We start from the raw sequence: 72,089 nt of genomic DNA on the forward strand, positions 1-72,089 counted from the left end.
TATTGAAGGCCTCTGACATCTATTAATTGATTGACACTATCATATATTGTTTTTCCTTTTCCATCTACTACATCTTTGAGCTTCATAAACTGCGAGATAGGTGGCCCGAGACCCTTTGAGTCTAAATATGTTGCATAAATAACAAGGTGTTGCTCTAAGGTTCGATCAGTGCTTTCATCAACCATCAATGAGAAGAAAGGACTTTCCAACATATTTTTTATCTGAATTTGTTCAAGATGTTTTGATATGCAATATATAAAATCATTTGCAGACTTACGATTAGTGTATGAAGAGTACTCTTGAGACTTTGGCATATTTGGAGTTTTTGCATCCATTAGAAATTTGCAAAGCTTCTCATACTTTGATAGAGATAAATCTTCTTGACAAGTGAAATATGATATTTTCATTGTAGAAATCACTCTTTCTTTATTGGCATCTCTCATCTGTGTAATATGATCTGGAATTGGTTTCATCTTTCCCTCTAATGCATTAATCCATCTTTCCTTAGCATCTTTATGCGCCCGTGATTTTTCATGAGTAACAAGAGCATCATGTTGTAATGTGGTGCAACCATTCCCTAAACCCCATGGTCCATTCATCCTATACTTCTCACAATAGTTACACTTCATAGTTATTTTATCATCAAACCTCACATAATTCAACCAAACAAACTTATATAACCATTCCATGCGAAATTGTCTTTTTGTTTGCACTTTCATTTCTGAATTATCACCAACCTCTTCTTCAAATTCATTTGTTTCTTCATCTACATCATGTTCAGAAGAACTTCCAAAAATTTCATGTAATTGTTGTTCCACCTGAGCATTATGGGTTTCTTCAAGTGTATTTGAATTCTGTTGAGTCTCAGAAGTTTTCGCTTTTGTCCATCCATACATTTCCCCAATTGTAACTTGTACCTTTCTCTTTTGAGACATTAGTAGGTTTGTGACCACCTGTATAATATATATATATATAAAAACTAAAATTCATTAAATAAAAAATGAATATAACAATGGACAACATTGTAGAATAAATACGCAGAACATAAATATATCTGAAAATGAACTTCAGCCTGCTACAATTTGCATCCCAAACATGTAACAAACCAAACAGAGACTCCAGCACTATCAATTTAATGTGAAAGTAAATAGCTGCAATTTAATGTGAAAGTAAATAGCCGAACCGGAATAGTTAACCGGAAATTATAGAGCAAACAGGTTGAGTGCAGCAGCCCAGAAATAGAGAAAATTACCAGAGTATTCGGTGTAGACAGATCATACTTGTTAAATACTATACACCATCACAACAGCAAAGGAAAAAATAACCATTGCAACTTTGCAAGTCCACCAAAAGACCCCCGACTAAATCTAAACTATGAGCACTCTTGTGTGATATAGAAAAGATTAATTAATTATGAATAGTGCAAATTCCCTCCAGACACCAGACCATAACAACTTTCAAATGAGGAAAAAAAACAATGACATAGAAATTACTCAATATCCGGATGCATGTGAGCGGTGTAACACAGTCAACCTATTTTTTACTATCTTCAACCTACACGGGCAAAACAGCCCAAAAACCTCAAAAAGATTCAAAAAGGGGAAAAATATATGAATATAAACCACGTTGCAAATTCTCAAAATATATATATATATTGGTTGAAAAGATTTGAGGTCTTTATGCCTGCATGATGGAACACATAATTTCATTGAAGAAGCTGTATATTGCAGGGTGTCCCAAATTAAAGTGGGTTAATGGAGTGTTGGAGCAGTTGCAGCTACGACTCAAGCAAGGATTTAATGTTGAAAACAAAGATGGCAAAGATAACTAATTTAACAATGATTTATTGGTAGGGGATTTCCCTGAAACATTTTTACATGGAATCCATTTGAAAGAAGCAACTTTTAATTGCCAAGTCCAATACTGATTATATTTCATGCAGATTGTTATGGATTGTATTGTAATATTATTTTTATATAATTTGTTATAATTTATCAAATATCTTTATTAATTATATTTATAAATATAATTAATTGTATTGAAAGATATTTTTACTTATGGAGTCTGGGAAATGTTGTTATGATATGTAATTATTACAGAAAGGTAGTTTCACTTTGGACAATCTCTTTGCTTATAAAAAACAGTATATAATATCATTAAAATCTTGAAAACAGATTGTAAGTAAGTTGAGTATAACATTCTATAATCATTTGATATTTCTGCAGACCTCTGTCAGTATGAATTGACCCGATTATTTCTTTATTTGCAGGACAGTGCATTAAGAAAGGACCGCTAGACTCTTAAGAGATGAGGAACTACTGAAGAGTAAACCGGCCAGTTTATATGAACAGTAATAATTAATTTATTCCTTTAAATAATTCGATTCATCTGTATATGAGTGTTCAATTTTGTACAAAAGAAGAGATTGTTGGCCTTTGTATTATCACTCAAATCTTATTTGAATGTGTAAAAAGGAACCAAAACATAAAATAGTTAGAAACACTTATTTCTGAATGTGAAATAGTATTTGGATGGTTTATATTTTCCTTAATATCAATACAATCTGAACATTATATTTTAATCCTTTTAAGAAGCAGGTTGAATTTATAGTCAAAATGGCCAATGGCAGAGATGGAAGGTTACACTCTGATTCCATATTCAATGCACTGCAAAAATGGTTGGGCAATTTCAAAACAGACAAAAAGTATACTCTGGGCCGCACTGCAAAAAGGGTAAATCTTACTAAAGACCATTCTATTGATTTTGGGTTCTAATAAAGTTAGAATTTCAAAACAGACTCATTAGTCTATTGACTAATTTAATAGTTTTCGCAATTTAAATCTTTACACTTTGGAAAAAAAATTTCTGTGGGCTGTCGTACCTCTTCAGGTATTCAGAAAACAAAAAACGAAATTAACATTATCACTAAAATGGAGCACTAGAAGACGCCGACGAAAATTTCCCCGGCCAGGGGACCAATAGTGGTATTCAACAACATCTGATGGTCAGGGAACTCTGTGGGTCCGGCCGCGAAATAATTATAAGGCCTGCTTGATAACATCTCCTCAGCTCTCGGGTTATTTGCTACAGGGTAACCGGGACTGTTATTCCGGTGGGGTTTCTTCCTTCCCTGCTACGGGACTGTTATTCCGGTGGGGTTTCTACCTTCCCTGCTACGGAAATACTAACCCGTCTTCCTTACCCAGAACTTCTGAAACAAAAACCTTTACGCTCTTACCAATTTTTAAGTCATATTCAACCCATCTTTCGGTTTACAGTTCTTGCAATAATATTTGGGGTTTCCGCTACTGAATCAGTTTTCATCTCGCCCTCTTTACAGTTGTTGCAATAATATTTGGGGTTTTCATCTCGCCCTGTTTACAGTTGTTGCAATAATATTTGGGGTTTTGGCTACTGAATATGTTTTCATCTCGCCCTCCCCTCTAAATTCACGGTTACTTGTATGAGGCTCTATATTTAGTGCGTAAACCCCAAGGTTCTGCATATCTATACATATCTGGTTTCTTGTAAGACTATAATCACATCATTTGACCAGGATAATGATACTAATTTTACATTTCTTTATAGACAGTAATTTCCAATAATGGTTCCAGATTGTGAAAATAAATGAACTACACATTCAGAAATTCCAGTTTAATTCTTTGTACAGAAAACTTAACCATTCTTCCACAACAATCATTGTTGTATAAATCACAATTTTTCCTCACAAGAACTACTTTTACAATATAGTGGTTTTCCAAGTTGCAAGGCCATGATAGTGGTTTTGTATTTGAATTCTTTGCAAGGCAAAGCAAAGCTATTGATATGCACCAAATCAGACAAAGGCAGCATGATTTCATGCATGCACAGGAATAGCTAAGCGTCGCCCAGAAAATAATTCAAATACATAACCATTATCATAGTGATGGGGACCAGCGCTCTGTTGTGGGACTTCGCAGCTCAACCATGACTTGTTCTAACTGGTTCCAAGTTGCAAGGCCATGATAGTGGTTTTGTATTTGAATTCTTTGCCAGGCAAAGCAAAGCTATTGATATGCACCAAATCAGACAAAGGTAGCATGATTTCATGCATGCACAGGAATAGCTAAGCGTCGCCTAGAAAATAATTCAAATACATAACCATTATCATAGTAATGGGGAGTCTGGCATACCGGATTTAATGGTTTTCCCTTACATAATATTAATGTGCAGGGTTTTGCGGCTTGGCCAGGCTGCCCTGCCTCTTGAAAGTTGAGGGCATAGACAACATCCATGACATTCGAACATACCACTTGGCACTACTAATAAAAAAAGCCAGTGAGTAATTGACATACCTGCAAATAGTGACCGGTAGCAGATTCTGGGTTGCGTCCAAACAACAACTATATCGAAACAGCGCATCTAAAATAGTAACTCAGGAACTCAGGAGCATCGACAACCAATATAGTGTAGTGTGGGCAACTGGGCAAGTTCAAAAACAAACATACAAGTACCATCTGCGGGAAGAGATATACATAATACTGGTATCATGTATGGCCGCGGCCCGCAGGTTGCAACCCAAACGCAAATCTTTAACCAAGCTATGAAATTAATGACAATTCATAGCTTTTTCGAATTTCAAAACACTCCACAATCCCGATAAGATTCACTCGTACGCTTGACTTGACAAAAACTGCAGAATTTTACGGTAATGAAACCTAAAGCAATTAATTTCAGTAAACGTGGCCGAATGGAGGATAAAACCTGAAAGGCGGAAAGGAAAAACAATTAATTTGGAGAACACATGGTATACTCCAGGCTGGTAATGAAACCTAAAGCAATTAATTTCAGTAAACGTGGCCGAATGGAGGATAAAAGCTGAACGGCGGAAAGGAAAAACAATTAATTTGGAGAACGCATGGTATACTCCAGCCTGGTATGCACACAAGGATTAATTAAGCCATAGCCGGTATGACAACCTAGTACAATAGTCACAGACTTCAAGAGATAGGTATTACAGGTATTATAGATTTTTACGTTTTTTAAATGAAATTAAACGTCAAAACGACGGGTTGGGAAAGTATACCACGCGTCTAACGTGACGTGGAAAATTTTCTCCGTGCCGTCAAATACGTTCTAAAATCAAAAATACGTCCTGTGGGACGTCAAATTCCAGGCCTGCTGGGTAGTATGCCTGTCGCTGGCGCCTTTAGAACCACCCTGCGCTCCATTTTCTGCGGGGGCAAGCGAGACTTTGCTATGTACTTTACCATACATTAATAATTGAATATGCCATTTGTCCCCGCAAGGTTTCCTAGCAATTGTGAATCCCACACCAGGTGCATTACCATACATTAATAATTGAATATGCCATTTGTCCCCGCAGGGCTTCCTACCAATTGTGAATCCCATTTCCACGAGGGTTTGGTAGATAAGAAGCAATGGGAATAACGGATGGAATTTCATTAAGTTTGATTGTTTTAAAATTTAGGTCAATTATTTTTACATATTTAAAAAAGCTAGTGTACAGTGTTTATAGCCTTAAAAGAATTTTCAGTATATCTAATCGCCCTATGTAACGATTATGCTTTTTTTGTCGGCGAAGATAGGGAAATACCAATTATATTTTGAAAAAATCGAGTAGGGAGTTTTGTAAATTCTTATTAGAATTTATAATTTTAGGTGGAGGTTTTTGATGGTGCTTAATTCATTTCCGCCATGACAAGATTCAAACATTACATGTACAAGATTTATTGAAAAAAATTTCCCCGAATTCCGGCCACTTTTGGTTGTCCGGCCAATTCCTTCCCTTTAGTAGACGACTCTCTAATAAGTAAATTATTCTTCAAATTTTATATTTTAAATTTTTTATTATTTTTAACAAAGAAAAAATAATTCATGAAGTCTCATTTTAATTTTATTGTTTCAAACAAAGAATGTAATTTTTTGTTATTTAAAATATATTTTTGAATGCATAAATGGCTTTAGCACCTTGAAAAACCCTTGGGGCGCTCGAATGAATAATTATACAGATTAAACAATTTAAATTCAAGTTTTTAAACATTTTGTGAGAGTTTGATTACTATGTGAAAATTGTCATATCGTTTATAAATTAGACTACCTCAAAACAAATAATTCATAAAGTTTAATGTTTACTAGGAATAATCATGACCATGATTGATCATACTTGAACTTTGAAATTAAATTAAATTAAATTAAATATTCGTTGAATTAATTTAGACATATAAGTTAAACCGTTGGTAAATGTTGATTGATATTAATGAATAATAAACATCATAATCAATGATAAACATCAAAATACTTATTTCATAAAATTAACTAAATTATAACTTTATTTTAAATTATTCTTATTATTAATTATAAAAAAAATAATATGTAATTTCAATGTTACCATGAAAATCCTTAGCATATAAAGAGACCTTGTTATAATACCATGGACCAATATCATGACTTATCAATACCACATGTCTATAAAACCATAATTATTAGATGAGATTTCAGCGTAAAAGTGCCCATGGAATTTTCATGTAATTTCCATGTCATAATATATAAATCAACTAAAATATTTTAAATTTAACATGAGGTACACGTAAATATTTTGGAGGGAAAAGAATAACAACTAATTTTTTTATTATATTTTTGACTTATCTCTTTATAAGTTTGCTCAAATTGCAAGTGTAGACACTCGTTAAATGCGAAGTAAATTCCACATCCAACAACTACCCATTATACATTAAATTCCACATCCAACAACTACCCATTATACATACTTCTGAGAAGACTCGCATTGATAAAATTGGAGATACATTAAAAAACATGTCCGACACGCTTTTTAATGTATTTTCAAATTTATCAATGTGGGTCTTCTCAAAAGCATGTATAATGAGTACTCTTGGATGCGTAATTTTATTATGCATCAACGAGTGTCTACACTTAAAATTTGAATAAACATATAAGGAGATACCAAAAGTACAACTAAAGAAATTAGTTTTCTTTTTTCCCTCCAAAATTCAACTTTTATATTATTAGTTTAACTATCATTTTTTTTTTTTTTAACATGCCACTTTTAGGCTGAAATTTCCACTTGTTGACATTATTTTTTAAAATTAATTAATTTAACTAAAAGGATAAAAAGGACATCACTACTTTTGAGATAAATCTCAAACTTTGATCTATGAATACTATTACGAATATGTGAAAATATTTTGGGGAGGTTAAATATTTAACATACACATAATGATTGTTGATAATTAAGTTAAAATTCTGGAAGCCCTAATCCAAAATAGACATGCATATATTCATAACTAGCAACTTGATATCCCTCGGATGCAGGTGTATAGCCAGGATGTAAATGCAATGGGACAGGGGTGGGGCGAGGTGGATTGACACCTGCCTACCCAGTACCGCACAGATAAACACCTACTGAATGAAGAACCTTGGCATTTGAGGAACGCAGAGTTCATTTGCTTCACCTCAAGCGGCTCTGATCCTCCTAGTCTGTCTTCCGATATGTTTATCGCCTCCGCATGCTCTGGATAGCCCTGGACCTAGGCTCTCTTCAATGCCATAGTTATGGCAGGTGCTTCTCGAGGCATGACTGAGGACGATAAATTAAAGCTCAACCATGGGATTGTTGTGGTGCCTTTGTTGATTCACGCGCACTATTACCCAGCCTCTGATCTCTGTTCTGGTTATGGTCTATATGGTGCTGGCTCTCGCAGCTTGAAAAGGGCGAATAAGCTGGAGCTATGTTCTGGTCTTCCTGAGGAGCATCTTCCGCCGTTTCTCTAGTTTCTCTCTTGGGTCTCTGGCCCTCGATTTGACGTCGATCTAATTCGCCCGTGCTCAGCCATTGTTGTTTCTCAGCCTTGTTTTCATCTCGCTGCTGTTGTTCCTCCTATGCCCTGTCTGCGACATAGAATGCGGTGCCTCTGGGGCACTCCTCGGCGTGTGCCCTCCAGCCCATCCTCCTATTCTCCCCCCCTCTCCAGTGAATTCATAGCCGGCCATTACCCTCGTACTCATAGTGGGAGAGGGCGTCTTCATTTTCCCAGCCATTACCCTGAGCCCTGTCCTCCAGACTCCATGTCTTCTCCCTCGTTCGGCTTTGCGATTTTCACCTTCAATTGCTCTCTGAACCGCCTAAGGATTACAGCTCACATTTCGGTGGTCTTTGTTATGCTCTTAACCTGCAAAATGATACCCAAATACAGAATATGCGAAGAAAAGATACCAGAACACAAAACAACAATGATTTTATTATTCAGAGAGTAATGTTCACTTGCCTCTTCGAGGGGGCAACCTCCAATAGAGCAGAGCTCGCTTACAAAATAAGACACGACGCTCCTTGCAGGGAGTCTCTATCCTTTATATATGACTCATACATGAAATACCACGGATCAATACCATGGGTTTTATTAATACCATCTATCTAATACTATGGCCCATTTGCAACTAACTGTGGTCCCGTCATTAATTGCGGGTTAACCACTTACAAATATTAATATGGGCTTTATTGACTCTTGACTATGACGTGATCCCATTACATAAATAAGGGGGTTAGGGTGGGACCCTAACATGCCCTCCCCCTTAAGACTAGCCTTGTCCTCAAGGCTGAAGCTGCGGAAACTGCTGAAGAATAGTGGCTGGTTCCCAAGTTGCATCTTCCGGAGAGGTGTCTTTCCATTTGATGAGGACTTCCTTAATCATGCAGCCGCGCAGGTGCTTGTCTCGTGTGTCTAGGACCTGTTCGGGTTGAAGCCATATTGACCGTTCTTTGTCCAATTCAGGTAGACTGGTCTGAATTCTGCAGTTGTTCCCAATCACTTTCTTGAGGCATGAGACATGGAAAACTGGATGGATTTTTGCAGTAGGAAGCAAGGCCAACTTGTAAGCCACTTCTCCAATGCGCTGAAGTACTTGATATGGTCCGTAGAATTTGGGAGATAGTTTCTGACAACCCTTGTCTTTGAGTGATGTTTGCTTATATGGTTGTGGGGGATAGGATATGTATTATCTGCGAGAACAAAGTTCAGAGGTTTGTAATTGATTATAAGCCTTGGGATGCCTCTAAGCTGTTCTGATCTTTTATTTACATAGAATCCGTAACAGTTCCAAGGACTGTCAGATTCCCTAATGAGTCTTCTGTTCAGGAGTTGCTTTATCTCTTTTTCACACAACTCCCTGTACTCTTTGTTCATTGGGAATGCTCTGCTTTTGCATGGCTTCCCAGCATACTCTGTTTTGTATGGTAATTCAACTGTGTGCTGTTTCCAATGCCAAAAGGCATTTGGTTCTTCTGAACAGCATTAATACTCTATTGTCTTTTTGAGCTCAGCAATTTTCTTAGTCATCTCCACCATCAATATTTTTTTTTTCGAACAATTCTATTGACAATCTATCGAAATGTTGGTGCCTAGAGAATTTCCTTCACCACATATCCATTCTTCTAGCTTCTAATAGCTCTGTCATCCTCCTTCATGTTTTTCGCTCTAATAATAAATCTGTTGAGAATTTAGCCAACTTAGCATGCTCACAAAATAACCTTCATCTTTCTAGACCCAAGTCAACCATCTCCTCCTCCCCCTTAGTCTCCCTCTGCAACTCCATGGTTCTTTCAAACCTCTTCACCTAGGCTCCTCCAGACACTTCTGACCCCCCAATCGGTGTGCCCCTTCCAAAGACCTTGCAACACCGTTTGGTGTGTCTACTACATTATGATTAACATTGGTTTCTTTGTGTCTTACAACACTCTCATCATTTTCTAATGAAGTCTCTTTCAACACTTATATACTTTCTGCAAGCTTACCACAACCTAGTTACTCAAATGTTTTTGTTATACTTTATATTCTAATGATTTTAGTCATACTCTTATCTATTACAATATGTATGTAATTTTTTGGATTTATAGTATACATTTCAGCCATTGGTTTGGTTTCCCTATGTTTTATGGGATTAAGAATAGAATCTACTTGATTTTAAAAGAAAAGAAAAGAATAAATTAATGAGTTTGTTTAAATTCATTTTATTTAAAAATATATACTTGGATTTCGTTAATATTGCATAATTATAAAAGAATTGAAAAGATAAGTAATATTGCATAATTATAAAAAAATTGAAAGGATAATCGGACTTGTACGTTAATGTTACATAATTATAAACCAAATTAAAATATGTACTTGGATTTCCTCAATATTGCATAATGGAAAAGGAAATGAAAAAGTAGGTATACATAAAGTTAATGTTGCATTATAAACAAAATTAAAACGTGGATAGAGTTGTAGTTGATGACAACTTTACCTTGTTAAAGAAATCACCACATCAATCTATATTAAGTAACAAATTTCGTTGGATTCCCATGGAATTTATAATTTATAAGAGTAAGGTACGTGAAATCTATTTCTATGCTTAACAATGTTATTATGTTGCAACTTATAATATGGAATTTGATATTTATTTTATTGATATATGAAGCTCATAAACATAGCATTGGGCTTTGCCTACGATAACTCTATTTTATTGAAAAATAAGTACTTGGATTTCCTTAATAGTGCATAATTATAAACGAATTGAAAAAGTAGGTGGACTTATATGTTAATAAAGTATAATTATAGACCAAATAAAAATGTGGGTGCAGTTGTAGTTGATGACAACTTTACATTATTAAAAATCACCAAATCAATCTATTTTACCTAATAAATTTCGTTATTGAGATTTTCATGAAATTTATATATTTAAAAAATAATTAAATATTGGTAGATTTGTAATGGACCTGTTGTATCTTGTAATATTATCATCAAAATTAAATTGAAATTTTGTTCAATCTATCAATATTACCAACTTTCTCCTCTTTACGTGACCTATAAGATCCCTGTCAATCAAGAGATACCCTTTATATTTTTATTTTGTATAAAATTATGAATATCTTTTTACAATAAATGAATGAATACCTATCTAATCATTAATGTTACGATGGTAATCTTACCATCCACAATAAAAGTGTAACTAAGTTTAATAAAAATAAATATTTATGATATTCGCTGTGCAGAACGAATGGTACTAAATAAAGAAATTTCGCAGCAGCTTCAAACAACCCCAACGATTTGAGAGTGGAAGCGGTGCTTGCTTCTGCTCACGGTGGTACTCGAGAGAAAACTCGTTCGGTCGCTCAAATTAATGTCGATGGAAACAATTTGGTTAAAAGATTAGAAAATGCGGTGTGATGCCATTAATGGTCAACACCATCCACCGACATCTGAAGATCATTGTGATGAGCAAGCCAACGAGAGGATGATCTGGTCGTCTGAATCTTTCCTGGCTTTCCGAGGCAATGTCGCTGGCTTCATCGTGGTGTAAGGAGACACTCTGTTAATTCTGTACCAAAAAAAATTCATCCTTTTAATACACATTTGCCTACTCAGTCATCTAAATTTACACTAAATATAATTATCGTAATTGATTTAAATGCTGGATTTGCTATTCAATTTTCTGAATATACATAATTTTTTAAAATCATATAGAGTTTATTTACCTCTCCTTTCGCTTTTGGAGGAAACGTTGCACAGATAATTTCGGGACAATTTGCAGGCCTGCGCGCGAAAAAAAGTTAATAACAATGTTAAAGACAATTTTCAATCTTGAAAACCTTTCTTTATAGCTTTTCACATTCTGTGGAATAGTATGAACCACATTTGTCAATATAAAATATTTTACGATCCGCGTCTTACCTAGGGGAAGTCTTTCAGGCTGATCTTCGTTGTCAGCGTTCGATGCAGGCTTATGATGCAGCGGTTTCAAGATCTGTTGGATTTCGCTGATATCAATCTGAGGTGTTCTTGTCTTGCTCGAGCTTATAGAGCCGGCAAGCCTAATAATGGCTTCAGCCTGCAACAAAAATGACGAAATAAACCTGCGAATAAATTAAAGAACGCCAAGAGGACTAAAGATGCAAACGTTTAGTCAAAAATATATACGAAATTTGTTGTGAATGTATTAAATTTGTTGCTCAGATGAAAATAATACCTTCTCAGCCGGCACGTTGTAAACATTCACCATTCCGTTATAAAAATAACAAATTGACCTGTGGACTGCTGCTCGGGGGTTTTTGCTGGAACTGATCTGTTGCAAATAGTGCGCAAAACACAAAGTTAGCTTTATCATACATTTAAGGTCGCTCAGCTATCAAGAATTAGCAAATATATCAAATTACAAATGTCTGGACATGAAAATACCTCGAAACCGGATCAGTTTGGCTGATTGCAAAAGGCCTGGTAGTATTTCTCTCTGTAACTCTGTTGCTTGAACCGAAACCGGCGCATACGGGAAATAATTCCATCATTTCCGCGTGACTGGATGCCTCAGAGCGTCCACTAAAGCCCTTGGCCGGATGATTGACATGAGCCAAATCGCCTTGCTTGTCCTCTGAAAGTGCGATTGACGAAAGCACCTTTTGCATCATCTGTGGTTTTATCCGTGACATATCTTGCACTGTTGCATTCATAAAAAATGCATACAACATGAGCCAAAACATTCTTCCAAAACAAGAACAGAAGACAAATTTAAGGAAAAACTGCATATTTCACCAGTCGATCTAAAAATAAAATTGCGAGACAAATTCAAGGCGTTTGGAAAAGAAAGCATACTTCTCGGCTTGGCTAGCTGTTTTCCAGGGCCGAATTCCAAACTAGTAGTGCAATTTACGGCTGGTCCACTTGATTCAGAGTCTTTCTGAACGCGTACAAACTCGAAAGCTACAGATGCACTTGGCGACATAGCCGACGGAATTGTTCCTATAAATCACCAAAATTTCCGCTGCAACTTACTTTTTCTCAAAGCTCTGATACTGCTAGATCAATCAAAGCGCCGAATACATCTGGATCATTCTCCGGTTTATAAGATGATAAATAATTGGCGGGCGGTGATTACGAAAAGGTGTATATTTCGCACGTGCTCATCACCATTAGCAAGCTAAATAAAAGGGTGTTTCGCACGTGTTCATGTTGTGGAGTCTGCTTAAAAAAACCACATACATTTCGAAATCTGGAACGTTTCCGTAAATACCAACTATATAAGATGGACGAACGGGTTTCAGCGGTGTGCTAAATGTGCCCATCAACGTGGCAGATGGACTGGTTGTAACGGGAAATGAACAGGGGATGATTGGAAAAGAAGGGTCTGGTAGTATGCCTGTGGCTGGCGCCTTTAGAACCACTATGTGCTCCATTTTCTGCGGGGGCAAGCGAGACTTTGCTATGTACTTTACCATACATTAATAATTGAATATGCCATTTACCATACATTAATAATTGAATATGCCATTCGTCTCCGCAGGGCTTCCTACCAATTGTGAATCCCACACCAGGTGCATTACCATACATTAATAATTGAATATGCCATTTGTCCCCGCAGGGCTTCCTACCAATTGTGAATCCCATTTCCACGAGGGTTTGGTAGATAAGAAGCAATGGGAATAACGGATGGAATTTCATTAAGTTTGATTGTCTTGAAATTTAGGTCAATTATTTTTACATGTTTAAGAAAGCTAGCTAGTGTACATTGTTTATAGCCTTAAAAGAGTTTTCGGCATATCTAATCGCCATTTGTAACGATTATGCTTTTTTTTTTTTTTTGGGTCTCGGAAGATATGGAAATACCAATTATATTTTGAAAAAATCAAGTAGGGAGTTTTGTAAATTTAACTAAGAGCTGTTAAACTTCATAATTTTCATAAAAGTTTTTGATGGTGCTTAATCTATTTCCAGCATGTACAAGATTCAAACACTATATGTACAAGATTTATTGGAATTTTTTTCCCTGAATTCTGTCAATTTTTGGTTGTCCGGGCAATTCCTTCCCTTTAGTAGACGACTCTCTAATAAGTAAATTATTCTTCAAATTTTATATTTTAAATTTTTTATTATTTTTAACAAAGAAAAAAAATTTCATGAAGTTTCATTTTAATTTTATTGTTTTTAACAATTTTATTATAGTGATACAATTTCAAACAAAGAATGCAATTTTTTTGTTATTTAAAATATATTTTTGAATGCATAAATGGCTTTAGCACCTTGAAAAACCCTTGGGACGCTCAAATGAATAATTATACAGATTAAACAATTTAAATTCAAGTTTTTAAATATTTTGTGAGAGTTTGATTAGTCGTGAAAATTGTCATATTGTTTATAAATTAGACTACGTCAAAACAAATAGTTCATAGTTTAATGTTTACTAGGAATAATGATGACCATGATTGATCATACTTGAACTTTGAAATTAAATTAAATTAAATTAAATATTCGTTAAATTAATTTAGACATATAAGTTAAATGGTTGGTAAATATTGATTGATATTAATGAAGAATAAACATCATAATCAATGATAAACATCAAAATACTTATTTCATAAAATTAACTAAATTATAACTTTATTTTAAATTATTTTTATTAGCCAAGATGCCATAGGCATGAAACTCTTTGAGGCTAAGTATGCACAGAATCTCCTCGAGAGATTTCACTTGACTGACTGCAAGCCAGCACTGACTCTTTTTCTGTCTGGGGTCTGCCTTGAGGATGGAGGTGACACTCCATTAGTTTACAGTACTCTCTACCAACAACTAGTGGGGAGCTTACTGTACCTCATCCACTCCAGACCAGATCTCTCATATGCAGTAGGGGCAGTTTCTAGATACTTGCAAGAGCCGCATGAGCTAAGTGCATCCTCTGATATGTGCAAGGCACCATCACTTTCAGGATTCACTATGCAGCAGGCACTGCATTGAATCTCCTTGGCTTCACAGATTCTGATTGGGTGAGCGACAACATTGATCGCAAGTTCACCTCCGGATATTCACTCAGTCTAGGGTCTGGCCCTATCTGTTGGTGGAGTAAGAAGTAGGCGACTATTGCTCTCTCTTCAGCTGAGGCCGATTATAAAGGAGTAGTCAACATCACCATTCGGGCTCTATGGCTACAACACTTCCTCACTGAGTTGGGGGTCCAGTTCCACCAGCCCACTGTCGTCTGGTGTGACAACCAGAGCACTCTCAAATTTTGCAGGGATCTAGTATAGCGGAAACGGACGAAGCACATAGAGATCCATCTGCACTACATCAGAGACTTAGTACATGATCGAGTCATTGATTTGCAGTTCTGTCCTTCAGCAGAACGGACTGCAGACATCTTCACCAAGACATTCACTGAGCAGAAGTTTCACTCTTTGTGTGATCGTCTTGGAGTGAAGGACATAGTTGCTTAGAAACTGTCTTTTCTTCCTCTTTTCTTTTGATTACATTTTATTTTGAGGGGGGGGGGGGGGGTGTACCCATGAGGTTTTCCCTCTTTCCTCAATTTTAGTACAAGTTGCACTGTATTTTGGGTGACCTTTGGCCTTAGTTTCCAGGGCCCATTTTATATTTTTCCCCATAGTGGTGTTCAAGGGCGGTGTTGGAGGTACTACACCCCTAGGACCTTCATTACTAGCACATGTAGACACTTAGTTAGAGCATGGGACTACATGCAAGATCTTTTCTGCATGATTTACTCCCCGATTTGCTCCTCCTTTCACTCCGTAACTGGCTAGTAATTCTGCATGATTTCTTCCTGATTTGCTCCTCCTTTCACTCTGCAACTAGCTAGTTCTCTCCGGAACTGGTTGTAGGTGTTAAGTCCTCTCATTGATCACCACTATGGTGCATTACCAGTAAATGATTTAAATATTAGATGAATATACATAATTTTTTTTAGATGATCTAGAGTTGCTTTACCTCTCCTTTCGCTTTTGGAGAAAGCGTTGCACAGATAATTTCGGAACAATTTGCAGGCTTGCCCGCGAAAAAAGTTAAAAACAATACTAAAAACACAATTTTCAACCTTGAAAATCTTTTTTATAATTTTTCACATTCTGTTGAATAGTATGAACCACATTTGTCAATATAAAATATTTTACGATCTGCGTCTTACCTACGGGAAGTCTTTCAGGCTGATCAACATTGTCAGCGTTCGATGCACGCTTGGAATGCAGCGGTTTCACTATCCGTTGGATTTTGCTGATATTAATCTGAGGTCTTCTTTTCTTGCTCGAGCTCATAGAGCCGGCAAGTCTAATAATGGCTTCTGCCTGCCAGGAAAATGACGAAATAAGCCTGTGAATAATAAATTAAAGAACGCCAAGAGAACTAAAGATGCAAATGTTTCGTAAAAAAAATACGAAATTTGTTGTGAATGTATTAAATTTGTTGCTCAGATCAAAATAATACCTTCTTAGACCGCACATTGTAAACATTCACCATTCCGTTATAAAAAATAACAAATTGACCTGTGGGCTGCTGCTCGAGGGATTTTGCAAGAACTGATCTGTTGCAAATAGTGCGAAAAACACGAAGTTAGCTGCTTTTTTTTTTTTTTTTTCAGATGAAACAAGCGATATATTTATTCTGTATAGAAATTACATATGTTTCAAATTCTGCATCTCATAGGAGTATATCAGAATTATATATCCAAACTAATCTGCAAACATGCATAAAAATGAACCTTATAACCAGATCAGGATACATAAAAGATTTTATATGCTAATTCTGGGTTGTTTGTTGTATCTAGATAAATCAGCATAGCATATTCGAGCATATGTTAGGCATACATTTGTATTTTTTCACAAACATAAAGAGCAAGATGTAATGTAGAGTAGTTAATCCGCAATAAAAAAAAGAGTATGTCCCGGTGTAGTTATCTTGGTAAAGGCATAATCTCGGTCTCCAACCAAGTCTCATCCATCTTAATCTCTATGTGGAGTCCATCTAGATATTCCATGATGTCTCTTTTGGAGAGGCAGTCCGCTTCTACATTGAAGTCCTTGCTGTATGGTGGAGTGTTGGAGAGGGTTCAAAGAGTAGAGATCTATTGTAGCCAACAGTGAAGAGAGGATTTGTTGATGTTGGCGTTCCCACCAGCATAATCAATGATGACCTTTGAGTCCCCATAAATGTGGATAGTAGGAATATCTAGATAATGTATGAACTAGAGGAGTCCCCATAATGCCATGGCCTCAGCCTTCGTGTTGAAGCCCTTCATCCACAACTGCTACACTGTGATGCTCCGTCAAAAAAGCCCGTAGAGAAGGAAATCTGCGGGTCAGATTTGGGGTTTTTGTGCAGTTTGTTGGATGTACCAGCATGTATTTTGGCCTAGATTGTGCTTTGAATTTTTTCTATCACCACTACCCAACTTTCACGGTACTCATTGAAAATAATATTGTTCCTCTACCTCCAAATCTCCCAAAGAACCATGGGTGGCATGAAGCGTCTGGTGCCATGCTACGAACTCCACCATTCAAGACCGTCTGGAATATCAGAGAACAGTGAGCGCTGTAACCCAAATTAGACATCCAAGGTATTCCAAATTTTTGTAACGTCGGGGTAGCTTACGAGCAGATGCAGATTGTCCACTTCCGCTTTTCTACATAAAACGCAAAACCCAGGTCCAAACCAGTGCTTTTTTTTTATATTTTCCCAAGTCAAGTTTTTATTCCTCCAAACTAACTAGAGAAAAAGAGATTTTTTGGTAGGAATATGGGAGCTCAAAAATTTAAAAAACCAACATACCTCAACCTGGTTGGTTTCTAAACAGCATAGTCGATTGTATGTATCCGCCACCATTATATTGTTGGCCTTCATCTTGCCGCGCCATATGATCGAGTCTCTAGCCGAGTCTCTATGGATGCTATACCGCTGGAGTTGCAGACAAATCGAATCCCAGTCCACAACTGCCTATCCCTGTAGACCTAGTGCTGTAGAGGGCTTCCAGATGGGACAATTATGTTGCCAAGTCGAAATGACTTGATTCCATAAGTAAATGCCCACTACATTTAGACGGAAAACGAGAGGGTCCGAGAGAGCATTAATATCCTCTAGTCCCCAGATATAGTCCCATCCAATAGCGATGTGATGACCCATGCCTTGTCTCCATGAAATCATAGGGAAAAATAGGTGATATATCTTCATAAAATTGCGGCACACCGCTGAACCTGAGTTACAGCCAATGTGCCCCCTGTGCAACCAGACCTAAAAATCTATGTCTTTCAGATATTTATGTTTGATAATTTGACTCCAAATGCCATCACCGAAGATCCTGCGCCATAATGATTTGAGCAATAGAGCATGTCCAAAAAAATTTAAGCGCAAAATACCCCAACTGCCTTGCCGCTTCGGCATGGAGATATGATAAAGTTTAGTGAGGTGGAATTTTTGCTGCTGCCGCATACCACACCAGATAAGTGAGCAATAATCATGTTTAGTTTCTTGATGATGGATATTGGTAAATGGCATAAATGTGCCCAATACACACCCATCTGGGTAATCATAGCCTGAGTGAGGATGATATTGGTAGATGGAATAAATGTGCCCAGTACACACCCATCCCATCTGGGTAATCACGGCCTGAGTGAGGATGAATCAGCCGCCCATTGAAAGGCAACGGAATTCCCAACCCTATATTTTCCTATAAAATTTGTCAATAAGCCACTGCCAGTCACGACCCTCTAATTACAAGGCTTGTTGTGGAAACCAAGATATTTAATCCCACTAGACATGTTCTCAGAAGCAATCCCAAATAGATTTAAGCTCGCTCAGCTATCACAAAGTTAGTCTTATCATACATTTAAGCTCGCTCAGCTATCATGAATTAGAAAATATATCAAATTACAAATGTCTGGACATGAAAATACCTCAAAACCAAATCAGCTTGGTTGAGTGAAAAAGGCTCGGTAATATTTCTCTTTGTAACTCTGGTGTTTGAACCAAAACCATTGCTTATGGGAGATAATTCCATCATTTTCGCGTGACTGGATGCCTTAGAGAGTCCAGTAAAGCCCTTGGCTTCGTGATTGACATGAGCCAAATCACCTTGCTTTTCCTCTGAATGTCCGATAGACAAAAGCACCTTTTGCATCATCTGCAGTTTTATCCGTGACAAATCTTGCACTATTGCATTCATCAAAATACATACAAAATTATCGAAAACATTTTGCTAAAACAAGAACAAAAGACAAATTTAAGGAAAGACTGCATATTGCACCAGTCGATTCGAAAATAAAGTTGCGAGACAAATTCAAGGCGTTTGGAAAAGAAAGCATACATCTCGGCTTGGCTTCTTGTTTTCCGGATCCGAATTCCGAACTAGTACTGTAATTTACGCCCGGCTCGTTTGATTCAGAGTCTTTCTAAATGCGTACAAACTCGAAAGCTATAGATGCACTTGGAGACATAGCGGGCAAACTGAATTGTTCCTATAAATCACCAAAATTTCCGCTGCAACCTACCTTTTCTCAAAGATCTGATGCTCCTGGAATTAATCAAAGAGTCAAATACATGTAGATTATTTTATTTTCTGCATCTAAGTAAACTCTTCCATAATGATATTTTCTTGGTGAGAGGTGATTTCGATCTGATAAAATCACTTGAGGAAAAGAAGGGTGGCATTTTCCATCTTGACACTAACTCACACCTCTTCCACAACATTATTAACTCGATGAACATGGTGGAAATCCATATCCGCAATCAAATCCACACCTGGAACAACCACAGAGGAGGTAAACATCAAATTTCTTGTTTGTCTAATCTCTTTTTAATCTCTAAATCTTTTCTTGCTAAAAATATTTTCTTTGGGAGCTTCTATTTTACCAAGCATGGGGTCAGTTTAATGACCCATTTTCCTTGAGCTTGACATCAAATAGGCCCCAATAACATGCCATTTAGATTTGAAGGCTTATGGCTATAGGATCCTTCCTCTATGGATAAATCCAAGGAATGGTGGAAGGAAATGGAACTCCAAATCAAACACTAAAATACCTCAAATCTCAAATCAAAAGATGGCCCCGAGGAAGAGTCTACGAATATTTTCCAAGAAAAAAACTAATTAAAAGTCCAAATGGGATATATACACAATCAAATTATCCTAGAGTGTTGATCTGAAGCCTTAGCTCAACAGAAAGGATCTATCTTGGAGCAATAATAAGAAAGAAGGAAACATGAAGAACAACTCTAGAAACATAAATCATAAATCAATTTGTTAAAAGAGGGAGAGAAAATTACTAGATTCTTCCACATACTTATGCTCTAGCATCACCACCACAACCAAATATTTTCCCTTCTAGAAAACTCTAGAAAAAAAACTCACATACACAAGGACCTAGAAGGCGAGCTCAAGAATTTCTACAATAATCTCTTGAAAGAGCCCTCGACCAATAGGCTAACTTCCATTAGAAAAATAGTTCCCACGTCCATTGTCTAGTTTCCCATGATCATAATGTCGCCCTCATGATAGAAATCACCCTTAAAGATCTGGAAGAGGTGGTCATGAGTATTCCTAAAAGTAAAGCCCCCAAGCCTAATGGCTTTACTACAAAATTCTTTCAAGTCTGTTGGCCATTCCTAGGCCCATAAATTTTAGAGTTGTTGAAGAATTCAGAAAGATGAGATTTTCCCTTCCTACTCTTAATGCAACCTTCCTCACTCTTATTCGCAAGTCACATAACTATGTAGCTTATGGTTTGTATCCCTTTGTAATGTCCTCTATTAAACTATTTCAAAAATAATAGTCAACCATCTAAAATCCCTTCTACCCTCACTCATTTCAAGGAGCAATAAGGTTATGTAGAAGGGTGCCAAATCCTAGATGGCATTATTGTTGTGCATAAGCTCATCCACTCCTTGAAAATACTAAAGAAAGTGAGCATGGTTATTAATCTTGACTTCTCCAAAGCATTTGATAAACTAAGCTAGTTGTACCTTTATCACACCCTCAAAGCTTTCAGCTTCTCTCAAGACTAAACTGATTGGATTTGTTTTCTCTTCTCCTCACCTTTCTTCTCCATTCTCCTCAATTCTCCTCAATGGTTCTCCCACCAAAACCTTCAACTCTTCAAGGAGCATTAGGAAAGGATACCCTATATTTCCCTTCCTATTTGTCCTTGCAGTTGAAGGTCTTGGTAGAGTGCTTCAAGCTAGTAGAAGGAAAGGCTTATTATCTTGTATTCGCCTCAGTAATTCCATGAATCCCCCACTCACCAACAATTTATTGAAGACAGTGTTAATGGGTCAACCTTCATTCAAAGAATCTAAATCTCTAAAGCAGTGTTTGGATGAGATTTTGGAACTTCCATTAACCCCTCCAAATTGAAAATTTTCTTATTCAATATCCATTTAGGAATCCAATCCCATCTAGACAGAATGCTCATCTTCCAATGATCTTCCCTTCCCATCATCTACCTTAGTGCCCTCTCACTAACAAATACTTCAAACAATTCATTAGTAATATCTTCTTGATAAAATATCCAATAAGCTTAATAATTGGACCTTCTGAGATTTAAACATCATTGGGAACCACACGCTCCTCAAGTTTGTTCTCCAAGCTTTACCCATTTATAGAATCTCAATCTTGGTGGCCCCAAAAGGAGCACTTAAAACCATTCAAAATATCTACAAATCTTTCTTTTGGAGGGGGTGATGGGGTCGGCGTATGAGTAGATAGCGCAAGTGGGCCCTTGTGGCCTGGGACAAACTCTTCCTTCCCAAATCTTGGGGAAGCCTTATGTTTGAGACTTCGAAACTTTCAGTAAGGATGTTATGGGTGCCAAATTGTGGTGGTGTTGGATTCAAAAGGGCCAATATCTCTAGAAACTTTTATGGCATGAAAAATGCATACCTCACCACTCTATAATCCAAAAACTAAAGTTGGATCATTCAATGTCAGGATCTTCTATATGGATTCTTGCTAAAAGTAACAAATCTCTCATACAGACACATAGCTTTTGGGAAATATGAACGCACTTGTGGTAGGACTCATGAAAACAAATGCCTAAATTGGACCAGCAAGAGCATCTCAATGATCTAAAAATATTCTTGGTAGGCAATGGTTACATGCAAGTAAATCAATATTGTTTGCCTCAACATAGAAGATCTTCATGGTGTGCTCGGAAAACAATATATGATTGATCTTCAGGAATCCCCTTATGGTTATGGCAAACACTACAACATCATCTTCATCAATGCCTTATCCAAATCGCAAATGGCATTGACACACTATGTTGGGGTTATCAATCAACTGGCATATTCACTATGATGGAAGCGTACTCCTTGGCCACTAATACCATCTACGCCCCCAATGCTAACATGTGGCCCAATATTTCTCACTTCCTATGGCTATTGGCTTGGAAGAGAGCCCTGACTTGGGATAAAATCATCAGAAGGGACTACGAAGGATCCTCTATTTTCTATATGCATAGAGCCAGTCCTGAAAGTGTTGAGCATTTGTTCATTGATTGTTCATTTGTGGATCAAGTTTGGACAAAATTATATTCCTACTTAAGGAAGTAGGAAGATAGACACAACTCACTCTTGGAAACAATCTTAGCTTGGAAGCCCTTCCCTTTCAAAAGCGAAATCCTTAATAAAGCATGGTCTCTCTTCCCTGGATTCATATTTTGGTTGATTTGGAAAAAAAGAAATAGCCAAATTTTCAAGTAAAGTCCATCCTCTTCTAATTCTGTTTGGTATAATGTATCATTTAGTGTAATAGAGACCACCCTCCTCTCCTCGCGGACTGCCAACAACTAGTAGATCTCTCCATCTAAAGCACCATTCTATTCTACCTTTTAATTTTTCAACCAACATCCACCCACCCAACCTCTCTCTCTCCTCATCCCCCCTTCCCCCCCTTACTTGGTCCCCCTTTCTTCTCGGCTATATCAAATACAAATTCGACAATGCATCCAAAGTCAACCCAGGACATACAAGTTATGGAGGCATCCTTAGGGATGACAACAATAATCTATTATTTGTGGTTGTTGGCATTTTAGGCCACCCCACCAATAATGTAGTTGAATTCTATGCATAGGAAGTGGGATTGTAAATTGCCAACCAACAGGGTTTCAATAGGCTCATGGTGGAAGGAGACTCTATGTTAGTCATCTCCACCATCAAGAAAATTTTATCGAACACTTCTATTAACAAGCTACCCAAACGTTTGTGCTTGGAGAATTTCCTTCACAACAAAGCCATTCTTCTAGCTTTTAATAGATCTGTCATCCTCCTTCATGTTTTTCTCTCTAATAATAAACCTGCTAAGAATTTACCCAACTTAGCTTGCTCACAAAACAAGCTTCAACTTTCTAGACCCAAGTCAACCGTCTCCTCCTCCCCATCAATCTCCCCATGCAACTCCATGGTTCTTTCAGACTTCTCCACCTAGGCTCCTTCAAATACTTCTAACCCCCCCATTGGGTTTCCCTGCCTAAAGACCTTACAACACCCATTGGTGTATCTACTACCATATGATTGGCATTGGTTTTTGTGTGTCTTACAACAGTTCCATCAATTTTTAATGAAGTCTCTTTTAACACTTACATACTTTCAACAGGGTTACAACCTAGTTACTCAAATATTTTTTTGTTATACTTTATGTTCTAATGACTTTGGTCATACTCTTATCTATTGCAATATGTACTTAATTTCTTAAATTTGTAGTCTCTTGGATTTGTAGTCTACATTTCGTTCACTAGTCTAGTTTCCCTACTAACTAGCATTTGCACCAAATGTTGCAAAGGAAACGCCGTAAGGCATAAATTGAAGAACACAAATACAACAAAAGGATACTTTGATAAAGAATAAAAATATCTTGAACGCTCAAATCAATGCCCCATTAACTGAAACCAATTAGTAGACATATCTATCAACATTAGGATTATACACAATGACCAAGAAATTTCCCATATACAAACAGCACCTTCCACAACAACCTTTTGTCACATCCACATTTTAAAAAATGCCTTGGAACGTGATTGGAATCTCCCATATTGTCTTTTTAATTATGCAGATAAATCTTCCATATTGCTATTTTCATCATGAATATTGTTAGTTCATTGTTGTAAAGTGTTAGTTTGCTAAATTCAATACTGTAAGTTTGACAAGTGAAAAAAATTCCTCAATTAGCATAATATGCATTTTTCTCTCACCATGTATTTTTCAGTCATGCATTACAAAACTTCCATCAAAGAGCACAAGTAACAGATTAACATGTATTTTCCCTTCATTATTTTCATCACAGAGCCAAGAAATCTATAAAGTAACAAAAACATTTTGAAATAAGTTTAATATTTCAAGCCAGTGTCTAACCTATAAAGTAACAAAAACTTTTTGAAATAAATTTAATAGTTTAAGCAATTGACTAACCTAATTTAATAATTGAAAATTTCTCAAAGATGAATTATACTCCATAATAAGAGAGCCAACATTGGAGCTCATACTTTCACTAAAAGGAAAAGAAACACAACCACTTGTTAAGAAGAAATTCAAGTAATAATAATAAAACAAAAATAATAAACATTAAAGTATAAAATGGTATTTCCAACGCACAGGTATAAATATACATGCTCTATGTCCATTGTTAGATTAAATGGGTGTGGAGAAAGGGCAAGAAGCATGTTCAATTTGTTTCTAAATGAGTGGTTATCTAAGCTCGTAAACATAATAAAAAAGATATTTATTACAACAACTTCTATATGATTATTCTTTTTGAAACATAGTTAAAACCGTAAATTAACAATTTCAGAAACCTACACATGTTAGAAACAATCAAATAAGCCATGATGATTGAGTTTCCCGGTACTTAAAGTCTTTGTTGATTGAGTCCACTGAATGAGCCAAGTTCATGTTAGCTTTGGTTGAGTTGATGTAAAAATGTGTAGTGGAGTTGATATCAACTAAGGTCTAGTTGTAGAATCACCAAACTGAGTTGAAGTTGGCTTAGCTAGACATACAAGGTTAAACCAGCTGACCGATAAAGTTTGTCATAACTATAAACAGAGATTTATTCAAGCTTAGCAACAATTACTATCATCATCGGCTAATGTTTAAATACTAAATTGCAAAATGCAGTTAATGCCAAATAATGTATACATTTTTTAGGGCATTGGGCAGTAGCAACACCAGAGCTATGTTGTGGGTTTTGTATTGGGAAAATTCGTATTGTGGAATTTGGGTTTTGCATGAGTATTGTTGTTTCCAGAGAAAACGATGTTGTACATAATGGTGGAGAGATGTTGTGCAATTGTTTCAAGTTCCGTAATTTGATGATATGCACAGAATGGGTAATGCCATGAGGCCCTAAATGTTTTTGGTCAAATGAGGAGAGTGTTTCTAAGCCAAACAACTTCAGCTTTGGCACCATTGTCAAGGCCTGAGTTGGGTAATGCCATGAGGTCCTAAATGTTTTTGGTAAAATGAGGAGAGTGTTTTTAAGCCAAATAACTTCACCTTTGGCACCATTCTGGAACATCTAAAAGCTCTAAACAGCTTACCCGCCTGGTACTTAGTATGTTGTACAGGCCTGGAACTTATATTTGTGTCAACAAATGAGTATGTGGTTGAACCCACAGGTGTCTTCATCGACAAAAAGAAAGCAACTGCTCACTTGAAGGTTTGAATATTACCATTCCACAATTCAATTATAATTGATTTTTTCCTTCAAAGGTTATCCGACATGCTACTAATTAAAAATGCAATGTAGGTAAAAGTTGAGAAATGATATTTGAGGTAACTAAGGAGTTGTCACATGTAATGCCACTCCCTTTCTACATGAGCAAGGATATTTGGCAATAGCATGTCCGCTTTGGCTCTTTCTCAATTTATAAAATTGACACTGTTGACTAATATCGGCATAACCAACCCTATTCTAAGTTGAAACCTCTTTCAAATTGAGCATTCACCTCATGAAAGGTTACCTTAAAATTGCTCCATAGTTGCGACTATTCGAAATTGACAAGGTGATTAAAAAATAACATGTTTGTTTTAAGTTAATGGTTTCAATCATGAATCCATTGTGAAATTTCTCGCATTTTAGCTTCTAATTATTCAATAATGAACCCATTGTGCATTGTTCCAATTGTAGAAAATTCTAGCCCTAAGTGATTCTTTCCCTTATGATCTCAATCAAACAAATCAATTATTGAATTTAATTAATGTAGAAATTAATTTCGGACCATAGCAACAATCATACAATAGCTGGAAAAGTAAATAGGATGCATAAAACAATTTTTTTTTCTAAGTAAGACTAATTCAATTAAAAAAGGAAAAAATATAATTACACCGAGGCCCCACCTCAAACTCTATTTCTAGCTTTCATCGAAACAGTTGATACTGCCCCAGATTGGGGAAACCAGCATGAAATTGCAAAACGATTACCATATAACCCTGAACTGACATCAACAGACACCATAATATGACCTTGTGACACAGAAAAAAGGTGCAACTCAGCAACACTGGACATGACAGCAAACCAACAAAACTACTGAACTGCTAAACATACGCAAAAATATCAAGCGACTGGACCAAACCGTGATCTGCCTGAGGCCGATTTGGTTCATGGGTGGCTGCATTTGCCAGAGGGAATCACTTGTTTTGCTACTCCTTTGGAGTTTCCTCGACCACGGGACACACATACTGTTCCCAATCGTCTTCCTTTTCCTCCACATCGCTCTTCTCAGCATCGCCTGTAGGCCCCGCCATCTGCTGGGTGCCTCTTGATCGGCCAGCACACCCCACCATTAAAGCCACGACTGCAGAGCAGCCACCCGCCCGTTGAAAGTCGTCTACATGCTCATTGCATTCTGCTATGCCTAATTCCCTGGCTATCATCCTTTGAATTTTCCTCCTGACTCCTCTCTTATCCTGGGCTCTCATCCCCTGAGAATGCTCCTTAGAGCTTGTCACTTGATCACTGTCCAGCATTTCTTCTTCAGTGAAGACAACGATCACCTTGGCAGTGATAGTAGGTTTATTTAGATGGCTATGGAGCCTGAAATGGGTAGTGTGAGAGGCAGAGCCAGGACTCTGCTGGGAAATAACATAATGGAGCCCAAAATCTCTGAGCGGATCCCTTGACTCCATCCCACGCCCCCGCCTACTGCGCGTGTAGGAATAGTGTCTGAGCTGAGGTCTGGGTTGAGGGTCATCTTCCTGGTCCTGAGGAGGGGAAGGGGGAGCCGAGCTCTGCGCAGTATGAGGTCTCGCTCTGCCTCCCCGAGAACCTCCATATCGACTCCTCATTCGATGCCTTACCATCCTGGTGAGGACTGAGAGCAGATCAACGGGATATTCAGTTGGGGAGGGGGATTGATTATAGAAACAGGGTCTCTGAGCAGGATTTACAGGGCAAAGCATGGAGTGGGAGAAATGGTGGCCATTTCCAAAATCGATGCAACTAAGGTGCCAACAACGTTTCCATGTAGTTGTTTTGCTACCTGCGAGCTTTGCCTGCAGCGGACAATAGCTACGAATCAGGGGACGAACAATGGGAACAGGAGGCGCCATTCTGATATCTACTGTATCCATATCTCGGCCTAATGGGCCATTTATTTCCATCTGCATGCTGGTCAGATTTCGACTGCAGTGAGTCTGGATCCGGGCCCAATTCATCACCTGGCTGGTCCTTGCGCCGACGTTTCTAAGTGAGCCCATTAATGCTCTTTGAAAACACCCGCATCCGGGTCATAAAACAGTGTTTGCATAAAATGGTTTTTGGAAACGTTTGAGACCACTCAGAGCAATGATGGCACTACACAAAGGAAGTTTAATGCTTAGCCAGGTGGATGGGATTAAAAAAAAATTGAAAAGGCCAACTTGCAGTCCGAAAAGGGTCAAGCCCTAAAAGAGACTTGAACCTCATATCAGAATATGGTGGAGGGACGAAAGGCCTAAGAAGGTTTGCTAGATTTTTGTAAAGGCAAAGCCTTTATAAACCAATTGTATAAAATGGTTTTTGGAAATGTTTGAGACCACTCAAAGCAATGATGGGACTGCACAAAGGAATTTTGTGCAAGGAGGCTATCACATCAACCCAGGAACTTGCGTGAAAAGCAATTATATTCCCCCTCCCTTACAGTGACTATTGAGAAAGTTCCAAGAAAGTTACTATCACTATTCAAAGGAATAAGAAACTTTACTCTGTTCTTTCTTGGGTTCAAAGAAAACTGAAGAGTAACCATGACTGTCAAAAAGCAATAAATTAGATGTCACAAGATTAAAGCTAAAGATAAGACAGAAGAATACTAATATGGAATGAAATTTCAACAAAGGGACATGCCATTTTGGAAACATACCCTATAACATGACATAGGTCACAATCAAAAGCTGAAGATGGTCCATGAACCAAAATAGATTTTATATTTTTTATGCCATAACAAGGCCAAAGAACATTGATAAGCTATATACTCTCACTATTCAAAGGAAAGGGCTTAATCTCCTCCATATTTAGGTTGAAAGGACAGTTGCCACGATTGGAGGTCAGTATGAAATTGCAATGTATGGAATGTACTCCAGTACTATTTTTACCAGAAAAAATTGAATAGTACAAACAATAATACTTTATTATAATAATAGAACGAATTGAAGTATAGTAAGGTTTGAAGGTGTCAAAGCCAGTGTGAATGCTGACATGTCTAACAATGACTATTGAGACTATGACATTAGCCAGGGACTTGCACACCAAAACCCAAAACCAGTTTCTAGCCCGATAAATCTTTTGTTCATGGATGATATGTTATAAATCATATACATTTCACAACTTGCTTGACCACGGTAAGATAAGCACCGTACCCACCTAATGTATAAAAGAAGACTGATAAGCAGGAGGAGGGGCAGGCAGTCCACTGCCAAAGCGATGGTTGCTGTAATTAGTAGAGGAACTGTAAGAACCGTGCTCTAATATGTCTGATTTTGAGTCTGAGTCAGTAAAGAAAAATGCTCAAATGTAACTATGTGCTCCTTCAGCAACCATGATGTCATGGTGACTTGGGAGCTCCCTAGGCAATTTGTGAATTTCTAAATGCACAATTAATTGTTAGCAACTTGCTATCATAAATGAAATTTTATTTAATCCATGACAATAGACTATTCTTAATCTACAACATGTTGTAGGCATGTTCAACAATTTCATATGCTCTAGTGCATATCTATATGGACCAAATATGCATTTTTAGTATGCATTCTTATTCCATCTCCTGTGCTACATATGGCTGTCCAGTAATCCCCTTGGATCTTTACAGCCTTTGTACTATACCTTTAATCCTTCTACTATCATATGCATCGAACGCCAACCAATATGTCTTACTTGTATTGCCACCTTACACCTTTATGTACTTGTACACCTTTATGTACTTGTAGATAACCTTGTCTTTATTCTTATTTTTGCACAATTGTTCTCCTTTTAAGCATTTGTTAATCAAATCACTCTTGGCCACCATACATGCCCAACATATACTATGTTATGTCAATTCTTTGATATCCACTTCCTTGACCAATCGGGCCTCAAGCTTAATTTCTTTAGTCAATATTCCAACATTTTGTGATTTATCAGGTATATCTTCTTTTCTTGGCTTCATAGAGACTATTTTAGAGAGTTTGACTCTTTTTGACGTTCCTTTTACAAACTTAGCATGTATATCTTCTTTTCTTGTACCCTCAATTGGTACTTCCAACATTTTAGAGCATCTCAATTGATTCCCTTCCCATTTTAGATGGTTTGCTTTCAGATTCCATCCGGTTACAACCAGTACAAAGCATCGTAATACTTTCTTCCTCATGTACCCTCATAATTACCCTTTCAGAAATGAGTACCCTGCTTGTGTCCCCCTTAATTTGACATCCCATTCTATATTGAGACTGCACTCAACACCCTTGGAATGTTCTCAATATTCTTTACATGCATCAAGAATTCCCATTTATTTTTGTCATCCTTCTTTGAGTGCGGCAACCTACTCTAACTTGGTATCCCTATTATGGTTCCTCTTTCCACCATCTCGAATTGTCTTAGACTTTAATTAGTCCTGGAGTCCACATCTATTTATGTAATAATTCTATTTGAACTTTGTTTGTATCCTCTTGGAAGCATTATGCACATAATGCCCTGATTCATGTCACTAGTAGCACCTTTTTGAGTGAATGGACATTCATCATTCCACCCACTAAATTTCGTGTACTTGCCCCTACTCTCACCATGCACTCTAATACACAAGTGAATCTCTTGTTTTAAATTCTTTAAGCACAACCTGTTAGCCCCTGACTTGCAACTCCCTTCAGCTCTCACCTACTTGCCCATAGAGATGATGCACTCCTACATGAAGAATGCATCCCTTCCTTTATTGTAATCATACTTGCAACCATCATTGTTAATTTTACCTCCTTTGGATTTAAGATCACTGGCCATGCATATTGATGAAATTTAATCCCCTTGCCAATTTGCTCCTTGCTTCTTGTCTCTGACATGGTTGGTTGGTTACACATAGTAACCACCTGTAAAGGTAAGGATACTCACAAGTCCTTGCTTTCTGCAATCATCTTCCACACCTTTGCTGCGCATTCTCTTTAAGAGTATCAAACCTAGAAACCAAGAGCTCATAAGGGTCCTCATAACTGTCATCCTTTCATTGCTCATGAAGTGGCTGTGATACTTGGGTTTGTCTCTGTTTTTTCTATTGAAACCCAATTTATACTAACCATTGACAATGATTGTTTAGATGCATTCTATCCTTTTAATCAATACACTAACTTAAATCACCTTACCCTTGTGCCATTGAATATGGAATCAAGTCCACATCTAACTTGACCAGTTCCATCAATGGCATTTGAGAACTTGAGAGTGGACCTTCGATAAAACCCTACTTGAGTGCCCTTATAATATCTTTCTTTATTGTATCTGCACTTCAATTTTGTATTGTGCTTTTAACAATTTCTGGTAGTCATTATGCTAAATTAGACATCAAAAACTCTGCATTTTATGAAACCATGGACATTTTTACTCTTGTTGGCCAACATAAGCTTTCTTTTGATTTCCTGACAAGTTATGTTGATCAATTTCAAATTGTGGATGGACCACTAGATTTTGCAATTCATGAGATTTCTGCTGACTATTCATATGCCCAATTATTAGATGTGACCTGAAAGTTATGGCCTTCTGAAATTTGGCCTATTTTCCCAATTTTGCCTATTAATACCCCAAGCATCTACCACCAAGGCATCTTTACTAATTCGCTAAATTTTAATGACACGATTGGATGCTCCTATCCAAGAGCTTTCCGTTGACTATTTCATGCTACATTCTAAGCTCTAGGCAAGAAGTTATGCCTCCTAGAAGCGTTGGTACTTACGCCATCCCACATATCATGAAAATGGACCTTATGGACAACTACTAGAATATTATGTAAAGCATCCTTGTATCCAGCTACCAGAATAGAAAATCCTTGTGTGGTACCTCCCAGATACCAGAAAACAAATCAAGCAGAAGCTTCTTTCAATGGCGCATGTAGAATTGCTGCCAAAGGACAAACTAGATACGTGTTCAAAAAATAGACCTTAAGGCCAACTACTAGAATATTATGTAAAACATCCTTGTATCCAGCTACCAGAATAGAAAATCCTTGTGTGATACCTCCACAGCTACCAGAAAAGAAAATCAAGCAGAAGCTTTTTTCAATGGGGCATGTAGAATTGCTGCCAAAGGACAAGCTAGATATGTGTTCAACAAAATAGCAGCAAAATCTTGATGTTCAGAGGCCTGCAAAGATGAGCAGCCCAATCACACCTGTGTGAGTGCTGTTCATTTTTTCTTAAACTGGAAGAAGTTGAAACTCGCAATATGTTCTGTTATCCTCTTGCCCTCAAGTGGTTTGAACACCACAGAGCATCCACTGTAAGCAGGAACAACATAATACTCGAAACTCCAGTATGAGGTAAATTTCTTCTAACATTGGTGTTCCAAGGAGGGTTTTGTCCATTGTAATGATCATATAACACATGTGGACTCAGACTGCCCGACCCCTAAAAGGCAACAGGGAATGAGAGCTATTATCTCTGGCTGACTAGAGGGAAATGCAATTGGAAGGAGATCGATCTACAACAAAACTGACATGAGTTACCAAATCAAACAAAGCAACTCTAAGTTATCAAGATATCAAACCCACTGACAGAGGTGACATATCAAGATTCGGAAGTACTAACAGATATGCACATCAGGGGCAGGATTGAGAATCACATTGTTTCACAAAGATATACCCATTTAAAAATATAGTCACAAGGCATTATAATACGCAAGCAGAGGTATGAAGCAGTTCTCAATTTATTGTCGCCCATAAAAGGCCTGCCAGACATCGAATTCAAGAATCCAAATGCTCGTTTCTTTTTAAAAATGCAGAGAATGTTACCTCATTTTCAAGAATGACTCAGTTTTTGTAAATGCCAAACCTGGTATCGGTAGCACTCCAGAGAGCTCTATTGGAAGCAATCAAGGAAATCTTCCACAGAATCCTGCTGCATGCACCTCAGCAAAGTTTTGCAACCTCTCTTCAAACCAATAAATACGCCTTGTCCTTAAGAATCTGTGCTTCACATCCAAGCTGCATTGTCTTTTGATTTGGAAACATTTTCCATCTCATCACATTCTCACAATGCATACCATACACAGGATTACTACACATTCAAGGAAAAGATTCAAACTTGTTATAGCCATCCACTCATCCTCCACAGCCTGTATCTTTACAACGTTAATTTCTATGGGGAGAAGAAAAGACAATAGATCTGAAAAACGGAATGTGTTTAGAATGATGGAATCAAGTGTTGTTCTAGCCTTGTACATTAAGAGCAGCTACAGGATGTTCAACATTGTTGCCAAATACTATAGAATTATTACACTGACGACCATGGACAACAACTTCATGACTTCCCAGAACCACATGCATGATTTGGACATTTAATCTGAAGAAACAGAGTGAAATCCATGGTCCACATAAACTCTCAAAAGGGAGTACATAATACATATATGCAATACCTCAAACAGATGCTTTAAATCATCAAAGTGGGTATAAAAAAATGTTTCAGTATGGCATAAATTGTGTAATTTGTAGGGATTCAAGACTAATTTCCAATTGGCAGGAGGGCATATTATGAATGTAAGATGAGCAATTTTTAAGTATAAATTTATTCGGGGTACAAATAAATCTGTTGGGAACCTTACCAAGAAATCACTATTAGAGCATTGCACGCATGAGTGTTGTGCATAAGAAAACTCGTAAGTATCTTCACAGCACCACCACTGATAGCATAGGCAGGTAAGGAAATATATCAGCTGAATCACATCATTCCCTTAATATCATGAAAAAAACATTTCCACGTTCTGCCATTACAGATACGTGTTCAATTTTTCTTCTTTTTAAAAATGCAGAGAATGTTACCTCATTTTCAAGAATGACTCAGTTTTTGTAAAAGCCAAACCTGGTATCGGTAGCACTCCAGAGAGCTCTATTGGAAGCAATCAAGGAAATCTTCCACAGAATCCTGCTGCATGCACCTCAGCAAAGTTTTGCAGCCTCTCTTCAAACCAATAAATACTTACGTTTGATATCGAGTTGTTCAGAGGCCTGCAAAGATGAGCAGCCCAATCACACCTGTGTGAGTGCTGTTCATTTTTTCTTAAACTGGAAGAAGCTGAAACTCGCAATATGTTCTGTTATCCTCTTGCCCTCAAGTGGTTTGAACACCACAGAGAATGGAATGAATAAGTAGCGGTCTGCGAACTGTTCATCGATACATTTAAGAGCAAGTGCTATGCGAACTCGCGCACAATGAAGCGACTCAGAGTCATACCGAACCGCTTTACCTGCCCTTTTCTCCCGTTTTCTTATTTCAGTTTTCGATCAACGATCAAAATTCGTTCAATCGTCTAACATCACAGATCCACGGTCGACAATAGAACAGCAAGGCGGCTGGGGCAATTCCTCTCAAAGGGAAACGCCTTACGGCGTAATAAATTGTAGTAAAAATAATTTTAACTATGTTATATATTTAAAAAAAATAGGTCGATAGAATTGTTTATAATAACTTTATTTTATTTAAAAATGTATTCTTGGATTTCGTTAATATTGCATAATTATAAAAAAAAATGAATACTTATACGTTAATGGTACATAATTATAAACCAAAATATAAAATATATACTTAGATTTCTTAAATTTTACATAATTGAAAAGGGAAGTGAACTTAAAAATTAATGTTGCATGATAAACAAAATTAAAATGCGGGTAGAGTTGTAGTTGATGACAACTTTACCTTATTAAAGAAATCACCACATCAATCTATATTACATAACAAATTTCGTTAAATTCCCATGGAATTTATAATTTATAAGAGTCAGGTAGGTGAAATCTATTTCTATGCATAACAATGGTATTATGTTGCAACTTATAATATGGAATTTGATATTATTTTATTTATATAGGAAGCTCATAAACGTAGCATGGAGCTTTGTCCACGATAGCTCTATTTTATTCAAAAATAAATACTTAAGGAAATACTTGGATTACATAATTATAAACGGAGTAGTCTACCGAGGCAAAAGAATGGCCCGGTTTCCGGCGCTGCCCGGAAAAACTTCCGGCTCCGGCCACCGCCAATTCTTCCGCCCAGCTCCGCCACCCTCGTCGACCTCCGCCCAGCGCCGCCGCGAGCTCCGCCCAGCTCGATTCTGTGAACTTCCAAAGATTAAGGAAACAAGGATCCGTGGCGTAATGGTAGCGCGTCTGCTTCCAGCTCCGAAGGTTGCATGTTCGATTCACCACGTCGGGTTCAATTTTGCGAGTTCGTTCGTTTATTTTGCGTGTTCGATTCAACAGTGTTGAAGCATAGAGAAACCGGGCCATTCTCCTTTTTGAACATAGGAGAAGAAATATTCATTGTAGTTTGTTACATTGAAAGGAGCAGCAAGAAATTGTTGGTGGGGTCCGTGTGTAGAAATCTTGGAATGACTGCACTTTTAGATGGATAGAAGGCTAAGAACGAATCAATATTTTGCTTTCTCCACTCCAACCAGCGTACTTGCGTTGAAATTAGTATTGGTGGCGGAGCTGAGCGGAAGAATTGGCGGTGGCCGGAGCCGGAAGTTTTTCCGGGCAGCGCCGGAAACCGGGCCATTCTTTTGCCTCGGTAGACTACTCCATTATAAACGAATTGAAAAAGTAGGTGGGCTTATATGTTAATGTTGCATAATTATAAATGTGAATGCATAACATAATTATAAATGTGAATGCAGTTGTACGGGTTGGAGTGATATTATTTATTGGAGTCACGATTACTGTCAAAATAAAAATGTGAATGCAGTTATATTTGTTGGAGTGATATTAAACTCGTAGGTGTTAGTAAACAAACACATCGCTAAATTTAAACACATGTCACGAAACACACGAAGAATATTGACTTTCTATATCACTATTAACAGAGAGCCAACAATACTCTATGACAACTTTACCTTATTAAAAATCCCCAAATCAATCTATATTACCTAACAAATTTCGTTACCGAGATTCCCATGAACTTTTTATAGTTAGAAAATAACTAAATACTCGTGGACTTGTAAACATATTGTCAACGTACATGATGTACATTACCAACATTCTACTCTTCACGTCACATATAAGATCCCTCACGAGATACACTTTATTTTTTTGATAAAATTATGAATAATCTCTTTACAATAAATGGAAGAATAAAGAAATTGCTCAGAAGCTCCAGGCTAACAATCCGAACGATGTGAGAATGGAGGCGGTGCTTGCTTCTGCTCAGGGTGGTACTCGAGAGAAAACGCGTTCGTTCGCTCAATTTAATGTCGATGAAAACGATTTCGTTAAAAGATTAGAAAATGCCCCGTGATGCCATTAATGGTCAATACCATCCACAGACATCTGAAAATCATTGTGATGAGCAAGCCAACGAGAGGATGATCTGGTTGTCTGAATCTTTCGTGGCTTTCCAAGGCAATGTCGCCGGCTTCATCGTGGTGTGAGGAGACACTCTGTTAATTCTGTACCAAAAAAAATCATCCTTTTAATACACATTTGTCTTCTCAGTCATCTAAATTTACATTAAATAGAATTATCGTAATTGATTTAAATGCTGGATTTGTTATTCAATCTTCTGAATATACATAATTTTTAAAAATGATATAGAGTTTATTTACCTCTCCGTTCGCTTTTGGAGGAAGCGTTGCACAGATAATTTCGGGACAATTTCCAAGCCTGCGCGAAAAGAGTTAAAAAATAATGTTAAAAGCACAATTTTCAATCTTGAAAACCTTTTTATACTTTTTACATTCTGTAGAATAGTACGAAGTTCTGAACCACATTTGTCAATATAAAATATTTTACGATCCACGTCTTACCTACGCGGAGTCTTTCAGGTTGATCTTCATTGTTAGCGTTCAATGCAGGCTTATGATGCAGCGGTTTCAATATATGTTGGATTTCGCTGATATTAATCTGAGGTCTTCTTGTTTTACTCGAAATAATGGCTTCTGCCTGCCACGAAAATGACGAAATAAGCCTGCGAATATATTAAAGAACGCGAAGAGGACTAAAGATGCAAACGTTTCGTGAAAAATATATACGAAATTTGTTATGAATGTATTAAATTTGTTGCTGAAATCAATATAATACCTTCTCAGCCGGCACATTATAATCATTCACCATTCCGATACAAAAAATAACAAATTGATCTGTGGATTTCTGCTCGGGGCTTTTTGCTGGAACTGATCTGCTGCAAATAGTCCGCAAAACACAAAGTTAGCCTTATCATACATTTAAGGTCGCTCAGCTATCAAGAATTAGCAAATATATCAAATTTCAAATGATTGGACATGAAAATACCTCGAAACCGGATCAGTTTGGCTGATTGCAAAAGGCTATCTCTCTGTAACTTTGGTGCTTGAACCGAAACCGGTGCATACGAGAAATAATTCCATCATTTCCGTGTGACTGGATGCCTCAGAGCGTCCACTAAATCCCTTGGCCCGATGATTGACATGAGCCAAATCGCCTTGCTTGTCATTTGAAAGCTTGATTGACGAAAGAACCTTTTGCATCATCTGCGGTTTTATCCGTAACAGATCTTGCACTGTTACATTCATCAAAATAAATACGAAATCAGCCAAAACATTCTGCTAAAACAAGAACAGAATACAAATTTAAGGAAAAACTGCATATTGCACCAGTCGGTCTGAAAATAAAGTTGCGAGACAAATTCAAGGCGTTTGGAAAAGAAAGTATACATCTCGGCTTGGCTTGCTGTTTTCCAGGGCCGAATTGCAAACTAGTACTGCAATTTACGCATGGTCCGCTTGATTCAGAGTCCTTCTGAACGCGTACAAACCCGAAAGCTACAGATGCACTTGGCGACATAGCGGGCAAATTGAATTGTTCCTATAAATCACCAAATCAGTAAAAGCGCCGAATACATGTTGATGATAAATAATTGGCAGGGAGGGGTGGTCACTGGTGAATCTCAGGGGTTAAATTTGACGCGGTATGTCGGTATTTAGCTTTTTTTACCCGTAAAATACGTTTTAATTTCAAATCTCCACGTCATGTGTAACTTACCATTAATTTTTAAAAACGTCATGTGTAACTTGCCATTAATTTCTAAAAACGTCATATTGACGCGCATGTTTAAAAATTAAAAGTTTTTTTTTTTTTTTTTTTAAATTATATATATATATATATATATATATATATAACATTACAAGTTACATTATATATTTTTTATACTATATAATCTTCGGCAACTTGCAAGTTTACGTTTACAAGGACAGTGACCGTAGCACAGGGTTGGGCATAAGAAGTTTCAAAGAGGACCCACTTCGGCCTCACTGTAAATGCTAGGCATTTTCTTTGCAGTTGCCTTGGCATTTGCAGTCATGCTATGGACATTCGTACAGCTATATTTAAGGGGAGCAGGCCTTTATTTACCCCCTTCAGAATATAATTCGAGGCAGAGAGACCCACAAAGCAATTCATCAAAATGACAGGCGTGTTGGCTTCAATAGGCGTAAACATTGCCAGTGATCTGATAGGAAGGTTGTTGATGCAAATAAAAGACACAAGCATTGCAGCGCACAAGGTGCTGTTTGCAAAGAGGAGTTTCAGAGAGTTTTCAAGCCATTTAAACAAAATAGAGCCCATTCTATTAGAGCTGTGGCAGAGAAACATTCATGGGTCTTCAAACTCTCTAAGAGTTCCGCTGGAAGACCTACAAACACAACTGAACAATGCCTCCAAGCTCATAAACACATATACTTTAGGGAGCTGGATGTATTTGTTTCTCAAGTGCAGGATTCTGCCAGATGAAATGAAGGTAATCACTAAGGAATAGAACGGTCTTTGAATGCTCTCAGGATTGTTACTCTGGACGTTTCACTGGAGATCAAGGAGAAAACAGTTGCTCTGTGTGAGACCATGAGGAACGCGGAGTTCCAGGGGGAGGTTGGAAGCGAGTCCCTTGCAAGTGAGATTGAGAGAGAAATGAAAGAGATGCACAGTGACAGCCAACAAGTGTTGCAGTTAATTGTACAGGTGGCCAACGCCATGGGTGTGCCCACATACCAGTGCTTTCTATAGTTTAAGATTGAAGTTGTAAGAAAGAAGAAGGAAGACCTCGAGAATGAGAAACAGAGGGCCGAGGCTTACATGATTGATCAAATACAAGTATTTCTAGGTAGGTCTGGTATTGTTTCTGCTCCATTCTCTTCTCCTGATTACCAGTCTGTTGCGCCTTCGCGTTTCTGTTGCCCACTGGAGGACACAATAATGGAGGATCCAGTGAATTTGGAGTCGGGGATTACTTATGAAAGATCTGCCATCGAAAAGTGGTTTGAGAGTGGCAACACTACATGCCCTGTCAAGAAATGCGAGCTCACGACTAAGCATTTGACTCCTAACCGCAGTCTGAGGGAGCTCATACAGGAGTGGAAGGAGAACAATGCCAAATTCAGATTAGAAAATGCAGCAGAGACATTGGTCTCGCCTAGAGGAGGCGGTGACGAAGAGATAGAGGCAGTCCTCGTAGAGCTCTGTAATTTATGCCAGGAAAGGAGCTCCTTCAGTGAGATAATTCAAGAGAAAAATTTGATCCCTAGACTATTAGCATTAACATCGTTTCAATGGGAGTCAATTCAACTCAAAGCAATGGAATGCTTATGTTATCTTGCAAGACAGGACAGCAGCAAGGTAAGAACTTTTCGTGTCCGTGCTAAAATTTCAGAACATTGTTAAGGCTGGTCCTGGGATTTAGCAGTGGGTTACGGTTTCTATCAAAGTAAATCAGGTATACATAAGAGCAAGGCCCAATAAAAAAAAGGAAACCCGGGCCATCAAGCTTGTCTTGGTTACTTATTCCCCATTGCCCATGATTTTTTATTTTGTGTCATCTCTAAATTGCTTATTTTATATATATAATCATTGGAATCAAAGCTTTTTCAGCACATCGAAGACCATGCAATTTGGCCTTTCAACATTTTCTTTTCTTTGGGAAAAGAAATACCAAATTCTCTCCCCCCATTTTCAAAAGATTCAATTTATAAAACAGTAATGTCCAGTGTGGCTTTTCCCACCATGACCAAATCTTCAACGGAATTGAAAATTTCATTTTCTTTGCTTTGGGAAAAGAAATACCAAATTCTCTCCCCCCATTTTCAAAAGATTCAATTTATAAAACAGTAATGTCCAGTGTGGTTTTTTCCCACCATGATCAAATCTTCAACAGAATTGAAAATTTTTGGCTTCTCTGGAGCAGCTTTGAATTCAAAGGGTGGATTCACACCCGTGCGACTCGTAATTAAGGAAAACAGAGGTCGATTTGGTCATCCTGAGATTTTGAAACTAGTAGCCCCTGAGTCGCCCCCCACGAGGGGCGCGTTCCATTCTTTATTCATATATTTCAGTTGGCATCCACCAGGGTTTTTTACTGAAGTAAAAATAATAATAATTCTATGACATTCTCTTGGGTTGCCTAGTGCCAGCCAAGTTAGGAGACCCTACATGAACACAAATTATTGTACGGTGAAAAGTTTATTCCAGTGAGAATTTGTAATGTCAAAAGTTTATTCCATTGAGAACCATATGCTCCTTAATCAACAATGCACGTCATTATATTTATTTATTTTTATAAATAAATGCACATCATTATATTGATTTACTTTTATAAATATGACCAAACGTTTTATTAATATTCAAGATATGTTTTTGGTTTGAAAATTATTTCACAACTATTGTTCTTTTAATGGGATTAACATGGTAGTGACTCAAATGGAAAACATGGTATGTGTGAGTGAATTATTTTTGTCAAATTTGTTGCAACAATATTAACATTCATTATTTTCATGTGAAAGTAATTATGAATATATATGTTTTCACTTCATAATATTATTTTTTGTTGTTTCTATATATTTTCCATCTATTTTATCACTATTTCCATTTTAAACAAAAAAACTCAGAACATTTGAACAATTTGGAAAATTTGCTGAAAAATTTGATCAGCAAGTCTCAAAACAAAGTGTAGCAATGAGACTTGAGCCGAATGGTACAACAAAGAATGAAAAATTTGAACAATTATGAGTACAATTTGAAATTAGATGAAACTTGTACAAATAAATTTTAAAAGTGATATGATGAGCAGTTTAAAAATAAAAAAGTCATAAAAAAATTCCTTGAAAGGTAGAGGCACCCATCAAATTTAACCCCTGCTGGTGATAAAGGAAAGGTGAATAGAATACGCTGCGTTGCAAGATATACGTGTATATTTCGCACGTGCTCATCACCATTAGCGAGCTAAACAGAAGGGTATTTACTCCTCTTAAAGCAAAAGCTACGTTCATGTTGTGGAGTCTGGTTAAATAAAGCCACAGACATTCCGAAATCTGAAACGTTTCCGTCACGCAACAGTAAAGTCCAACTATATAAGCTGGACGAACGGGTTTCAGTGGTGTACTAAATGTGCCTGTCAATATGGCGGGGTTATCGCTTGCTATTGACTTTAACGGCAACAAAGGCATGAACTGGTTGTGACGGGAAATGAATTGTAGCGCACTGGCGGTGATTGGAAAAGAAGGGTCTGGTAGGATGTCTGTGGCGCCTGTGGCGCCTTTTGGAATGAGCATGTGCTCCATTTTCCGTGGGGACAAACGAAACTTTGGCATGTACGTTACCATGCATTAATAATTGAATATGCAAGGATTTGGTAGATAAGAAGCAAGTAATCCAAATAAGGGACTTAATTTCATTAAGTTTAATTGTTTTGACATTTCCGCCAATAATTTTTACATATTTAACAAAGAGCGTAGAGTGTCTGTGGTTTTAAAAGAATTTATTTACATATTTAATAAAGAGGGTACAGTGTCTATAGTTTTAAGAGAATTTATTTACATATTTAACAAAGAGGGTAGAGTGTCTATGGTTTTAAAAGAATTTTCAACTTATCTAGTGGTTGAATTATTTTTCAAATTTTCTATTTTAAAAACTTTAATTCGTCAAGTTTCATCTTTAACTTTAGTACTTTCAACAACTTTATTACTTTTAATGGAAAAATATATATATTTCGGGCAAGTTTAATATTCACGGGGAGAATGATGATCATATTCGAATTTTGAAATTAAATTAAATTAAATTTAATATTCGTTAAATTAATTTAGATCTATAAGTTAAATATTAGTAAATATTGATAGACATTATGTTTGTTTGAGTGTGAACGGAAACAATTTATCCGTCAACCCTCATTTAAAAAAAAAACAAAGCAGATTCAATGAATTAATTAATGGACACGCAATCTCGTACTTCACTGCTCTTGCTCCCGTTCATGCTCCCCAACCGCTATGAACTTGGCTTTATTGTCACAATTAGCCACACATTAAATTTTCGAAATGTTTTGGAAAAACAACAAATACATTTACATCCTCTAAAACCTGCACATTTACCTTTGAAACCCTGTTTCGAATGATCTGCAACTAGTCTAATCTTCCCTATGTATCAAAATTGAACAAACCATCAAAATGTATTAAAATTTACAAACCATCAAAATTTCAAAATGTGAAGTTAATTATAATAATTTATAAAATTATAAATTTTACACGTGGATTTATTTTGCATTTTATTTTCTAATTAAAGAAATAGGATGGGAGCAGTTCTTAAACATACATAATTTTGTTCAAAATTTCACTAAAAAATCTAATTTTTAATTTTGTTAACATCTCCCTAAAAAATCTAAAAAATTTATAAAAACTAAACATCCCACCTAAAATTTATAAAAACTAAACATCCCACCTAATTATTGAACCATATCCTATAACATCAATTTGAAACCAAAAAACCTGCGTAAAAATCACTACCGTAGAAAGGTTTATTAGACGAATTCCGTTGACATCACATTCTCTTTGTTTATTAGACGAATTCCGGTGAGATCACATTCTCTTTGTTCATTTTAAAAAGACTAAAAAAAAATACACTTTCAACCTATTAATTAAAAAAGATATATATTTAAACTTTCTTAATATTATATAATTATGTAGAAATTAAAAAGGTAAGTAGACTTACACGTTAATGCTGCATAATTACAAACCAAATTATAAAATATATACTTAGATTTCCTTAATATTGCATAATTAGAAACGAATTGAAAAGACGTTAATGTTACATGATTATAAACAACATTAAAATGTGGGTGGAGCTGTTGACAACTTAACTTATTAAAGAAATCACCAAATCAATAGTTACTACCTAACAAATTTCGTTAGATTCCCATGGAATGTATAATTTATGAGGGTAAGGTACGTGAAAACTATTTATACGTATATAAATGTTATTATCTTGAAGTAAGGCCTAGCAACTATGTCGCTGTTGCAAGCTTCGTAGAAGCCCTTGCACTAAGTCTTTTTTCTATTTTTGTCACTTACTCTGACTTACACGAATCCATACATGAACCCATACACAAACCTACTAACACATTTCACGCATTGTTGACCTTCTCAATGGCTTCCTCGCCTGTACACGGTCTGGCATCCCTTCTGTGCGTTGGCGAACCTCTGGCGAACCTCAATAAAAAATAACTTAAATAGATACTACCTCAACAGCTCATTTTAATGCATAAGTACTCAAATGCGGAATGGTGATAACAGTCATTTATATTATTTCAAAAATGGATTACAGAAGGATTACAATCTGTTCAATACTGAGATAGACTGTGGTCGCGTTTACTAGACTTTAGCTACTTAGCTAGGAGATAGCTTACTGGAGGCTACCTGACAAGATCACAGACTCAGTCTTTGAACAATGATATTAACACTAATAAAGATAGATTCTCTATAGATCTGACCACTTTAGGTTCTCACCTGTGCCGAACACACAAATGCGCGGGCTTCTCAGATCACCTAAAACTTTGATATTTTTTCGTGATGCAAGCAGATCAGCCAGAAGTCCGCAGTTGCAAAGCAGGAAAAGCTCTCGACTCTAAGACACCAAAACTTCCAACACTCAAACTCCAAATGCCCCAAATGAGCCTTACTCCATCTCTTATATAGGAGAAGGAGGGGACAAGCATCTGACCAACGGGACGACAAACTTGGTACTGAAGGAATCTGTCAGATCACGAGATGTGGCTCAAAGCGCACAAGAAGTCGGACAAGTGCTCTGAGTCTCATCACTGAAGATTATTACAGATCTACGGAGAATAAAATGTATAAAGTGGATACTTTTTGAACAGGAAAATCCCACAGGAAAATCTGGTCACAAATTATCCTTGTGACTCAACATCATTTTTACAGTGTGGAGACTTTTACGGACAAATCCACGGGAACCAAAATAAATTAAAAAACTGTAATTTTGGGAACCGAAATTTTTTATACAGATTTTCATCCCAAGCCTTGGTAAAAATCCTTCTCACAATCATAGCCTTATTTAATATAATTTGATGCTTAATTTTTGTGAGAATAAGCCATTGGTGATGCTTGTTCATATATTCTTTTAACACCTCGTTATCTCGGAGAGGATATCGATCTGGGAGAGAAAACGTGTCTTTAACGGTCTCATAAGGAGAATGGAAGCAATCAGGAATATTGTTTTCAAAACATATATCACAACCCATTCTAACATATGATTCATGGTAAACAGGATCTATGCCTGTTCTGTTCATACCATAATCAATCCACCAATCCCGTATCCAATCACTTTGTTGGTTCCGTTGCATGATTCCTGTGGTCCCAAACTTTATCTTGGTGTAGTGGGTTTCTTCTTTGCTGTCTTTATTTAATATGTCCCACCACAATCTTTTATAGATGCCGAAATCATAGACTGTGTCTGGAAAGATGTGGCTGGTGTCCTTTCTGGGCCATAGTGCTGCATTATGTGTTGGAAAAGGCCAAGAAGTGTTCCTCATTCGATTTATTGAAAAATATCTTTCATAGACCCCACTTCTGCTTCCCCCATGTGACCATATCATAGTCAAATCATGAAAGTCATGTAGAAGAGCATCTTGTGCCTGGCTTGCAGCATTTATGCTGTTGGAATAGACCATATCGTGGATCCATCTGCTCCCTTTTGGGTACACTCTTCTTTCAGGTACTAGATGTAATATATCAGTGTGTGCTTGGAGATTAGCATCTAATACTTTTGTATTTCTTAATTGCCAAGTGGGCTTCCAACTTTCTTTGTATTCTGACCAACTAAGATTATCTGGAATTGTTCTAAGTACTTCTTTTGTTGGCCTTGATCCCATTTTGTTACTATTATTATCACATGTTCAGCTGGTTGAATAAATTCTCTACTGAGAAATCTGGCAGATAATTTTCTTTCCCTTTAATATGCTCCACTTCGAAATCAAAGTTGGCAAATAAAGCCTCCCATTGAGCAAACTTGGCTTCTCCTAGTTTTTTAATATCTTTGGTTAAGACTTTTTCATAGCCGAGGCATGAGTCCTTAGCAGGAATTTTTTATTTACAAGATTTACCTCAAATTTATTTATACAATTCCAGGTGGCTTTAACTTCCTTCTCTATAGTAGAATAATTTTGTTCCGCTGCAAGTTCCTGAAGCAAACTGTACAATTTGTTCTACACCTTCATTTTTCTGTTTGAGAATGCCTCCCCAACCAATATTTCTTGCATCTTATTCTACAGTCTTGAAAGCATTGTCATCAACTACATAAAGGATAGGCAGTGTCTTGACTTTACCTTTGATTCGTTAAACAGCTTTGGTATGGGCCTTAGTCCATGGTGGTGGATTTTTCTTGAGCCTTTGATTTAACAAACTTCTATCCTTTGCACAATCTTGATAGAAGTTACATAATTTAGACATCCTAGAAATCTCTGAAGCTGGGTTTTATCAATAATAATGTCAGGGAATTTTTCAGAGAATTCTAATGCATGTTTCTGCAAGAATATTTGGCCATTGAATATGGTATGGCCAAAAAACTTTACAGAGGTTTGAAATACCTTTATTTTCTTTTTGCTTAAAACAAAACCATTTCTTTTTACCAACTGTACAAATGTCTGTACATGCTTGAAATGATCTTGAATATTTTTCGAAAAAATTAAGATGTCATCAATATAGACCAGGAGCTAATCAAAGTAAGGTTTGAAGATGGAATCCATCACCTTCTGGAACTTAGAGGGAGCATGCTTCAATCCAAAAGGCATTACATTCCATTCGTAATGTCCTGCAGGCACGCTGAAGGCTGTTTTGAACTTATCTTTTTCAGAAATGGCGACCTGCCAAAAGCCTGACTTTAAATCAAATTTTGAAAATATTTTTTCTCCCGCTATCCTCCCTATCAAATCACCTTTGTGGGGGATAGGATATGTATTATCTGCAAGAACAGAGTTCAAAGGTTTGTAATTGATTATAAGCCTTGGGATGCCTCTAAGTTGTTCTGATCTTTTATTTACATAGAATCCGTAATAGTTCCAAGGACTGTCAGATTCCCTGATGAGTCTTCTGTTTAGGAGTTGCTTTATCTCTTTTTCACACAACTCCCTGTACTCTTTGTTCATTGGGATTGCTCTTCTTTTGCATGGCTTCCCAACATACTCTGTTATGTATGGTAATTCAACTGTGTGTTGTTCCCGATGCCAAAAGGCATTTGGTTCTTTTGAACAACATTCATCCTTTATTGTCTTTTTGAGCTCAGCAATTTTCTTAGTCATCTCCACCATCAATAATTTTTTTTCGAACACTTCTATTGACAATCTATCCAAATGTTGGTGCCTAGAGAATTTCCTTCACCACATATCCATTCTTCTAGCTTCCAATAGCTTTGTCATCCTCCTTCATGTTTTTCGCTCTAATAATGAACCTATTGAGAATTTAGCCAACTTAGCATGCTCACAAAATAACCTTCATATTTCTAGACCCAATTCAACCATCTCCTCCTCCCCCTTAGTGTCCCTGTGCAACTCCATGGTTCTTTCAAACCTCTTCACCTAGGCTCTTCCAGACACTTCTGATCCCCCAATTGTTGTGCCCCTCCCAAAGACCTTGCAACACCGATTGGTGTGTCTACTACATTGTGATTAACATTGGTTTCTTTGTGTCTTACAACACTCTCATCATTTTCTAATGAAGTCCCTTTCAACACTTACATACTTTCTGCAAGCTTACCACAACTTAGTTACTCAAATGTTTTTTGTTATACTTTATAATCTAATGATTTTGGTCATACTCTTATCTATTACAATATGTATGTATTTTTTTGGATTTATATTATACATTTCGGTTTGGTTTCCCTATGTTGTATGAGATTAAGAATAGAATCTACTTGATTTTAAAAGAAAGGAAAAAAAATAAATCGATAAGTTTGTTTAACTTCATTTTATTTAAAAATATATACTTGGATTTAGTTAATATTGCATAATTATAAAAGAATTGAAAAGATAAGTAATATTGCATAATTATAAAAAAATTGAAAGGATAATCGGACTTGTACGTTAATGTTACATAATTATAAACCAAATTAAAATATGTACTTGGATTTTCTTGATATTGCATAATGGAAAAGGAAATGAAAAAGTAGGTAGACATAAAGTTAATGTTGCATTATAAACAAAATTAAAACGTGGATAGAGTTGCAGTTGATGACAACTTTACCTTGTTAAAGAAATCACCACATCAATCTATATTACATAACAAATTTCGTTAGATTCCCATGGAATTTATAATTTATAAGAGTAAGGTACGTGAAATCTATTTCTATGCTTAACAATGTTATTATGTTGCAACTTATAATATGGAATTTGATATTTATTTTATTGATATATGAAACTCATAAGCATTGGCTTTGTCTACGATAACTCTATTTTATTGAAAAATAAGTACTTAGATTTCCTTAATAGCGCATGATTATAAACGAATTTAAAAAGTAGGTGGACTTATATGTTAATAAAGTATAATTATAAACCAAATAAAAATGTGGGTGCAATTGTAGTTGATGACAACTTTACACTATTAAAAATCACCTAATCAATCTATATTACATAACAAATTTCGTTATTGAGATTTTCATCAAATTTATATATTTTAAAAATAATTAAATATCAGTAAATTTGTAATGTACTTGTTCTAACATGTAATATTATCATCAAAATTAAATTGAAATTTTGTTCATATCTATCAATATTACCAACTTTCTCCTCTTTTATTTTGTATAAAATTATGAATAATTTTTTTACAATAAATGAATGAATACCTATCTAATCATTAATGTTACGATGGTAATCTTACCATCCACAATAAAAGTGTAACTAAGTTTAATAAAAATAAATATTTATGATATTGGCTGTGCAGAACGAAAATTCTCAGCAGCTTCAGGCTAACAACCCCAACGATTTGAGAGTGGAGGCGGTGCTTGCTTTGACCTGGTCGTCTGAATCTTTCCTGGCTTTCCGAGGCAATGTCGCTGGCTTCATCGTGGTGTAAGGAGACAATCTGTTAATTCTGTACCAACAAAAATTCATCCTTTTAATACACATTTGCCTACTCAGTCATCTAAATTTGCACTAAATATAATTATCGTAATTGATTTAAATGCTGGATTTGCTATTCAATTTTCTGAATATACATAATTTTTAAAAATCATAAAGAGTTTATTTACCTCTGCTTACGCTTTTGGAGGAAACGTTGCACAGATAATTTCGGGACAATTTGCAGGCCTGCGCGCGAAAAAGGTTAATAACAATGTTAAAGACAATTTTCAATCTTGAAGACCTTTCTTTATAGCTTTTCACATTCTGTGGAATAGTATGAACCACATTTGTCAATATAAAATATTTTACGATCGGCGTCTTACCTACGGGAAGTCTTTCAGGCGTTCGATGCAGGCTTATGATGCAGCGGTTTCAAGATCTGTTGGATTTTGCTGATATCAATCTGAGGTGTTCTTGTCTTGCTCGAGCTTATAGACCCGGCAAGCCTAATAATGGCTTCAGCCTGCAACAAAAATGACGAAATAAGCCTGCGAATAAATTAAAGAACGCCAAGAGGACCAAAGATGCAAACGTTTAGTCAAAAATATATACGAAATTTGTTGTGAATGTATTAAATTTGTTGCTCAGATGAAAATAATACCTTGTCAGCCGGCACGTTGTAAACATTCACCATTCCGTTATAAAAAATAACAAATTGACCTGTGGACTGCTGCTCGGGGGTTTTTGCTGGAACTGATCTGTTGCAAATAGTGCGCAAAACACAAAGTTAGCCTTATCATACATTTAAGGTCGCTCAGCTATCAAGAATTAGCAAATATATCAAATTACAAATGTCTGGACATGAAAATACCTCGAAACCGGATCAGTTTGGCTGATTGCAAAAGGCCTGGTAGTATTTCTCTCTGTAACTCTGTTGCTTGAACCGAAACCGGTGCATACGGCAAATAATTCCATCATTTCCGCGTGACTGGATGCCTCAGAGCGTCCACTAAAGCCCTTGGCCGGATGATTGACATGAACCAAATCCCCTTGCTTGTCATCTGAAAGTGCGATTGACCAAAGCACCTTTTGCATCATCTGTGGTTTTATCCGTGACATATCTTGCACTGTTGCATTCATCAAAAATGCATACAACATGAGCCAAAACCTTCTTCCAAAACAAGAACAGAAGACAAATTTAAGGAAAAACTGCATATTTCACCAGTCGATCTAAAAATAAAATTGCGAGACAAATTCAAGGCGTTTGGAAAAGAAAACATACATCTCGGCTTGGCTAGCTGTTTTCCAGGGCCGAATTCCAAACTAGTAGTGCAATTTACGGCTGGTGCACTTGATTCAGAGTCTTTCTGAACGGGTACAAACTCGAAAGCTACAGATGCACTTGGTGACATAGCGGGCAAACGGAATTGTTCCTAGAAATCACCAGAATTTCCGTTGCAACTTACTTTTTCTCAAAGCTCTGATACTGCTAGATCAATCAAAGCGCCGAATACATCTGGATTACTCTCCGGTTTATAAGATGATAAATAATTGGCGGGCGGTGATTAGGAAAAGGTGTATATTTCGCACGTGTTCATGTTGTGGAGTCTGGTTTAAAAAAACCACATACATTTCGAAATCTGGAACTTTTCCGTAAATACCAACTGTATAAGATGGACGAACGGGTTTCAGCGGTGTGCTAAATGTGCCCATCAACGTGGCGGATGAACTTTACCATACATTAATAATTGAATTTGCCATTTGTCACCGCAGGGCTTCCTACCAATTGTGAATCCCACACCAGGTGCATTACCATATGTTAATAATTGAATATGCCATTTGTCCCCGCAGGGCTTCCTACCAATTGTGAATCCCATTTCCACGAGGGTTTTGTAGATAAGAAGCAATGGGAATAACGGATGGAATTTCATTAAGTTTGATTGTTTTGAAATTTCATTAAGTTTGATTGTTTTGAAATTTAGGTCAATTATTTTTACATAGTTAAAAAAGGTAGTGTACAGTGTTTATAGCCTTACAAGAATTTTCAGCATATCTAATCGCCCTGTGTAACGAATATGCTTTTTTTGTCCGGGAAGATATGGAAATACCAATTGGAGTTTTGTAAATTTAAGTAAGAATTGTTAAACTTCATAATTTTAGGTGGAGGTTTTTGATGGTACTTAATCCATTTTCATCATGTACACGATTCAAACACTACATGTACAAGATTTATTGAAATTTTTTTCCCTGAATTCCAGCCACTTTTAGTTGTCTGGGCAATTCCTTTCCTTTAGTAGACGACTCTCTAATAAGTAAATTATTCTTCAAATTTTATATTTTAAATCTTTTATTATTTTTAACAAAGAAAAAATAATTCATGAAGTCTCATTTTAATTTTATTGTTTTTAACAATTTTATTATATTGATACAATTTCAAATAAAGGATGCAATTTTTTGTTATTTAAAATATATTTTTGAATGCATAAATGGCCTTAGCACCTTGAAAAACCCTTGGGGCCCTAGAATGAATAATCATAAAGATTAGACAATTTAAATTCAATTTTTTAAATATTTTGTGAGAGTTTGAATAGTCATGAAAATTGTCATATCGTTTATAAATGAGACTACGTCAAAACAAATATTTCATAAAGTTTAATATTTACTAGGAATAAATTAGAATATGTCAAAACAAATAATTCATAAAGTTTAATATTTACTAGGAATAATGATGACCATGATTGATCATACTTGAACTTTTGAAATTAAATTAAATTAAATTTAATATTCGTTAAATTAATTTAGACATATAAGTTAAATGGTTGGTAAATATTAATTGATATTAATGAAGAATAATCATCATAATCAATGATAAACATCAAAATACTTATTTCATAAGATTAACTAAATTATAACTTTATTTTAAGTTATTTTTATTATTAATTAAAAAAATATATGTAATTTCAATTTTACCATGAAAATCGTTAGCATATAAGGAGACCATGTTATAGTACCATGGACCAATATCATGACTTATCAATACCACATGTCTATAAAACCATAATTATTAGATGAGATTTCAGCGTAAAAGTGCCCATGGAATTTTCATGTAATTTCCATGTCATAATATATAAATCAACTAAAATATTTTAAATTTAACATGAGGTGCACGTAAATATTTTGGAAGGAAAAGAATAACAACTGATTTTTTATTGTATTTTTGACTTATCTCTTTATAAGTTTACTCAAATTGCAAGTGTAGACACTCGGTAAATGCGAAGTAAATTCCACATCCAACAACTACCCATTATACATACTTCTGAGAAGACTCGCATTGATAAAATTGGAGATACATTAAAAAACATGTCTGGCACACTTTTTAATTTATTTTCAATTTTATCAATGTGAGTCTTCTCAAAAGCATGTGTAATGAGTATTCGTTGGATGCATAATTTAATTCTGCATCAACGAGTGTCTACACTTAAAATTTGAGTAAACATATAAGGAGATAAGCCAAAAGTACTATTAAATAAATTAGTTTTCTTCTTTTTCCTCCAAAATTCAACTTTTATATTATTAGTTTAACTATTATTTTATTATTTTTCTTTAACATGCCACTTTTAGGCTGAAATTTCCAGTCGTTGACATTATTTTTTAAAATTAATTAATTTAATTAAAAGGATAAAAAGAACATCACTACTTTTGAGATAAATCTCAAACTTTGATCTGTGAATACTATTACGAATATTTGAGAATATTTTGGGGAGGTTAAATCTTTAACATACACATAATAATTGTTGATAATTAAGTTAAAATACTGGAAGCCCTAATCCAAAATAGACATGCATATATTCATAACTAGCAACTTGAAATCCCATATCTATTAACTTATAAATCTCATATCTATTTTTTTGTATTACCTTGAAAATTCAAGATACATCATTGATAGATCATTTGTAGAAAGTATATCAACCTCGGTCTGCCACAAGGGAAACCAAATGTGTTGGTTGATAGAAATAGAGACAAAGTGTTGATCTAAAGATGATCTAAGGTTGTCATTGATGTCAACCCAAGCAACACTAGGGGCTACCCTGATCTTGCAAGGGAATTTTGACTTGACAAATTACTCTATTTTGAGTCAAGGATCTTCTAGATAGATTCTACTCATTGAGATGTTTCCATTGATATATGGCACGCCAGGTGATTCTTCAAGGTTTGAGAGATATTCATGTTTGAAGTTAGTAACCCTAGTTAGTGGGCTAAAACCCTATGGGGTTGTGGCATGGCACTCATAATTGGTTTTGGTCATTGAATAATCATTAATTAATAATTTTTTAAGCTCCTAAAATCCCTCCAACATTCTCTACAGAAGCCCCTCTCAACTTTATAAAAAGAAATCTCATATATCCTCCAAATGTAGTGATTGTGACATTTTCGCTACAACTTCATTTATGCGAAGTCTTAGATTCCGAAATGAAAACCCATTTGATTTACAATCCTGATGAACATCGTGAATGAATTTCAGATCTTGGCTCACTATATTTTCAGAGATATGATCTGTGAAAGCTAGGGCTTTTGCAGGCTCCCGAATTTCATCTCAAAGAAGTGACATTATGAAAATCGTCATAACTCTCTCTCTCAGAAGAGGATTGGAATTCTATAAAAAGTGGCAAATAGTGCGCAAACTTTAGTTTTCTGTATATCAATTTCAAAGCCGAAGGAGGAAACAGTGACACGTGGCATGCCGTACAAGTTCACTCTACTAAACTAGTCCATAATTAGGTCATTGTGAGAGATTGGGCATAACCTTGTCTTGAAGAGTCCAAATAGAATCAGACCTGTGGCATTGGAAAGAAGAATCAGAGGGATACTACATGATCGAAGATCACATATTGGGGATCTGAAATCACAGAGATACATCAGATTAAATATCGTGCTCCTAGAAGGCAAGAAAAACTAGATCAAGTGTTGTCAAGGGGTGCAAAGGACCAGACTTTCTAGGGCAGCAAAGAGCAAGGTGCAGCAAAATGATGCAACAGAGGTAAGCTACAGGTAATTATCTTCTGTATGTGCATGTTCATTTCTTAATTGCATTAGGTTCTTTGTATTCTAATTTGTTGTTTTTGTTTAGCACTAACATATGCTCTAGAGGATGAGGTAAGTTTTTCTATTATCATGTCATGGGTATTTCCTTGAAGACTTTTTGTAGGTATTATATATTCATTAAGAGAAGACTCAATGCATAATCTAATGTTCTGAAGAGTGAGAAAGGGTAGCATGACAAGAGCAACAATCAAGGTGCAGAACAACGACGAGAAGTTCACCATATGAAGTCTTCAAGTGGGAAGCACTGCATACAATCATTGTACATAGTCATTGTAAAAGCATCATTGTAAAAGTTGTACGATTATCTATCTACCAAGAGTTGAAGAGGTAGTGTCGGGAGGTCTAGGATCATTATTAGGTGGTTCTGTTATAGTTAGGGTTATGGTCTAGTGTGTCTTCTTCTTCTACATCATTCTATATCATTGTAAAGTGGATCATTTTCCTTGGTACAGGAGTCCATTCTTCCTCTATTCTTCTATAGGGTGGTAGGGTGGTGCTAGGTTGGTGCATGAAGTCACCAACAAGTTCAAGCCTATGAAAACTTTGGGGTGGTAGGGTGGTGCAGCTCATTGGGTGTTGGGGCATCCGTTCAGTTGACTACTAAATAATCTCAGGTGTTGGAGTGTCCATCTAGTGGGAGCTGGAGAAGAATGATTTTCTAGATTCTAGGAAGTTGGATCTTTCTTTTCAATTGGAGTTGAAGATTAAAGAATTATTAGAAAAGTGTTCGGTAGTTTTTGACCCGTAGGGCGTTTTCCACGTAAAATTTTTGTGCCTCTTTTGTTCTTTTATTCACTGTTGTTACTGCATAAACATTAATGATAATTGAAAATTAACTAATGCTATGAAAATATTTGAAAGTGTTAATTGCTAAGGAATACTGATTCACCCCACCCACCTGCCACACCCATCGTTGTTGTTGCCTTTTTTGAACAAGTGTAGTTTGCAATGAGTTTCAAGGTGACTATCAAAGAGCCAAAGCACATTTTCTCGCTAAAAGTGGTTTATAGTCAAAGCTTGTTCGGAAATTCCCAAGGAAAAGTTCTAGGAAATATTGAGGATATGTTATGAAAGATTTCCTTTTGCACTATGAGAAAAAGATGAAGAAGAAGATAATTAAGACCGAGAATGATGATGTAATAACCTAGAAGAAATCCAAATTGTAACAACTACATCAATAAGCACTCGTAATAAAATTCAAAAAAAAAAAAAAACTTTTAAAAGTCCCCATTCTATATTTGATATGTATAGCATTTCAAAGTGTGAACAAATTTTGTTCTTTTTCAAAAATTGTAGCTTATACTACTTCAAAATTCAAATACGCTCTAGAGTTGCAATAGATAGATGTAAGAGTTAGACTCAAGGGTTGGCTCAATTGTTCTTTATGCTAAACATGCATATTTCAAGATTCTCCCTCAAAGTCGGAGAGGTTTGCTGACCCCATTGCCTAGCACTTATACTCACCTCAACAGATCTTCACTTTCCACCGCCACCATGTCTTTAATCAGGTATAGATACTTGTTTGGAATTTTGTTTTTAATAATTTGTTGCCTTTTTTGAACAAATTTTGTTATTTCCTTGTAATGTATTTCCTTTCCTCTTAGTTTGTTGTATGAAATTTTGGAAACCACCTAAAGGATGGACAAGTGGAGTAGGATTTACTAGGGAGATGATTCAGACTCATTGCCCTGCACTTGCATTAAACATTCATGTGAGTGAATTTATAAGCCTTGAGTGCTTTGTTTTCTCAATTACATGCTTATTTGCGTATGTTGTATGTACAAGTAGGAACATGTGTAGAAAAGTTTGAATGTGTGTTCAATTAGAGATCTTGAGATGCGATCCACCACCAATGAATAAAGAAATGGAAAGCCATCTTGATGAGATTGGATACACCAAAGAGATGTAGTTCCAATTTTTGTAGTAGGATTTTCTAAGGAGATGATTTAGACTCATTGCCCCGCACCTGCATCAAACATTCATGTGAGTGAATTTATAAGGATTAAGTACTTTCTTTTCTCAATCACATGCTTATGTGTGTATGTTGTATGTACAAATAGGTACATGTGTAGCAAAGTTGTCTCTTCTACCTATTTGTTCTTTCTTGTTACCACACCAACAATACTAATATTATTCGGATTCCCACCTTTTACTACGATCAATATTTTTATCAAAGTGTTCGTACTTGTGATTTCAATATGAAGTTTATGTGGACAGCATTAGGGTAAATGGGAATCTATAATCTTTTGAACAATATACCTGATGATTTTGGTATATTGATGGATAATGTTATACAGGTTAGGTTGGTGACCCTCCAATTATGCAAGGTGGATATGCAGGAAACTCTTGTCATTTGGATTGGGGGATTCATAGTGGAGACCATTATTATAAAATATTTGATTAAGTTAGCCAACTTATTTATTTGTTTAATATGCATTCAAACTTTTTTTTATTGATCTGCAGAAAAGGTGACCTGGTTTATAATCTTCTTCTACTTACATTTTAGGCACATGAAAAAAACTAGACTTCTAAATTTGGAAAAATCTCTGCCAACATGAAAAAAATTAGGCCTTTAAATTTGGCCGAATCTCTACCAAAAGGAAAAAAACTAGGCTTCTAAATTTGGCAAAATCTTTGCCAATCTCATTGGCATGGACTTGATGCTTCGTAACTCATCTTTTTTTATGTTGGAGAGTAAGCATAGAGTGTAGCACAAAACCCCAATGCCATACATAGAGGATTTATTCCAAAGGGCAATAGAAAATATGCTGAGGTTTTCTTCATTTTTACTAAAGATGTAAATGCCATTTTATCAAGTGCATAATCAATCATGTTGGGATCTTTTGTTTCCTATAATCTTTGAGTACATGTGGACACATGTTCAAATTAGTAGATTTCGTTGTTAACACATATTTCATTAAATATAGAATTCAAAGTAACAAAAAAACCCAATTCTAGTGATATCCTTGTAATAAAACTTTTCCAATTTTAATGAAATATGTGTTTGTTGGTTATTTTTTTATTATCATATTTATTTTTCCCACTTTAATCCTATTCTCTATGGATCTTTTTGTTATCCTCCTAGATCTATTTTATAAAGGTGGAGGGGGGATGAAGTGTATGCTTGTACTGTGTAGTTCTTTTTTTTTTGAGGTTCTTGTCTTCACACCCCTTTGCTAGTTGAAGTACTTGTGGGAGGACAGAGTTATCATTGAGAGGTAGAGAGTACTTTCCTTGTATCCATGCAATTTCATCTTTGGATACTCGTGCTTAGTGTGGATTTGTAAGTTTTTGAATGCCCCTTGGATATTTTGTTGGTGTAACAGATATCAGCCAAACTTTATGCTTGCAATTTTAACATCTATTTAGTGGTTACATTTCAAAATCATTGTTATTGATCGTTGTATTTTGATATCTTGAATTAATTAATAACGAGCACTCTCAATTAGTTTTCTAGACCCCATATCTAGTAAGATTCAAGCATATAGCTCATTATTCATAATTGAATCATATATATTCATTGTTTTTAACTTTTTGGCATGAAAATCAATTTTCTAGAGGCATATTTTTATGATATCACAACAAACTTACATGATTCACAAACTCAGAAATCAATCTATGGTGTAATTGCAAATTTTAGGTTTGATAATTATAGGTCATTTATAGGTGATAAATGTCTTTAAAGTTTCACTTCTAATTGAGTATTCAACTGAACATATTGAGTATCATATACATAACTATTTTTCTCTGCACCCACTTTTCATAACTTCCATGACAATCAAGTAGGGACTAGCAACTTCAAAGCTATTTTGCTTGTTTAGTAAAATATTTGCGAAGACTTTACATAGTTTTATAATTTATTGAAAGTTGTAGAATTTACAATTTACAAAGTTTTAAAGTCTAATTCCATAAAGGGTGCTATCTCAATAGAAGAGCACCTGCTTTACAAGTAGGAGGTTTGTGGTTCGATTCCATCATGCCCTGATATTCATATGGAATGGCGATGATCAATTTTTGCTGGAGGCTCTTTTGAGCATCACCAATGAGCTTATGGTGACGTTTTTTGACCCTCACCAAAATATGAAATGGTGATGGTCAATGGACGTCGCCATATATATGTATCAATAGTGATGGTTATGAAAGGTCCATCACCATAAATCATTGTTGTTCATATGAAATGGTGACAGTCACTATCTGCCATTATAATCATTATTCGTGACAAAACTTGAATGTCACCACAACACCACAATTTTGGCGATGTGGCCTTTGGTGACCTTCAATTTTCTATGACAATGGATCTTTTGACCGTCACCAATGAGCTTATGGTGACATTTTTTGACCCTCACCAAAATATGAAATGGTGATGGTCAACGACACTGACGGCCATGAAAGGTCCATCACAATAAATCGTTGTTGTTCATATGAAATGGTGACGGTCACTATCCATCATTATAATCATTATTTTTTACAAACCTTGAGTGTCACCACAACACTTATAACTTTGTTGATGCCACTTTTGGTGGCATTCAAGTTTTTGGTCACAGAGGCTAAGGTTCATCACCATTGTTCATATGAAATGGTGATGGTTACTATCCATCATTATAAATCATTATTGGTGATGGACCTTGAATGTCACCACAACACCTATACTTTTGGCGATGCCACCTTTGGTGATGTTCTTTTTTTGGTGACAAAGACTCTTTTGACCATCACCAATGAGCTTATGGTGACATTTTTTGACCCTCACCAATGTCCTTTTTTTCTTTTAGTGAGAACTTGGAACCAACTACAAAACAAGAATTTAACAGGGGTCTGTGGTGAACTCTGAACAGATCATTGAATTGGATGATGAACAAGTGTTTGAGGAATTCCTTGGATAGGTTTTTGGACAATTAAATGAGGAATCCCCTGAACAGGTTGCTGGACAAGTACGGAAATACCCGGAATAGGTATTTGAGGAATAGTTTGTCCAGTAGGCTGAACAGGTTGATAAAGTGTCACTTGTGGAGCAACTGGACCATAATGTTGAGTAAAAGCAGGATTCCAAATAGTGTTCATCTCGGGATAAGGAGTACTAGGTAAAGGTCGAATTTACAACAGGTTGACCTAGGCCAGGTTGAGGTATCTGATCATACGTTCTAGTAAAAGGTTGACCGCCAGCAATAAGTTGTCCTTCAGGTGGAGGATAAGGTGGTTAAACCCCCAGGCTAATAATAAACACCAGTGGGGTTACTTGAGGGTTACTTGAATTACCAGAAACCATGTAAATTTGTTGATCTGATGTCCTAAGCGCTTCAAGCATGGAAGTCATTCTCTGAATAGTAGATGTAGATAAACCAAATGACCAAGTACAAGGGTGGGGATAAGAAGAAGCTCCTTAAAAGGTCCCAGTAAGTGACTGGTATTTAGGAGGAACTAATGGACCATCACAAAATAATGATTCCGAAGAGCTAGTAAACATAAACGAATCAATAGCTTCACTCCCAATAGGAATTTCTGACATAGTTCGTTCTGGTGAATAAAAAGGAATGCGTGGCAGCGACAAATTCTGACCTAAAAAACTCAAAGTGGTAGAATACCAAGGGTCAAGTCGAAAAGGAGGGAGAGGAACTCTTTGGTCTAAATTTTCACTACCAGTAAATGGAGAATGAGGTGTTTATATCTCTTTGGTAACGTCTTCAATGCTAATTAACCGAGGAGGTAATTCAGTCGTAACTATCAGCTTCCTTCCAAGTGAAGGTGGCTCAGGAGTAGGAGCTAAAACAACCGAAGGTGATTCAGGTTGAGAAACTTCAGACTCATGATGTTCTACGTCTGGTTCAGTTAGTTCAGTATATGAAACTTCACCAGTGTTAGATTCTATGTGAACTACTTCGATAATCTCGAGACCAGAGTAAGCTAAGCCTGATTCTACTTCTTGCATTGGATTCACTTCGATTTCTACTATCTCAGATTGTAAAATTGTTAATGTTTCAGGTTCTTTTGAGGCTTTTGATCCTGTCGACTTTGACCTTTAAACTTTTATCTTTTCCAATTGACTAGGTGTGTATTCAGTAGGTTTACCTTGCATTCTACATGACTGCCTTGGTGATTCATCCAGGATGAAAATTTATTAGAAAATCAAACAATAGTCACAATCCAATCCTAAGGTCTCTAAAAAGTAAAAAAAAAAAAAAAACAATCAACACATGCTAAAAAATCTAAGGATTCAAAGCATGCAAACAATACAATGAAATCACTAGTTGGTAATAAAATCCAACATCGCAAAAATCAAAGTGAGAAGTGGTTGTAGATAGAGTGAGTGGAACTAATTACATTGACAGCCTACTTAATGAAACAATATGGTGCAAGTAACTTCACTTATGCCATCTTAAGCGAAGATTACCCTCCAAAAAGTCCAAGTGAGTCTAGTCAACATCTGTTCTAGGTACAACAAGACCTTCCCTCTGTTGTCACCTCAGGTAATACCGCTAGGATTATGGTCACTAAGGTTACCAACTAATCCCGGGGAGGATAGTCACAGATCAGACGTACACACAAGGGCAAAGTAACAAATCTCAATCCCCTTGAAAGCTCCTCAACATGGTTAATTGAAAGTTTACTTTCAAGTGACCCCAAGTATCTTTAGAAACCATTGTAATACGTGTAAATCACTGTACCATAGCCAATGAAGTAGGTATGATCAATTAACCATGTCTGATATGATCTCATGCTTGATTCCTTTGTAAGGGGAGCTTCCCAGAGAAAAAATGAAATAATTGATTTATCTCCCTATCGCAATATTCTAGTGTTTTTCGGCAACTTTGGAAAGTTTACTCACTTCCTTATTCCAAATCCCTACAACTTAATCTACTGTAGGTGGAAAAGAGCCCTAAGAATAAAACTTTCTAGATTGATTTTAATAGTTGTTATTTAAACAAAGGTAATGGATGTGAAACTTGATGAAATTATGATTTTATGCAATCCTAATGCAATTGAAAATGATGATATAATCTTTTGTTACAATGAAAGTCTATCTAGAGCAAGGAAAGAGTCTTTCACTTTTTTCTACTGAAATGTAAACAAAAACTCTAAACCCCACTATGACCATTTTCCTAAAATCTAAATATCCAATTTCAAATCCTCTGAATATTGAAACAATTTCAAATTTTCACTTTGCCTAATAACACAAGTAAATAAGAAATCTCTCTTTTCATACAATCACTCAGAAATTCAAAAAATGCAACAAGAAGCCAATAATAACTAAAAATGATTTTTCTTTAATGGGATGTTATGAATTCACTTGCCGCAAAAGTACGCTAAATGAAAACTTTAGTAGCAGAAAGAACAATCATTTTCATTTCGAAACTAACACAAGAAGTATTTTTCACAAATAATACATAATATTGCAAATAATTGATTTTGACACACAAATCAAACTTTCGTAAAAGAGCAAACCAGACTCAAAATATGATGTAACCGACAGAAGAAAGATAGAAAATTAAGAAGACAAGACTAACAGACCTCTCTTTTGATAAATCGACCACTAACCCGATAAGACCTTACCCTTATTTGAAAAAAGAAGATAATCACATGAAAAAATCTTCATAACACTTAGCCAAACTGAAAACCACTCGCAAGAGGTTCAAACAAGTGCAAAACAATAGGAAAAAACAAAAAGTTTGGATCAATATTGAATAGGAACCTATTTGAAGCTTGTTAGATGGGTAGATGCTATCAACAATACTTCTAGGCTTCACTTTTTATTTTTACATACTTTAAGTCATCTTTGCAGGTCAAAGTGGAAGATAGTGCGTACTTATGCGCAACTATTAATGGTCTTCTTTGCGTATGCACATAAATCAATTAGGGAACTACGCAGGTAGCAAAATCATGTTTTTGTACTATGGATACAAGAATTCCACTTTCTTTGGGATGATTTAGATTCAAACTTTGCACGAGAATGCTCCAAGAGACGTTTGTGGATAGCAAGAGATCCAAACTGATGGTCATTTTCCTAATCCTACAAAATGACGTGTAACACTCCTTGGTTGGATCCTTGACCTATAAATTCTTAATGACCATTATCCTTTGCACACACCTTCTTATTTTATTCGTAGTTGTCCTACTGCTATTGTGTGATGTCCACCTTCGTCGTGCCCCAATCCTTGTGTCAAACCTCTGCAACGCTTCTGCTTCTTGTTCCAGCCCTCTGTTGCACACTACCGTACCCTTTTCACACTCCCTACTCCTACTGCACGGTCCTGCGTATACCAAAAAAATTCCAAAATTTTTCTACATCCTGACAAGACTCATCTAACCCCGTAACCCCCCTACGCCCCCCCTCCCCCCGATCAAGGTTACCCTCTCAAAGACCATGCAACACCCATTGAGGTGTCTACTTCAGTATGATCAACAATGGTTTCTTTGTGGCTTACAACACTTCCATCCTTTTTTGATGAAGTCTCTTTTAGTGCTTATATACTTTTAGTGGATAACGACAACCTAGTTACCAGTTTTTTTTGTATACTTCATGTTTGGATGACTTTGGTCGTACTTTTATCTATTACACCAGGTATGTAAATTTTTGAACTCGCACTCTACGTTTCTGTCGTTGGTCTAGTTTCCCTATTAACAAAGCACAACATAAATAGTTTTGACTATATTGTTATATGTTTTCCCTAATTAACAATAAAATCTACTTAACTTAAAAAAATATGTGTAAATGGTTCGATATAAAAAACTCATCAACATAACATTGCACTTTGCAATAGCTTTATTTTAACTTTATTTTATTTAAAAATATATGCTTGAATTTCATTAATATTTCATAATTGTAAAGGAATTGAAAATACAGATGACATTATAGGTTAATGTTGCATAATTATAAACCAACTTATAAAATATATGTTTGGCTTTTCTTAATATTGCATAATTATAAAGGAATTGAAAAGGTAAGTTAATACGTTAATGTTGCATAATTATACGTTAATGTTGCATGATTATAAACGAAATTAATAACAATTTTACCTGGTTAAAGAAATCACCAAATAAATCTATATTGGATAACAAATTTCGTTAAGTTCCCATAAAATGTTATTATCTTGCAACTTATAATACGGAATTTGATATTTTTGTGATTAATATAGGAATCTCATCCACATAGAACATAGCATTGAGCTTTGCTCACGATAACTCTATTTTATTGAAAAATATATACTTGCATTTCCTTAATATTGCATAATTATAAACGAATTGAAAAGGTAGATGGACATATACGTTAATGTTGCATGATTATAAACGAAATTAAAATGTCGGTGGAGTTGTAGTTCATGACAACTTTACTTTATTAAACAAATCACCAAATTAATCTATATTAAATAGCAAATTTTGTTAGATTCCTATGGAATTTATAATTTATAAGAGTAAGGTACATACATGAAATCTATTTCTACGCATAAAAATATTATTATCTTGCAGCTTGTAATATGGAATTTGATTTTTTTTTATTGATATAGGAAGCTCATTAACATAGCATTGCTCTTTGTTCACGATAACTTTATTCTAGTGAAAAATATAAACTTGGATTTTCTTAATATTGCATAATTATGAATCAATTGAATTGAAAAGGTAAATGGATTTATATGTTAATGTTGGACACTTATTCTATTAAAAGGAGTTGGTGTAAAATGTCATTAGAGCTGAAGACACCATTTAGTATATAAAGATCAATAGTTAGAAGGAAATATAAAAATATGTAAATTCTGTTAATAAAATATAATTCAGGTTTATCTTTAGCCTTTGGTCTATTTCATTTGTATTATTTAAAATGGTATGAGAGCAATCAAATTTTAGTCTATTTTAGTCTTGCTCCAATTTGAGCCACTTATTTTGTGACTTCTATGCAAATACTTATTTCCTTCCTTGTTGGTCAGGCTGCAGACGTACACTAGACCTTCTCTAAATTTGTGAGATTCTACACCCAGCATTCTCACAAGATGCAAGATGCATTGATTCTGAGATACTCAGAGTTGATTCTGAGATACTCAGAGAACGTTTTAGTTTTCAGTGCAAAATGTTATTCTAGGCGACTACACTTTTGCCAACCAGAAACTCGAACCATGCTATTGTTCAATGTACACAAATGCCTTCTCCTCTGCCCCACGCTCCTATTCCGACTACTCTCTCCATTGGTTTTTCTGCAACTTGCATTCGGCCTGAAACATTACGTTGAGGAGCCTCCTCGCTTCCTCCAAAAATTTCATTGAATTTCATCGCTTCCTCCAAAAATTTTGTGACTTTACTCAGCCAATTGATGGCAAAAATTCCTACTAGATTTGCTCAGCATCCTTTCGTCCATGCCATATTGGCAGGTGCCACAGTTAGTTGGGTGTACCTATGGTGAAAATATTGAAATACCCCAATTAACTCTCTTGTTATTTTGCGTTTTCAACTTGTGTAAGTTGTTTAATGGTCGAAAGTTCTTTTCACGAAATTCCATTCCATTTATGTGCTGGATTGGCAGATCAACAAGGTAAACAAACTGGCGATATAGGAGGTTGATGACCCGTCTATACACCTTCACCGCCTGAATTTTTGCCCGTAGTTAACCAAAGTCACGTCATTTTATCTAATTTCTGCTTGACTCCTGCCATCACTGCGTGATTACTTCGCTTCCAAGTTCGAGTCACAAGTTGTTTGGGAACAATTGCAACCGTTTTGTCTCAGTCAATTTCAACCATATGCAGTGCTTATTTTGGTGGAGCATAGCCTTTAAATGGTTACATTGTGTGTCTTTGACCTTTTCCATGTTGTAATGGTAGATTTGGTAATGGTATCATTCACAATATATAGAGAGAGATAGATTGGAGGGATGCATACCATTATAATCTATTATTAATTTGTACTGTGGTCAAATATCGTTGAACTCTGGTTCTGAAATTTGGTTTAGAACATTGCTTCCTAACGCTAGTAAGGAAAACATTGGCACTATATTAGTGAATGAAGCATTGGTATGTACATTGAAGCCGCTGTATTATGTATTGAATAATGTTGGTTATGAATGCATTGAACATGATTCAGTGGAGCGTTGAGTCCTACCATTGAGCGTTGAGCCCTACCATTGAGCATTGAAGTATGTGTGGTAAAGTCCTGCACTCCAAAATTTTCCCCTAGACTCTGTCGATTGGAAAGTCTGTTGTTAATACCTTCAAGAGGAAACAACCTTCCCTTTAGTTGTTCATATATGTGCAATGGTTCACCGTGAGTGGAGTGTTGAACTTTTGGAGGTGCCTTAAACTCTGTTGAAAATTGTGCCTTATATGTTGCGTTGAGTATTGTATGTATGTTGGTGCCTTATGTGTGTGTTATATGTGCGTTGAATTTCCTTATACGCATTGAATTGGCTTATGCGTTGGGATCATAAAATTTTTACAGTGTTGTTTACACCAAATTCTAGTATCTTTATATATGTGTGTCAGTGAGTTTATATACACAGGTGTTGATATAGCGTTGAAGTCGTGGCTCCATTCAAATTTATTGAAGCAATATAAATGGTATGTAAAACATATTGAATGAAGTGATGGTGTACGTCGTTGAAGTCGTGGCTCCATTCAAATTTATTGAAGCAATATAAATGGTATGTAAAACATATGGAAGGAAGTGATGGTGTACGTTGTCCATGTATGCACAAAAGTAGAGACGTCATATGATGAGATATTTTTAGAATTTGACTTATAAAATGCCATATCCTTACTTGCTGGCCAAAATATAGCCTACAAATTCGACATTGTGGAACGGATCATAGTGACAGGTTATAACATTGTCATTTGAAGTTCAAACCACCCATGTTTGTTACAAATCAAAGTTTGCACTAGTGACTACATTCATTGTGCGGTGGGCTTGTCATAGCCCTGGAATCTTCTCTTATTTTTTTAATGTGTTGAGATTACAAGTGGGTATTTTTACCTTCATCATTTTGTCATTTCTTGACCGTAAAAAAAAATTGCCAGACTTGATGATGCATTAGAAGTGTTGATTATCTTAATTCATTTCATTGTTGACGAAATGGTAGAAATAAGAAAAAACACTCTTTTTGACATTAAAACCTTTTTGCAAAATGCACAAGAAAAGATTGATTTTTTGTAGCTTGATTCACAACGACAACAAGATGAGATTCAATAGAGGAGTTGTTATTCTAAACTGTTTTCTATTCAGAACAATCCTTTGGTGGAGATTGAGATAAACACCCATCAACAACAAGAATATGAAGTTGATGTTGATTCAATGCCCAGTTCTAAATTAGATTTGTATGCAGAAGTAGAAGTTCAATCTACACTTCCGAAGTCTATCATCAGACCTTGGGAAGAGCTTGTCAGCGACAAGCACATAACAAGTTTTGGATATGATAAGGAGACATATTTTCATATTCCAGACTACTCAAATCCCATCAAATTTAAGAATGTTGGATTTCTTCACAACGATTCCTCACCTATTTCTGCTCTTCCTCCACATTCACAGTAGATTATGAAATTCCAACATTATGACAAAGTTGGCCATGTGAAACATCACCCTTTTAATCATCACCTGTGAAAACATTGTGGTCAACGCACTCGTTCTTCAAGCATATGCTTCAAAAACAAGCCTGCTGCAAGAACAAAGATTCACCTTGGATGGATCGCTTCTTGGCAATGGGATTCAACAACCAAGAAGATATTTAAAGCATACCACAAAATTTGTTCACGAATATTAATAGGTCTTGTAGTTGATATTTCTTCATCTTCACACCTTGTATTTGACATGGGGCGAGGGAATTGATAGTCATATACAATCTTGAAAGCCACATCAAGCGAGCCTTACCCACAACCTAAACTAGCTACCTAAGCCTACAGCCAGAGACAACCATACCCAGATTCAAAGTTGTAGCTATAGACACAAAAGTCTCTAAGCATGCCTTTGGTTAGTGACCTTCCTTAAACCACCGCAGGTTGAAGATCTCCATTTTCTATGTTGATGGTCTCCCTCTTCAAAGCATTAAGGAGCACTTGTTCTAACAGAAGACTTCAACTTCTTGTGAGATGTGGAAAAGTTTCAAGAATTGCACTAAGCGTTCCAGTGTTGGTAGTCATCCTTAAACCACTACCGGTTGAGACCTTGAGTTCTCCCACCTTATACCTTTATTTCAGAGAGCTCATTCAACATTTTGCTGCCATGCATTTTTGCACATTTTGTATGACAACTCTCTTCTTGGACTCTTATATACCCCTTCAGATAAGGGGAGAAATTTTGGACACCTAATCTGCTAAAGATTGGTGTGGAATGTGAATAGTCACTGAAGTCCAAGAACCCATTTGGTATATAAAGACCAAAAATCACAAAATATATATATATATATATAATTTTTTAATAAAATGTAACTCCCATTTATCTTTTACATCTGATATATTCAATTTATGTGGCTTAACATAATTATAAACCAAACCATAAAAATATATACTTACATTTCCTTTATATTACATAATTATAATCGAATTGAAAAGGTAGGTGGGTGTATACGTTAATGTTGCCCGATTATAAACAAAATTGAACTTTGAGCGGAGATGATAACACCTTTACCTTATTAAGAAATCACCATATCACATAACAAATTTCGTTAGGTTTAAGATTTATTATAAGAGTAAAATACGTTAAATCTATTTCTATGCATAAAAATGTTATAATCTTGCAACTTATAATATGGAATTTGATATTTTTTTATTAGTAGGTGAAGCTCATCAACACAGCACAGCGCTTTGTTCACGATAACTCTATTTTATTGAAAAATATATACTTGGATTTCCTTGATAGTGCATAATAATAAACGAATTGAAAAATTAGGTGGACTTACCCGTTAATGTTACATAATTATAAACCAAATTACAATGTGGGTGCAGTTGTAGTTGATGACAACTTTACCTTTTAAAGAAATCACTAAATCAATCCATATAACATAACAAATATGGTTACAGAGATTCTCATGGAATTTATATATTTATTATAAATTAGCTAGATACGGTTGGACATGTACACATAATCCCAACGTACATGAAGTACATTACTGAGTTTCTACTTTTCAGGTCACAACCCCTCTTAAATCAAGAGATACCTTTTTTTTATATATAAAAATTATTGAATAATCTTTCTACCAAAAAAAGAATGAATGGATACCTATTTTTAATAATTAATGTTACGATCTAATCTTATGGGCCCACAATAAAAGCGTAAATAAATTTGACAAAAATAAATATTTATGTACCATATGAATGGTGCTAAATAAAGAAATTGCTTAGTAGCTTCAAGCTACCAAACCCAACGATGTGAGAGTGGAAGCTTCTCTGCAAGCTTTGCTTGTTTCTGCTGCCTATAAGCTTCGCTTGTCAGGGTGTACTCTGCCAGAAAACGCGTTCGTTCGCTCAATCTAAAGTCGAGCAAAACGATTTGGTTAAAAGATAAAATATGTCGCGTGATGCCATTAATAGTAATTGACATCCAATGATATTTTAAAATCATTGTGATGGCAAGCCAACGAGAGGTTGATTTGGTCGTCAGAATTTTTCCCTGCTTTCCACGTTGTCGCCGGATTCATCGTGCTGTAAAGAGCCACTATGTTGATTCTGTACCAAAAAGTTTCATTTCATCCCTTTAATACACATTTGCCTATTCAGTGATCTAAACTTTCACTGAAAATAATTACCACAATGATTTAACTATTGGAATTGCTATTCAATCTTTTGAATATACATAATTTTTTTAGATGATTTAGAGTTGTTTTACCTCTCTTTTCGCTTTTGGGGGAAGCGTTGCACAGATAATTTCGGAACAATTGTAAGCCTACCCGCAAAAAAATTAAAAACAATGCTAAAAACACAATTTTCAACCTCGAAAATCTTTTTATAATTTTTCACATTCTGTTGAATAGTATGAACCACATTTGTCAATATAAAACATTTTACGATCTGCGTCTTATCTACCGTAAGTCTTTCGGGCTGATCTTCATTGTCAGCGTTCGATGCATGCTTGAAATGCAACGGTTTCACTTTCTGTTGGATTTTGCTGATATTAATCTGAGGTCCTCTTTTCTTGCTCTAGTTCATAGAGCCGGCAAGCCTAATAATGGCTTTTGCCTACCAGGAAAATGATGAAATAAGCCCGCGAATAATATTAAATAACGCCAAGAGAACTAAAGATGCAAACGTTTAGTGAAAAAAAATCCGAAATTTGTTGTGAATGTATTAAATTTGTTGCTCAAATCAAAATAATACCTTCTAAGCCCGCACATTGTAAACATTCACCATTCCGTCATAAAAAATAAAAAATTGACCTGTGGACTGCTGCTCGGGGCATTTTTCAAGAACTGATCTATTGCAAATAGTGTGAAAAACACGAAGTTAGGTGCTTCTTTTTTTTCAGATGAAAAAAGCGATATATTTATTCTGTACGGAAATGACATATGTTTCAAAGTCTGCATCTCATTGGAGTATATCAGAATTATATATCCAAACTAGCCTGCAAACATGCATAAAAATGAACCTTATAACCAGACCAGGATACACAAAAGATTTTCTATGCTAATTCTGGGTTGTTTGTTGTATCTAGATAAATCAACATAGCATATTCTAGCATATGTTAGGCATACATTTGTATTTTTCACAAACATGAAGAGCGAGATGTAATGCAGAGTAGTTAATCCGCAATTAAAAAAAAAGTATGTCTGGATGTAGTTATCTTGGTTATTGAAATATAATTTCACCTGCGCGCATTTATTTCTGGAAAACTGCCATGGTTTTCCCCGCACCACCTTTCACGTAGAGTGGTATTTCTTGATAGGGCTCCGATCACACTCACCTATTGACGCGTGTCTCGGTTGTCCTTGCCAAAACCACCCATTCCCCGGAACATAAATCTCGTTTGGTTTCTCTGTACAATAGCTGTTCGATCGAAATGAAGGTTGTCCACCGTCGATTGAAGCCAACGCTATGTACACGCCTGCAGCGAATGAGTTGAGTTGACGTGAAGTAAAAGTTTTTTTGGTTGACGGCCAGTTCCTGTCAGTAAAGCAATTAAATGAAATTTAATTTGATTCGTAGATTTTAGGTAAAGAATTTAATTTTGTTTTTAATTCATGAATGTTTTTACGGCACAAGTAAAAAAACATATATGTTATGTTTTGTTTTTTGTTGTTGACTTCTGAAATGAAGAAAACACACAACAGTGCGAAACAAAAAAAAGGCGCAGAGGGCGAATGTAATTTTTGTTAAAAAGGGAAATGCAATGAAAACGCAACAGCATGAGGGAAATATACGCAACAGTGAATGTTTTGTTTTGTGAATGCAAGTGAATGAAAATTTTTACACAGCAGTGTGAAAAATATTTGTAGCAGTGACAGAGTATATTTTTGAAGAGGCAGAGTAATCTGTTTTTTTACTGCATCTGAAGCAGTGTTTGTGAAATCCCTCTGTTGGAGGAAGAAATTTGTAACTGCAGTGGTTTGATTAATGAATACAAGTTTTATTTTGGTGTGTGAAACTCTGTTCTTCATCTCCAGCAAACAATTTTTTTTTGCTTCCCTATGCTAAAACAGAGTATTATTTCCTGGGTTAAAACATAACATTGTTTCTCTGTTCAGTGTTTTGTTTGAAATTATCAGAAATTTCCAACAGTGGTATCAGAGCTTGTCTAGGCTCTTTGAAGGTGTCAAAGAAGCTGAAGGAAGGGTTTCTTGCTGCAGCAGCTTCTCCAGCAAAGTGAAGACTCAGTCAAAAGTCCAAGGTATTTCTCAAGCCAGTTATTTAAATACTTGACTGTATTTTGAAGCATAGTTTAGAGTGCAAGAATGGCTGGCTCTAGCACCAGCACTAGCATGGGTATCTTTAATACTCAGCTCCCACAGTTTAATGGGAAAAATTATGACTATTAGGCAATAAATATCAAAGCTTTGCTTGCCTCACAAGACTTACGGGAATTTGTTGAGGATGGATTTGAAAAGCCAACAGATGAAGAAGAGTTTAATAACTTGACACAGGCAGAGAAAGATTTGTTGAAAAGCTATAAGAAGAAGGATTCTAAAGCCCTCTTATTTTTGTATCAAGCAGTGCATGAGAATGTGTTTCCAAGGATATCAGCAGCTAAGTGTTGGGCCTTAGTTTTGCTCTAAGAAACTTACTAATCCATCTATTTGCCATCCATTTTCCCTTTATTCATCCCATTTTGATATATATTTGATATCCATTCAGGTATTTAATTTTAATTTTTCAATTTCTAAAGTTTTTATGAAAGTTTGGTTTTAAGTGCAAAATTGACAGATTCAGAAATTCCTGTAATAGCTCTATGGTTGATATGGTTGCAGGACACTTGGGCACAAATTCAATGCATGGATGGACAGCTTGAGAACTAGGACTAAGCCAACTATGCTTAGCTCGAACAGAACAAGCTTTATTAGGCCCATTTAGTTCCGGTCAATCATGACTAGTCATTCAGAAATCCCATAGAAATAGGGCAGTTTTGAGATTCTATGGGATTGATCATATCTCTTGGGATGTGAGTGATGAATTCGACTTAGATAGATGGATAAGAGTAGATGGGTTTGTTTGAATTAATATAGATCAGTTTGTTTCATGAGACTTCTATTTAAGAGCCAAGACTTTGATGGCTTATGTATTGACTTATTATACTTTTATGCTGAGACACTTTTGGATTGGAGAGTTAATTTGAAGACTTGTGCTATTACTATTTTGCTGTTCAATGCCATGGATGTGTGACTGAATTTGAGCTTCTGATATCACTCCTCAATGTTCAAAGCAAGGGTGGAGGGCCCTCATTTCAAGCTAAGTACACTTCCTTGTTAACTAGTTTTATTTCTTGTAATCTGATTATTGTAGAACTGATTTTTCATGCTTTATTTCAGATTGCTTTATGGTTGATGTATGGTGATTTATTTCATTAGATATTAGCTTATTCATCATTTTATTGAGTTGGAAAAACAAAGTGTTCAAGTTAAGCACCCCTTCTACTAATATGATGAATTGTAACTAGTTTCCTTTGATTGCATGCAAGTAGTTTCTTTATGTGATTTTGGCATTAAGGTGAATGAATTATGATGAAACACATTATGTGTCTCTTAAGTTAGGAGCCTTCTTTCATTAATAATTTATCCATCTTAAGTTCTTAGTTTCAATCTCTGATTCATTAAGTAGTGATTGAGGTAGAAGTGGACTTCTTGAGTTAAGAACCATTTCAGTGTTTTCCCTCTTTTCAAACCAAGTGAATTGGAGTTGTAGTATGTATTGCTTGAGTGTTTTGGAAAACTTATCTTTTAAGGTTTGATTATAGCTGATATTCATACATAGTGAACTTGCCTCAAAGTGTTACCAACCCGGATTGATAAGAAATATTTGTGTTAATTTCGGTAAACAAAATTAGCTCAACATTTTGGCGCCGTTGCCGGGGAGGCAAATATCGGCATAGTCAATAGGAAGATAAAATTCAAATTTTTCTAAAAAAAAAAAACAAAAACATTAGTTACATTCATTTTTAGTTATGTTTCTTTATGCCTAGATATAGAGATCCTCAAGGTAGATTTGTCAAAAAACCCCCACAAGTAGAGATAGGATCATCAAACACCCCAGTTACTGGTAATCCAATAATTGAGGAATTGGCAGAAAAACAAAGAACTGGACAAAGGTTAACTTTGATCGAGAGGCAAACTTTGTTAGCTTGGGAAGCAAAACAAAAACAACCCTCAACTTCAGGAAAACAAAAAGAAATTATCAAAGAAAAACAACCTGTCTTTCCATCTATAAATCAACCTGTCTTTCAACAACCTGAATCTCCACTCAAAATTGAAACAACTAAACCAATGGCAGAAGAGGGACATGGATCTATTATTTTCACTCCTGAACAACGAATTGAGTATGAAAGACAACAAAGAGAATGGAGAAGAAAAAGAGAGGAGGAGGCAAAACAAGAAAATGATAGGAAGATAGAAAATGATCGGAAAAGACAAGAAGATGGTCATGATCAAGAGGCTACCTTTTGTTGGAAATAATACTGAGAGGGGGGGTGAATCAGTATTATCAGAATTTTTTTTTCATTTTATGCTCAGAAACATATACGCTACTTCAGTTAAGTGAAACAACGTGTACACGCTACTGTGTCTAAAGAAACCAGCATATA

At 35.9% G+C, this 72,089-nt stretch overlaps 4 pseudogenes; 1 reads left to right on the plus strand and 3 right to left on the minus strand.

Annotated features, from left to right (window-relative positions):
- Positions 1 to 11,113: 11,113 nt before the first annotated feature.
- On the minus strand, positions 11,114 to 12,771 carry LOC149203136 (protein TIFY 10b-like; annotated as a pseudogene).
- Positions 12,772 to 35,777: 23,006 nt separating this feature from the next.
- LOC149203137 (uncharacterized) lies at positions 35,778 to 37,261 on the minus strand (annotated as a pseudogene).
- A 619-nt stretch (positions 37,262 to 37,880) lies between these two features.
- On the plus strand, positions 37,881 to 39,130 carry LOC149203138 (U-box domain-containing protein 13-like; annotated as a pseudogene).
- Positions 39,131 to 47,699: 8,569 nt separating this feature from the next.
- LOC149203139 (uncharacterized) lies at positions 47,700 to 49,210 on the minus strand (annotated as a pseudogene).
- Between the last annotated feature and the right edge of the window lie 22,879 nt (positions 49,211 to 72,089).

Source organism: Pinus tabuliformis, chromosome 2_1 (assembly GCF_031772625.1).
Source record: "Pinus tabuliformis cultivar Carrire ecotype Pingquan chromosome 2_1, CPIR1, whole genome shotgun sequence".
Classification (NCBI taxonomy): domain Eukaryota; kingdom Viridiplantae; phylum Streptophyta; class Pinopsida; order Pinales; family Pinaceae; genus Pinus; species Pinus tabuliformis.